The sequence below is a fragment of the Episyrphus balteatus genome, chromosome 2, assembly GCF_945859705.1.
Source record: "Episyrphus balteatus chromosome 2, idEpiBalt1.1, whole genome shotgun sequence".
NCBI classification, from domain to species: Eukaryota; Metazoa; Arthropoda; class Insecta; order Diptera; family Syrphidae; genus Episyrphus; species Episyrphus balteatus.
Window position 1 is genome coordinate 21,778,551 of NC_079135.1, and position 72,089 is coordinate 21,850,639.

Consider the following 72,089-nt stretch of genomic DNA (forward strand, 5'->3'; position numbering starts at 1 on the left):
TTTTTATTGGATTTCAGAATGAGTGAATCATTGAGTGATTCCAATCGAAAACGACATTAATGTACCTAGTTGAAAAAGTTTTTGAAAAAATATTGTTCAAATAAGACCAACTGTACCTAATCTTTAAATGTGTTTAAACAAAAAATTCAGAGCTAAAGGTAGTCTTGTCAATTGAGCCTAAATGGCATGAATAATTAATTTTTTTTTAAGTTAACCTTTTTAAGTTAATACACTGCACATTTTTTATAAATGCATTAACAAGTATATGAGAGGTAAGACATAATCTGCTATTGCATTTTTTCGTGATTTTAAAAAATTGTTTTTAGATGATTTTTTTTTTTAGAGGCGCCACTTGCAATCTTGCCCAGGGGCGCCGGTAGTGCTTAAACCGGCACTGGCTTTGTATTCAATACTTATACAAGTTGGTAAACAATTATAGGCATTTAAATATTTGTCATAGTTAATAGTCCATTCCTTGCTTGTGTACATGACGTAATCAACGCATGGAAGTTTATGATATCCACAAATTGGATGAGATGAATTTCCTATTTTTTTCAACAACATAGATTTAGACTTTTTCGGAGACAAAAAAGTGTTTTCTTACTTGGCATTGAAAATTTGACACAATTACACTCTGATAAAGTCATATTTGCCAGCCATTCCGATTCACAATTAGCCTGAGTGTAGACTTTGAAATACCTCAAATATCGTTCATTCTGTTAATAACATTGGCGTCTAAATTTTAATTCGAAAAAATTCGATTTATTTAAAAACTCTCCACTAAATCATTAAAATACACGATTGATGTCCTTACTCATTTTCTGTAATATTTTTCATAGCTCCCAGTTTTAAATAAGCTTTCGTATAGTTTAAAATTTTCATGTGTGTTTTGGTTTCAGAGCATATCTATGGTCACTGAAGGAAATGGAATTTCCCAAACAGGTGTTAGTTTATCGTTGAAAGTAACAATGACAGGATTATTGTTGCGTTGGTCTAAAAGATTGCCAAGCAACACATTGAAATTGAAATAATAACAGCTAATATCCAAACGATTCTAGAAGAAATTTGTTATATTTTGTCAAATGAATTCTTAAAAATTTAAAACCTATCGAAAGTTGGTCGTTTTTGTTCACCAATATATCGAAATCCATGAATTGAACTTTCTTCAAAATATTCTATGAATATTCCTTTGAGAGCTTGAAATTTTGTTCCATTTGTAATGATCTTTTCAACTGGATCGGCATTAATTGAATCTGAATTTTTATCTTTTAAATTCGTCATTATGATCTTATACCCACAAAAATGACTTTATGTTTCAACGACTCAAAAACGTTTGAAAATCATTTCATAGCTGCTTTCAAGAAAATTCAACTTGATTATTTCGTGTTGTATTGTTTGAATAGGGTATATAGGTATTCAGCAATTAAATCTTTATGTATCTAATATAAGTTATTAACGGGAAATTGTTGCAAAAGGATAAGCTATGTATATAAACGTGTTCAAGGGTAAAAAGGTTATAATTAGCTGATACTTGTGTCACCATAATTTGTATTAGCAGACCCCAAATCCCAAAAAAAGGTCAGGAAAATTGCGCATATCACCTGAAAGTGATTTTTTTCAAATTTTTAGTCCTTAGATCTTAAAGACAAATTTTTTGCAAAAAAAGATCTGTCACAGGCTTGAATAGGCGATAGTTGAAGTGAAGAATATAATCATTTCTGTAGGTTCAAAGGTTTCTAAGATATCGCCTTACAAATATTACACTGGTTTACAAGGTTTTTTTTTGCTGTAACAAAAATATACTTTTCTGAAGGTTTTCGGTGTGCTGAACTCTAATCCTAAGTCAGAAACAACTAGCTCCTGTTTTTGAGATATTACCGTTAGAAAATGCAAAAAAACGTTTTTTCGAGTTCTTCGGCCCTTATTCTTTTGTATAAGGAAAATTGTTAGAGCATATTAAGTAACGGTTTCTACAAAAACCATCTTTCCATCTTGCGATACCTGTTTAAATCTTTTCAATATCGTTTGTATTGCCTGAGATTTCTTAAAATGAAGTAAGTGGGTTTGGCTTCATTTATCATAAAAGAGATAATGACGTTATAAAATTTATAAAATATGCCAAACAACTGATGATATCTCGGGCAGTAAAAAAGATATCGGAAAGATTTAAACAGATTTAAGAAGGTGGAAAATAGTTCTTATAAAAACCGTTACTAAATACGCTGAAACAATTGTTCTTATATAAAAGAATAAGGCCCGAAATACCGCATTTTCTAACGGTAACATTTCAAAAACGGGAGCTGATTAATTTTTTTTTTTACTTTGGATTCGACTTCAGCACACCGAAAACCTTCAGAAAAGTAAATTTTTGTTTCAGCAACAAAAAAAAAAGTTTAATTTTGCTAACCAGTGTTATCAATTTTCTAATTATCTCTTCCTTTTTGTTGACAGAGTTGAGATCACTTTTGGGACATGTCCGCAGTAGATTTTTCCCAATCCAATTGTTAAGAATGTTCTAACACCTAACCATTCAAAATTCAAAAACTTTAAAGAGTGCAAAAAAGAAAAGAAAAAAATTTTTTATTGCATACTTTTATTCTATAAATTTTAGTGTCGAAATTGAAATTTTCAAAATGATAAAAATGTTATTAATACATCGCAAATTTTTGTATGTGGAATCAAGTTTTAGTTTAACTGTAGTTGAAACCTTCCCGGACGAAAAAATTATTATTGTTCATTATTTTTACAACAACCACCCCCATTCACACCCACTTCCTTTTTTTAGCTATAAGTGAATCCAAAACTGAGATCTTAAAATGTTTGAGCCAACCTTTTATCCATGTTTCTTTACATGAGGGTGGCCAAAACATTTCAAACGACTATTATTGTCATGTAAATCAGAAGTCATCTTTTGTACAAAAAACAACACTGATAAAAATTAAAATCCCATAAAATTTCCAAAAATATGTTTTTTTTTTTCAAAAATTAACTGCTGCCATTTGTCCACTTTGAGTTTGGGAAATATTCCAAAAATCATAAATTTCGCTGAAAAGTTTAAAAGCCCTCAAAATCCAAAAAACTATACCAAAAAAAACTTAGTTGGTTATTATTTGGCTAAATTTTAGGTTCTAAAATTATTTGGCTAAATTTTAGGTTCTAAAATAAAAATTATGAATTTTTTAGTGTAGAACTTGTTTTTTTGAATACTTCTTAAACCTAGCACAACAGTCAACAATCTAAGCGGCCAAAATAATTTTTTACTTTGTTTTATTTGAAAATACGCAATATACTAAAACCAGTTGTTTTTGTTTTCTATTACAAACAATTTTCTTTCTTCAATAAGAAAAAAACTAAGAAATACATTTTTTTACGAAAATAATTTTTTTCCATTAAATTTTTTTTTTTTTGGAAAAAACTAAAAAAAATACTTTTGTATGTCCAATATATAAAATTAATGATTGGTGATTTTTGAAGATTTAAGCAAAAAATTTATACTTTCTACGAAAGTTTCTAAAAGAAATTGTTTTTTGAATAGGTAAGAGTATTTGCATAGGGCGGGTAAACGATGATTTTTAGTCAGTCAAAAAAATAAGTATACAATATACAGCTCCCACTTTGCTTTACCAAGAAGCTTTAACGAAACCAAACTGTTTTTTGATAAAAATGTGTGTTTTTTTTTTATTTCTTTGATCATAAAATGATGTTCGCTCCTAGACAGCATCATAGAGAATGTTACATAACCTATAACAAGCGGACAAATAAGACGTTTCTTACGATACCTCATTTGTGAAACTATGATGACAAGTTGAAAAGTTATATGGGAACATATATTCTCACATACACAAAAATCTGTTAAACATAAAAAAAATAAAATAAAAAATTGTTAATGATTTAATTTTTAATTTAATAAAATTAATTTAATTAGGATAAAAGATACATAATACATTGCATATATTAAAATTTGAAAACATGGTACATAAAGTATAAAAATGGGTTAAAGTTTTTTTTTTTTTATATTGAATTCTTATAAATTCTTACTTATACAGTTTCTTTAAACTTCTTCGACTCAAAAGGTTCTATTTGTTGTCTCGATTTCAAATTCCACAATAGCCTTATTGTAAAAAAAGTACAAAATTTCGAACACACTCAAAATCGATACACCCATAAAAAGTCCCAACAAACCACCGATATTCGCAATAAAATCGATTGTACTAGGTATACAATTCCGAACGTGTTAGACCATTGATGACATCATCTTCAAATTTTATTGTTATTTCCGTGAGTCTTGTATCTCTACAAAAAAAAAATTACCATTACAAAAAAAAAAAAAAAAAAAACTATGATATCAATGAAATTTTCTTACTGTGTATTATTATGATCATATGGAACTTGATGTTCAATTTCAGCTTTGTATTTAATATCAAAACAAGTTGGCAAGCAACTGTCAATACATGTTCTTTCTTCATTATCATGGCCATAAATAGTTGGTTTTGACATAAATTTCCATTTACCAAAATTTTGTGTAAAAAAAATCAATATTTATTAATCATTTCTAACCTTTCTGGCGAATAATGCCTTAATCCTTCAGAAGTTGTCATAATTTGAGGTTTTATTGTTAGCGAAACTTTTTGATCAAAAGGAACATTAACAAACTTCTTCGTCATTTGAGGTTCTTCTCCTGGAAGCCGAAGTATTAATTTAAAACCTTGTGAAGAAGCTCTACATTTGTGATCTTCATCGTCCTTTTTATCTATTAGAAGGACTTTTACACTTTCCATATCGCCAGGAGTATGAAATGGCAAAGCTGTCAAAATATAAAGTTTTTCTTTGGTGTAGCCATTCTCCAGGTCCCAATGCAAATTGATAGTGGCATTGTCAGTGAAAAAATCTTTTTGGCGGGAATTGTAATTTTTTTTTTGTAAAATTAAAAGGTTAGAAAAAATCTAGTTTTTAAAATTTTTCACTTACAATTCAGTGCGATAGTGTGTTAATTTGATTGACTTGAATAGAAACAAAAAAAAAATTGAAATTTAATTAAAACCTTTTTAAACTAAGCAATAAAATTATTATTTTTTTCTTACTCATCTTCGGTAAATTTTTCAACATCACTAACTTTTTCATTTGCACTTTTTGTAAAATTGATAATTTTGCTATAAGTTTTGATTTCCGGACAAATTGTTAGAGTGGGAAATGGAATTTCCCAAATTGGTGTTAATCTTCCGTCTGAAGTGACAATGACGGGTTCATTATCACGTTTGTACCAAATAATGCTTATTAGATAGCCGCATGTTATAAATGAAAATATGAGAGCACTTAACCAAATTATTCTGGAAATACACAAAAATTAGTTAAAATTATTATATTAGCTTTTTTTTTCTTTTTGGTGATTTTTTTTTGGTTATTTTTTTGTTAGTTTGATTCATTTGAAATCTATCAGTCAAAATATTTTTTGATAACTATAAATTATAAGAAATTAAAATAAATAAATTGTTCTTATAATTAACTAGCTGACCCGGCGGACTTCGTTCCGCATTTTTCTAGTACTTATTTTCAATTTTTGGCTTTGTAATGTATTAACATTTCCAATACAAAAAAATCGGGCCACAACTTGATATATGGAGCACAAACATAAAATTGTATAAAGTATTAAAAAAAAGCAAACCATTTGTCTGACAGCTATCTATTATAATTTTAATTGGAACGTGTACGAAGTTTCATTAATATTATTATTAAGGTATAACAACATAAATCTTCAGCGGAAAACAAAATGGTACTATGTCCTTAACAGATCCTATCGAGTTACAATAATTTTGCTTTCCCAGGTGATATGTATGTTGTATGCATGTAACTGTTATTTTCTGTTATTGGCACGGGTTTTTTGCGTCAAATATAGTAAAAAAATTTTTAAAAACAAAATTGTATGTGTCTCGAACTCCTTTCAATCACTTGCAATCGCTACTAAAATTTGATAATCCAGTCAAGTAAGGGTTTCATTCACCTCAGAATTAATGCTAATAGAAATTTTGTTTGCTCAATACCTTCGTTTTGGCATTCTATAACATACCTCAAAAGTCTAGAAAAATCTCATGGCAAGTCGTGATTTTCAAGCTCAAATCGCGAAATAGACAATGCTATTATATAAACATATTATATATAACTTCGAGGTATTTTTTAATGCTGATTACAAAAAATCTAAAAACAAAGCAATCTGACGTCTCTGAAAAAAGTTATATTTGTTTTTTTAAGTGTAGAAAATACCTTTAAATCATGTCGCTTATGCTGGTAAACATATAAAATTCCAAAGTTTTCTTATTATTTTTTTTTAAATCTGCACCTAACTTAGTTTAACCTGCAAAATTAGGACTTGCGGACATGAGATTTTTTTAGATTTTTGACATAAGTTATGGAATATCCAAACAAAGATAGAAACAAAAAAAATAGCCTATCAGCACTAATTTATAAGATTGTTTAGTGCATATACCAAAATTTCCCCTTTTCTCAAAAAATACCAATTTTTCATAGGTATGAATGTTTTTTTTCATTGCATTGTTTTGATTCTTAATGATAATGGATATGAAAACCTTCATGCAAAATTTTGTCCCTCTACCATAACTTTTAAGGGTTTTTCGGTAGTAAGTTTGCAATTGTTATAATAATATGGGTTAACAAATTAAAAACAGGTAAACTTTTTTCAGAGACGTCAGATTGTCTTGATCTTGTCTAGATTTTTTGGCATCAGCATTGAAAAATACCTCGAAGTATTGTATCATATGTGAATATAATACCATTGTCTATTATTGCTTATTTTGAAAATCTCCATTTCGCGCTTTGACCTTGAAAATCGCGACTTGCGTCATGGGATTTTTCTAGACTTTTGAGGTATGTTATAGAATGCCAAAACAAATATATTGAGCAAAAAAAAATTTCTATTAGCATTCATTCCGCAGTTTACTCCTTTTTTCACCTTATTTGACTGTATCATGATATTTTTTGGTTACTTAGGAAATTCAAAAAGTAGCCATCTGTTTTTGTAAATTGTAAAGAAACCGACTTAAAATAAAAAGATTCCGTCTTAATTCTATACATACGTCTGAATATTAAAATATTTTCTTAAGGGCCAATTTTTCAATAGTCAGTTAAACAGTCAGTTAGTACTTATTCCTAAGGATAGAGAAAAAATCAATTTTTCAACAAGCAGATATAGCTTATTCCTAAGAATAAAACTATCTGCTTCTTTCAGAGACGAATTAAAATTATTCTAAGGAATAATCTCAACAAAATTATTGTGTCAGTTGTCAAAGCTGCTTTGAAATAATTTTGAAAAAAATACAGTGGAACACAAGAAAACAAAAACAATCATGAATAAAAATGACGTTTAATTTTAAATATTTTTGAATTTGACAATTTTTTTTTTTGTTATTCTGTAGAATAAATTATTCTTGATTGAAAAATTCAATGTTTTTATCTGATTGTTTAAGAGCCTAATAACATTATTCGTCGAACAGTTAACTGACTGTTTATTAGGAGATTGAAAAATTGGCTCTAAAAAGATTAAATCATTTTAAATAAATGCGGAAATTGGTAGTTGAAACAAATTTTAAGTTTCAGTTTATGATACCAATTTTCAACTGTGAGATAGCTTAGTTGTTTCTATTAGCCTTGAATATGAGCTCTTTGAACCCCAAATATTGAATTTGCTCATGACTTGACAGCAGCGCCACGTACCAGGTCAAACTCTAAAACAAAGCCTGTCTCGAATGAACCTTATCAAACGCAAAAAAAATTTCATAAAAGTCTATACAGCCGTTCGGACTCCAAATATGGAATTTAGCTATCATGCCTATTACCGAAGACGCAGATGCACTGCGGCGGGAGTGAGAGTCACTTTCACAAGATTTCTCATTACCGAAGCCGCCGGTGCGGAAGTGATAGAATGACATTTGGCTATGTAAGTGTCAGCAATGACATATGTCGGTAAGCAGTTTAGTGTGTTTTCGTGGATCGATAATACAGTTCATCCCGGGGAGTTCACAGATTGAAATTTGATTCGGTTGCGGATCGAGTAGATTCCCGGGGACTGAGTCACTGCGTCTTCTGTAATAGGCATGTATAACTTGACAACAGCGTCAAGTCTTTCGAACTCCAAATATGGAATATTTGCCTTTAATTTGACAACAGTGCCACCTGACCTACCGCATGGGCATACAGTTTTAATTTACAAAACATGGATGGACCTTATCACACAAACGAACTTTCACAAAAATCTGTAAAGTCTTTCGGACTCCAAATATGAAATTTGGTAATGCTCATCAAGAACATCTTGGTCTGTTCGATTTGGAACAACATTCCTAACTGTGCCAATGCTTTACTTATTTGTGCTCAATGAAGATCAGAGATTGAATAAAATATCACAAGACGAATACTTATTTGTTTCACTCAAAGTCAAACTTTTTTAATTATTTTGAAAGCTTTACAAATTAAGCTTAGTTAAATTTTTTAAAAAGCGAGAGTGTTTTTTTACTCGTACAAATTGACAGTTATGTAAAGATGCGAGAAAAGGTATTATTTTTTTTGATACAAACCATCTACATATTAATACCTTTCAAACAAAAAAAAAATTACCAAAATCGGACCAGCCAAACGCGAGTTTATCGGCCACACACACTAAACGAACTCATTTTTATATATAAGATAAAGTATCATTTTAGATGTTTTTTTTCTTCAAACGGAATATGAAATTCGTTTTTTGTTTAAAAAATAAAAACTTTTTATGTTAACTTGAAAAAATATAACAAATTTAATAATAAAAGTTAAAAAATCCCTTAAACCAAAAACAAAATATAAAATAAAAAAAAACAGATATGTACATACATCAAGACGTATTTTTTGTTTAATCCAACTCAAATTTAATTTTAAAGTTCAAGTGACCTCAACTATAATAATAATAATAATTTAATTAAAATTGAAAATAATAATTTTTTTTTAATTAATTAGAATTAATAAAATTTTTAATTTTAATTCAAGAAAGGTTATGAATATAAAATACATATTAGAATAATTTAATTTAAGTAGTTTTAACTTCCAAACGAAGTAGGTATGCTATTTTTTGGAGCAAAAATTTTTTTGGATTTAAAAATATTTAAAAAGTTAAAAAAAGTGATTTTCAACAAAATTTAAAATAAAAGCTCGTACCTATGGCAATTGAAAAAAGATATTAATCGTTATAATATAAAAACAAAAGTTTAAAAACTCACTAACTCTTTCCAAAAAATTAATTTAAAAAAAAGGTGGGAGCGAAGGAAAGAAGTTGAAAAATGTCAACATCATCTTAAAAGGATATGGGATCATTCACGGACCTTGTGCTGCTTTAGTAAATTTTCATATCATTTGAAAAAAATAGATTTTTAATCGTACGCTAACAAAACGCATAGTCATTAATAACTAAAATAAAAAGAAGAGGTCCCAGGGGACTGCCTTGTAGAACATCCGATTTGGTAATGAATATTTTTAAGAAGGTGTCTCGTCTGAATTTCATTTTTTGAACCGCTCCTAACATTAATTTTTTTTTGAATATCTGTTAAATGACAAACCCGATCTCATCAAAAGCATTTAAGTAATTATAATATTAAAATTTAAGAAAGTTTTCAAAAAAGACATTTTTGGATTTTTACAAGATATTATGTACCTATAACAATTTTTTTTTTGAAATATCAATTTTTTGAAAACGGATCAGTGAAATATCTCAAAATTTTGTTTGACATACCAAACTTTTTTTTTGAAAATGTTAGAAAATTTTTATATGCAAAAAAATAATTTAAAAAAAAATCCATTTAAATGATTTTTAATTTTTTTTTTCTTTTCTAAATTCCTTTTTATACAAGAAATCAGATGGCATACTTCGATTTTGGATCATAGTCATAAACAGTGTTTAAATAACTATAAAAACAGATTTTATTTATTTTTTTACATTATCAAAAATGCTTTCAAAATCAAATTATAATTTTCCCTATTTTTTTTTTTTTATAAAAAGCCTTACAATAAGAGTTTCTTTTAACATAAGAGCAAAAACATTTTAATCAAAATTGTTACACTGGTTTTTGAAAAAAAAAAAAATTAAAACTACCTAGTTTAAAGGAAACTACTTCAGTGCTATGGATTGTAACCTGCGTGCTGCTTTAGAGACAAATTGTTATAATTTTTTTAATGTCTCATTTTAAAACCAACTTGCCCAGTAATTTTAGGCATTTTCTACCCCAATCTGCGGAAAAATTCCTACTGGGCTCGATTTTGGTATAGACCTTCGTTACGGCGTTGTTATGAAGATGTGAAAAATCGACATTGATATCGCGTCCGCGTTAGAAGTTATAACGGTAAAAAGGTCACGAAAATCAGTTTTTCGCATATATCTCGTGACCTGTTGGAAAATCTGTTCGTCATAAAATTATCTACAAATATTGCCTTATGCATTTTTCTGTAAATCCAACCGTTTTCGGAATAGAGCTGTTTCAAGCGTAGGCATAATACGTACATGATACCATCATTGAATAATTATATCATTGAATAATTATTATATATAGAAGTGACACCGAAAAAAACGTCCGCTATGTTTGAGCCTTGGCGCCACAGTCGTTTTAGGATTGTGTATTAGATGACTTTTGGTTACTAAATAACCACAACTACAATATTATTTTTATTTGGTGTATTTGTATTAGTTTTGTTTTGAGTTAGTAGTGTGTTTGTTTATTTTTGTTTCTGTATTATTCAAATTGAATTTGTTTTAAATTTTTGTAATATTTTGAATTGAATAATATTTATTTTTGAATGTTTGATTCTTATTTGAAAGGATTTTGTTTTTCTGTTTTTATTAACGACAAGAAGATTTTCTTCAGTTATTTAATTTTGATTTGTATTTATTTAATTTTGATTAGGGTACGTATTGTAATAACATCTAGGCCAAAGTTGTAGTCCACATTATTTGAATGTTGTCCACATGCACTGTTGCATATACTTACTGTTTTCTTAAACCGCATATGCAAGAGTAGGTAGGGATCAATATGATCAAGCTCATACAATCTGGCCATATTACACATTATTTTAAAGTATTTTTATACATATTTCAAAGTATTTTAATACAATACGAAACTACCTCGTTTATTTGCTTAAACTGATTTAGCTATGTATGCGAACAAGAATTTTGGATAACGCCTTGCTTTAAATGAAAATTTAAAGTTTTTATAAAGTTTTAAATTTTGATAAAAAAAATCTTTTCGTACCATTTTTTGATACTTTTCTTTATTTTAAAATTTGTTTTTAAACTGTTGTTGGTTTATCTTAAATTTAAACGATTATTATTAATAAAATGTTCAGATAAACTCAAAAGAATTTAAGTTTGTTTGAAAAACAAAACCGTAAAAAGGCCAATTTTGATCTCAAATGTAAGAAAATGTGGTTTTTGGATAGTTCCAATGATTTTTCTATTTCACAATTTGAAATAAAATATTTGGTTCTAGTATCCTTAAACTAGAAGAATGTAGCTTTTACATGCTTTTTATTTTGTCATGATACTTCGGTTTGTTTGTCTGTCAATCTACCGATTAACATCAAACTTTTGGTATGAAGTATTTTTTGGAGACTCTCTTGAGGGGTTTTTAGAATAATTTTTTTTTTACCAAAAATAACGGTACCTGTCATAAACCAATTTCGAAAATGTTTAATTTTCTCGAAAACGGTACCAGTGATTTTGTTTAAAAAAATTATACAGGGTGTCCCAAAAGTAATGGATCAAACGAAATATGCTGATAGGCCAACTTTAGGGCTCTCAGAATTTGGTAACTTGTTCATCCCAAATCCTTACGGTTTTCGATTTAATGCAGTTTTTGTGAAATTTCGAAAAATCCCGACTTGGCAACAGTATTTTGCTTCTTCCGCTCATAATTGATTTTTGTTTTTTACAATTCTTTCACTAAAACATTGCCAAATAATAAGAAATAACTAATTAATCAAAATATTTTTTATTTCATACGATATTTTGATGCAAATTTATTAACAGTTCCATGTTTTATAAAAACTCAATTTCATACTTTTATTTCAGAATAACACCTTGAAAAAAAATTGTATGGTGTGACACTGGTTTATTGCTTTAAAAACTTGCCGTGTTATTGCAGTTTTCAAAAATGTATACAAATTTCCAAAGATGAAATTAGAACGAAAGTTATTACAATTTGAATGCAAAAAAACAGGGGTTTTCAAAGCAAAATAACAAAGAAAAATAAACACATTTTCTCGGCTGTTGTTTGTTAATTTCTTTTTGAATAAAAGCCTCGCTCTTTGTTTGTTATTTTGCTTTGAAAACCCCTGTTTTTTTGCATTCAAATTGTAATAACTTTCGTTCTAATTTCATCTTTGGAAATTTGTATACATTTTTGAAAACTGCAATAACACGGCAAGTTTTTAAAGCAATAAACCAGTGTCACACCGTACAAATTTTTTCCGGGATGATGCTCTGAAATAAAACTACGAAATTGAGTTTTTATTAAACATGGAACTGTTAATTAATTTGCAGCAAAATGGCATATGAAATAAAAAATATTTTGATTAATTAATTATTTCTTATTATTTGGCAATGTTTTAGTGAAAGAATTGTAAAAAACAAAAATCAATTATGAGCGGAAGAAGCAAAATACTGTTGCCAAGTCGGGATTTTTCGAAATTTCACAAAAACTGCATTAAATCGAAAACCGTACGGATTTGGGATGAACAAGTTACCAAACTCTGAAAGCCCTAAAGTTGGCCTATCAGCATATTTCGTTTGATCCATTACTTTTGGGACACCCTGTATAATAGTTTTTGGGCAATCATATAAAATTTTTAAAATGATTTTTAAACTACTATTCAATTTTATACCAAAGCATTTATATAATTTAAATATAAAACAAAAAGAACATTTGGCAAAATAATAGTTTTTGCATTAAAAAAAATTTACTATTTTAGTAGAAGAAATCGAATTGAATACTTATATTGGAGCTAAATTTGCTTTCAGATGTTGTTTTTTATCTAATATAACACTGGTTAACAAGGGTTCTGTTGCCGAAACAAAAATATACTTTTCTGAAGGTTTTCGGTGTGCTGAATTTGAATCCAAAGTCAGAAAAAATTGATCAGCTCCCGTTTTTGAAATATTACCGTTAGAAAATGCAAAAAAAACGTTTTTTTGACTAATTCGGACCTTATTCTTTAGTATAAGAAAAATTGTTAGAAGATATTTAGTAACGGTTTCTATAAAAACAATTTTCCTTCTTTCAAGAACTTTTTTAATCTTTCTGATATCTTTGTTATTGTCCGAGATATCTTAAAATGAAGAAAGTTCCTTCGGCTTCATATATCATAAAGGAGATAATGACGTTATAAAATGTATGAAATATGCAAACAACTGAGGATATCTCGGGAAGTAAAAAAGATATCGAAAAGATTTAAACAGATTTAAAAAGGTGGAAAATAGTTCTTATAAAAACCGTTACTAAATATGCACAAACAATTTACGTTATATAAAAAAATAAGGCCCGAAGTACTGCATTTTCTAACGGTAATATTTCAAAAACGGGAGCTGATTAATTTTTTCTGACTACGGATTCGAGTTCAGCACACTACAAACCTTCAGAAAAGTATTTTTTTGTTCCGGCAACAAAAAAAAAAGTTTAATTTTGTTAACCAGTGTAATTAATATAAATTTTCAAAACATTTAATTATTTTAACAACTTTAAGCCCAAGAGCAAGTTCGTGACACGCAGTCGTGCATTTTACCGCAAATGCAAATCACGAAATTTGCTATGTTCCTTTAACTTTTTGGGCTAGTGTATAAAAACAACTCAGGTTAAAAGCTAACCCTCGGTTAAATTTCATTGTTATGAAACTCAACTATTAAATTTAGCCGAGCATTAGCCTTTAACCTGAGTATTAAATTGTTTATTGTCAGGGTGAAATATGTATATAATTCAGTTAAATATTTAAGTGAGCCTTAAATTTGAGCCAAATCGACTTATTGGTTTGAGCTCTTACCTGATTTACAATATAACGTTGAGTTTTTCTTAACGCTTTTCTTTTTATCTTTAAGGGCCATTTGCTGAAACGAAACTTAAATAATTTATGTTGAACATAAACTTTTATGCTCTACTTTTTCTTCGGCGTAAACTGTCACATAAGTTAGTTTTTAGTTAGTTTAAATGACTTCTTTATTTCTTAGAATAATAACAATTTGTAATATTAATTTCTTAAGCCTAATTGATATGACCAATATGGCCGTCTACCAGACTGACATTTTGAAATATTATTACATTTATTAAAATACAGAAAGTGTTAAATATTTTTTGTTTACTATTTTATAGAACTAAAAATCTTCTTCAAGGATAGCTTTTCTATAACGTAGTGCAGTAACAATATAGTTGTAGAGTCCATCCCATCCTTGGTCGCCGTTGAGTATGCTGAGCATTTCTCCTTCTTCTATGCTGCGTTTGCTGAAGTATATCAACCGAAATTCAATCAGCACTGGGCATATCGCAATAAAATGTAATGTATCTTCACGAGCTTTCATGTTACATAGACTACACAGCAAAGGCAGATCTGGTCGGTGTGGTACAAAATTTAGATTGAGCAATTCGCCTCTCGCTTTAAAAATTATGTTTATTTTGTTTAATGAGTTCCTATTTAGAAGATACGAGTTCTGTTGAAGGTTGTATCTCAGACGACTATAGTAGCATCTAAACAGATAAGAGCTGGCTTCCGATACATACCTCTCGAACAGTACGCTTCCGAACTGCTCCAGGATCTCATTAAACTTTATCCTTAGCCTTGACGGTTGCTCTCCTGAAGTTATGTTCAAGTTAGTTCCACATGTTGTTGCAAGATTAGTCCATTCTTCGAACATTGTTCCTTTTTCTTTGGTGGCCGCTTTTAAAACTTTCTTTGGTATCCGACTATCTTCCATTTCAATTACCTTTACAATATAGTTGAAGTGTATGGCTAAGGTGTCCATTACCAAAGGTGGTATACCTGAATCTAGGTAAATCATGTAGTTTGGCGTATTTTTTGGTAATCGAAAGATTCTTTTTACAAAATACCTTAGGAATTTTTCCACAGATTCAAAGGCGGAATGCCCCCAAACTTGCGCCCCGTAAAATAGGACTGACAGCGCTGTGGAGCGGAACAACTTTTGTTTAGAACTGTGCTCAACGTACCTGTTCCTGATGCATCTTTCCCATAACGATGAGATTGCTCGTTTGGCCTCCGCCAATTTTCCCTCCAGATGTTTTTTCATGTTTAGGTTTGCGGTTAGCAAAACTCCTAGGTATTTGTACTCGCGCACAATATCAACTGTCTGGCCATTATACTTCCATTTTTCATTTCTTGAATATCTGCCACCTCCTCCTCTGAAAATCATCATCTTCGATTTTTGCAGGTTAACTTCAAGATTCCATCGATTGCAATATACCCCCAGCCTATTTATCATGAGCTGCATGCCATCTATTGTTTCGGAGAACAGCACGATGTCATCTGCATACATAAGGGCTGGGATAGTCAATCCTTCCACAACGATTCCACCTCTCACTTCATCAGTAATATCATTTATGAAAATTATAAATAGCAGGGCACTAAGCATACATCCTTGCTTAAGACCAGTTACTGTTGCAAACTCCTCGGATATTGACTCGCCGTCCCAAACGTAGGCTAAGTTGTTGGCGTACATCGCTCTTAGGACGCTTACAACTTTGCTCGACACTCCTGTCACACAGAGCTTGTAAAAAAGGGCTTCACGATCGACTGAGTCAAATGCTGCACGAAAGTCTATAAAGAACGCGTATAACTTCTTCTGTCTCCTTTTATAAAGACTAGCAATGTTCAATAGTGAAAAAATGTGGTCTATCGTCGAATAACTTTTCCTGAAACCAGCCTGGAATTCTGATAGAATTTTTTTGTTCTCCACCCACTTTGACAGTCTGTTGTGAATGAGTCCAGCAAAAAGTTTAACGCCAATTGTTGCACTTTTTATTTCACCGAATTTATAGTAGATAATTTAATTTTAATCGAACGTTAAGTAATTAACAAAATGAAACGCGAATTTGATTAATTATTATTTTACAAAAGAAACAAACGAAAGCGCGACTTAAACGAAATTAATTTATTGATGCAAATGACAACTGTCAAACAATGAGCGCGTTCGATGAAATAAAATATGCAAACATACAACAAAATTATGCTGTATCCCGTAGCTCAGTGTGATGGGGTGGGTTCAGACTTTTTGATACAATTTATTAATCCGTCCGATTAATAAAATGTATCAAACAACAATAAAAAAAAATTACACAACAATAAAAAAAATGATCTAAATGGAAATTAAATAAAAGTAAACACAGGGTGTTACTTCTACTTACTAGGGTGGGCGCCAGGAAACTTTTTAAGTGGAAGTTTACCAAAACCAGACCTAAGCTGAAAATTAATCTTCAAAAATTGAAAATAAAAGAAATGAATTTATTTCCTAATTGGAATTTAAGAAATTTTATATTTAAAGACTGGGAAACCTTGGTAGTCCTGGACAAAAACCCAGTATCTTTTCGAAAACAATCAGAGTACAAAAATAATTTAATTGAAACGACGAATGAAATTCAAAATGTAGATATGCAAAAAAATAAAAGAAAACCAAAAGCAAAAGTAAAATTACAATTTCTTTGTGCCAAAAGACACAAAGGAAAACCACTTTGGGAAAGATCCCGAAAGACAACTGTAAGTTACAACGGTCGCGAGTCCCGCAAAATATCGGGATAAAACAAAACGTTACGAAGGCCTAATCGGTCAACAAATTATTCCCACTTTAGGGCCACTCAAAACGAACTTTAAAACGACTAATATTTTCAAAAATACACCAAATACTTATCTCAACAATTGAATCCTTTATCCTGGTCAATATCCCCGACAAATTTCCTCCCTTAAAATGGCTCTATCGGACCTCCTCCGAATTAAAATTTTCCTCCAAAATTTTAATACAAAAATACTCGTCCCCAATTGGACTTATATTTTCACAATCTCAAAAATTATCTCTCTCCAAATTAAGTCGCAAAAAAATCGAAAATAGTTTTTGGCTTAAACTTTTTCACAACTTTATCACTTAAAGGTCTTCCAAGAAGTGAAGTAATAATGGCGGGCCAAAACGAACATGCCGCCACGACCATATGGTCATCCTCTTCTGATCTTAGTGCATGGAGGTTTTCTGTCTCGGTCTAACAACAGCACCCTGCCTATTGGCTAGCGGCCTGCTCCGATGTGGCTCAGTGGACGCATTCAGCCCGCTTCCGCCAATTCCATTTAAAAAGAATTAAACGAAAAACTATTTAAAAATCACGCAAAGTCCCCAGCCCAAACCGGCCCAGAACTAATAAATTGGAGGAAAATATTTCTTCTAGACGGAGTCACGACCATTTACATAATCAAATTAAACCGCGAGAAAGGATTCAAACGCGAAAATTAAATAAACTAAAACCGTAGACCTTCGCGCAGACAATTAGGGGAAGGGAAACACATCGCAAAGTGGTTTTACTTTTATGCAAGGCACTTATGGTGGGCACTCGGCCATACTAAATTTACGTTGGTGAATTATAATTCACATTTATGTTGGACATGGGTAAATCTCTCACAAACATATCTAATGTATCTTCAAATAGTTATTATTTGGACCGCCCGTCCAAATAGTTATACATCTCCAAATAATTTTTGTATGGACGCCCGTCCAATAACGACTTTATAGTCTGTGTGAACTATCAATCACACGTCACACTATATGTTCTAATGTAAACCTGTTTTGTTTGCTTTTCCAAGATACTCAAAGAACAAGCTTCTGGCTGATGGACCAGGTCTCTAATAATCTCTTCGAGCATTTTGGAGCAGCAAAAGAATGGGATTAAAGAAAATGATTAAAAGGGAATGGGATGGGAAGGTAAAACTTGTTGTGGTAAAATTTACCGCAACAGTGTTAAGAAAAGAAATCCCTTTGTAGTTTGCTGGGTCCTCATAGCTACCTTTTTTGTGGAGCGGGAAGATAATTGATTTTTGGAAAGCTTCAGGGACTGACGCACTTTCAAAGATTCGGTTGAATTCCGCTGTTAAAAGACAGACAAATTTTTCCGTGGCGTGTTTGAAGGGGATACGGTCATCCCCTGGGGCTTTGTTTAGTTTTGAATTTGCAATAGCATCTTTCACCTCTTCGATCGAAAAAGGGGCATCTAAGTAATCATCGAGGATTGAGGGAGCTGCATATTGTACAAATGGACCACTTGTTGTGTTATTGAGAAGACTGATGAAGTAGTCTCTAAGATTAGATGCATGTAAACCCCGAGCGATGAAGTTTGTTTTTCTATTAAGGTGCTTAGCAGCTTTCCAAAACTCCGAAGATGAGCGGGTGTTATTTATAATGGCTATATTTAAGTTTTCAAAGGAAACTTTCTTGGAATAGCATAAACGTTTGAAGCTCCTATTCGCATCTGAATACAATTTTCTAAAAACCTTTAGGTTCTGGCTTCTTAAAAGGTTGAGGTATTTAAACGATAATTTTCTTGCTTTTATGCATTCTGTATCAAACCATTTTTGTTTAAATAATGTTTTATTTTTGTGAGGATTGTTTTGCGGGTTTGCTTTTTTAATAATTTCTAAAAGGGTGTTTATATCAGCACCGATGTCCCGATTTCCAAGCGTCTCCAGTTCCTTGTTTAAGTTTGCTTGATAAACGTTTCGATTAACCTTGTCCCAAAATTGATATGGAATGATAAGATTCCATATCAATTTTGGGACAAGGTTAAGCTGTTTTATGCTGACTGGAGATTGTAATGATGTACACGAAAGTGTAATTTCTAGCGGCATGTGGTCTGAAAATGTTTTGACTCCTACTTCAAAATTACTAATGACGTCATTCCATTTTCCAGATATGAAGCAATAGTCAATGACAGAACAACTTGTTCCTCTAATGAAGGTATATTCCCCTTAAGCATCCCCTATACAGCTTCCATTCAGAACATGACAGTTTAGATCATCTGAAAGCTCCAAGATTTTCGAACCCTTGTTATCGCACAAAGCGTCTTTCGAGTTACGGTTCAGATTGAATACCGGGAAATGTGTACTGCTGTAGTTATTTTGAGAGAGGCCAATTCTGGCATTGAAATCTCCAATAATCATTACGTTCGTCGAGTCGATGTCTTGCAGGTTGTCACACAGTTTTTCAAAATCTGATTGCCAGTGATTACAATTAAGGTAAACTGGAACTAAGTACATTTTTTCGCCACTAGCTTCAACATCCAACACCCATGACCCTTCCGCTCTTTCAAACTTCAGATTTAAGCCAACCAGATTTCTGCGATAACCGAAGAGTTCTCCCCCACTGCCACGACCAAAGGTTGATGTTTTAACAGCATGCTCCCATCTTAATTCATACTCAAAAAATAATTTCTTACATCTATCTTCTTCTCCTTCTAACAAATGAGTCTCAAAAAGAACAAAAATATCAAAAGTTTTAATATAATTAAAAAAATTCACATACATAGTTTTGTTTTTTACTCCTGATACATTATAACTTATAATTCTAAATTTATTAATAAAAATACTAGCATTCTGGTAGACCGATAAATCTCATGCCTCGTGTGAACGAGCATCACTTGTGCTTGCACCCAAATTATCTTGTAACTGCTGTGGTGTCACCCTGTTGTCTCTTCTGTCATTTATGTTGATATTTTCATTACTTGACATGTTTGACGTGAAATACAAATTCTTTTTATTCGGTAAAAGTTCATTCATTAAATTTTGCAAGAAATTAATGTCTCCAAAAATGGATTTCAAAGTGTTAGTGCCATCATTTTCACCACACCTAAGTCCCAAGGCGGAATCCCAGGTGAAAACCTTTCCATCGATGACCAGTTTGTCATCCCTTACTGCAATTTTCTTTTGTGGATTTTTTGCATGGAGTCACATAAGGATTTATGTTTTAATTAAATGCTTATGTTTCGATTCAGCAAACGGCTCTAATTGTTTTCAAATTGTTAAATAAAAAAAACATATATAATATAAAAAAATAGCAATCTCTGTGGGGATACGAACTCAGAGAGCAAAATTAAAGAGCAATCACCTTATCACCTACGCTAATAGGACCATTGAAATTAGGGTAACTTTCATGCCCTATAACGTGCCTAGATATTTAATTTTCTTCAAATTCTCGTCGTTAATAAAAAATTGCTTGTTTTTAGTTTCTAGTTACTATGGATACATTTATATGTCAACAAACGTTTCAATATTTTTGTTTGATATTTTTGAAGTTATACTTCTTATGGGACGGTGGGTATGAAAATTTTCTTTTTGACAAGAATGTCAAAGGGATTATGACGCGATCTACAACTGGGCAGCAGGGCTGTCGTTTCACCTTTAGAGTTGGCAGTACTTTAGTATTTAAAAACGCAGTACGCCACAGTATGGCAAAAAGAAAACACACAACACGTGGCAAGTTGCATGTTTCATGTCGCAAGTTGCGTGTGGCATGTGGCAAGTACCATGTGGCATAAAACATGGTGCAAGTGCATGTTGCATGTGGCAAGTAGCATGTGGCAAGTTGTAAATTTCACAGAATAAATTGAAAACAACATGGACGCAAGGAGGATGGAAGAATTAATTTAGTGTTTACTTGATAAAAATGTAAAAAATGAACTTGTGGATTAATTTTTTTAATAATAAAAATTAAAAATATCAAATGAAATTCATTTACATACACTGAGTGAGAAGTATAACTTCATTCGCGTGTACATGTGTACACACAATCTTTTTTTTTCATTTTGTATGTATGAGTAAAATTTTCTTGTTTTCTTTTTCTTATATAGGATGTCGATGTGTCGATACGATTTATTTTTGTTTGATATTTGTTTTATGTTTTATGTGTGAGTAAAATTTTCTTATTTTCTATTATAGAATGTCGACGTATCGATACGATTTATTTTTATTTGATATTTGTTTCCTTATGTTTGTATTGGTGAAATTTAATTTATTATAAACAAATTTTTGGAAACAATTTTCTAGGACAAGCTCCATTATTTGTTAGTACATCTGATTGCCGAAAAAAAAAACAAAATTCTGTGGCGCTAGAAACTATCGGTGTCACTTCTATATATAATTATTCAATGATTATATATAGAAGTAGACACCCAGGGAAACTTCCGCTTTTATAATCGATGTCTCTAGTGTCTAGTATCTTGCGTGTTTAGGTTTGTGTATTAGAAAAATTAAGAAAAGCAAATCCAACAATCCAAAAGCAAATCGAACAACCCAAAATCAAATTATAAACAGCTTATATGGATAGAAGTTCTATTAATATTTAAAGTCGAGATAGCCTAGAGCAGGGATGGCGAACCTTTTTAGAGCCTCGTGCCATTTAAAAAAAATATTTATTTGAGGTGCCTTCGGCGTGCCATACAGTTTTGATCAAGTTTTTTTTGTGACCACTAGAAGCAAAAATAATTAATTTTAAACTAACAGATTATTATTGTAGTTCGTTTAAATAAAAAAAAAAAAAAACAAAATTTCAGATTAAAGGTATAACTAAATGGTCACTTTTTGCAAAAAGTGGGAGATTTACAAAATTATTATTTCTTTATAGCGCTATTTGTTTTTGAAAAACACTACAAAAATTGTTACCAAAAAATAAGCTTTCTGCATCATTGTTTCAAATTTTACGTTCGGAAAAACTGAGTTTAAAAAAATGAATTTGAAATTTTTTACTTTTCAATTTTTAGATGTACCTCAACAAAATAAAACAAAGAAACAAAAAATAAAAAGTGAAAGAAATATTGTAGTATGAGTTCTCTTGTTGTGAACTCGATGCCAAGTAGTTTATACCAGGGCTACGTTTCGTCACTTTAAGCAAAATGAAGGCTGAACTGAAAGATAAAGTTGGAATCATCTGACAATATACTTCTGAGCGATTCTTGTTATCAGTGTTGCCAAAAACTATGATTTATCATAGTTTTCATGAATTCTGAACTCAAATCATGAAATCATGATTTTTTTTTCTCAAATCATGATTTTTTTTAATTTTTTTCATTTCCTAAGCAATTAACTTCAGAACATGCACATCTATTGTTATTCCAGCTTTTTTCATAGGAAATTGGGGTCTACGTTGTCTATGAAGATGATAAACCCCAGGTTTTCTTATAAATCACCAATTGGTCTTTTACACAGGAACGAAATTGTCAAAAATCACAATTGCTTTGATTTTAAAGTAGAAAAAAATATAAAATGAATTGGGCCATATTCATAGTTCTTTCATAAGCTGTTATTTTCTTGCTTCTAAGATAGACTGAGGTTTGTTTTATTCATAGACAATTTAGACCTACTTCTATATCATTTTTCTTTGGAAAAGACCTGCTTCTAAACTGGTAGGAAACTTTTAAAATATGAATATGAAGATGGCCCTTTACCATTATCTAAATTGTTCAGTACCAAGTACATTTACGTAAACATAAATCTGAAAAGTACAAACTAAAAAATTTTTCAAATCATGATTTTTTTTCTCAAATCATGATTAAAAACTCATGATTTTTTATTTTTTCAATCGGCAACACTGCTTGTTATTCATTTGGACAAATTATGACTCACAGGCGTAAGTAGGTAAAAATATTGTCAAGATCTCCAACTTTTCCAATTTCATGTTTCCATTAATTTGGAATTTTTTGCCGTATTGCCCTCCACCCTCTCTACTTTGATTGATTCCAACTCTTTCCTCGTTTCGACTAATTTTTGAGTCGATATCGGACAAATTCGTTCAGCTACATTTCAATTTCTTCAATTTCCTACCAGTAAAATTTAGACATGTTAAGTTTGTCAAAGGATGTCTTATCAGGGTCCATAGTAGCATTTCCGATAGTTCTTTAACTTGTATACCTAATTACATAACCGATAAAAAACTGTTCAGTTAATTTTACTTCGTCTGGTTTTTCATGTACATAAATTCAATCCGTTCTTCAGTTTACAGTTTTTCAATCTCAAGAAAAATTTTACTGGGAAAATCGTTGAACGTCGTTCAAATGGCAATTGAATTACTTAATTGGTGGCGTGCCGGAAATATTTTATGGCGTGCCAACAATGGCACGCGTGCCATTGGTTCGCCATCCCTGGCCTAGAGGATGTGGTGACTGTTTATCAACTTAACCTGCCTAGGTTCAAATCTGAAAGGAAAAAATGAAATTGTTTTTTTTTTTTTGTTCTTTACATTATAGAATAAAAATTAATTAAATGTGTCAAAAAAGTCGCAGCCTTGTGATTAAAAAAAAAAAAAACAATTTTAATATAATGACTGTATTCCAACTTAGGTCGGTAGGAGTAAAAGGCAACAACCTTATTCACTAGACTACTATGACTTTTAAATTCATGAAAATTTTTATCGATATAAGCTCTTTGAAATTTATAATAATAATTATTAAATTTGTATTGAAGGTTTAAAAAAATGATTAGTTTAGACACAACTAGAAAACACAATGATAGTTGAGGCGCAACCCAAGCTGGTTCATCTAATGTCCGACAGCCATGATGGCGCATGAGTAATCGTCGGTGTCCCTTCTATACATAATTATTCAATGACACCATTCAATGATACAACGTATTTCAGAGTTTGTTAAATGTTTTCCATAATTAAGTGGTATGTTTCTTGGTTGTTTGTGATATTGCCTCAAAATAATGATCTCTTCAAAATAAAACAGAAATAGAAAATGAAAAAAAAATCAATTTTTTTCTTACTATTCTTTCGTAATATTTTGCCCATCGGAAAGTTTATTTAACATATTTGTATAATTAAAGATGTTTGTGTGAGTTTTTGTTGCAGGACAAATTGTTATCAAAGGAAATGGAATTTTCCAAACGCTTTTCAGGTTTTCATCGAAAGTCAAGACTAATGCTTTATTGGTGCGTTTTTCCCAAATATTACACAATAAATAGCAACTTGTTGAAATTGATAAAATCACAGCAAGCAACCAGAAAATTCTAAAACAAAATTAAAAAAAAAAGGTTCAAAACTTAATTTAGAGATAAAAAATATGGAGTGTATTACACAGTCGACAACACTGGATGAAGATGGAGAAGAAAGAGAAAAAGAAATAAGATTGAATAGGAAGGGAGTATAAAAAATAGGCATTCTTGTTTGAGAAGTCGAGAGCGGAGGTAGTAAAGATCTTGAAAAAAGATAGTTTTAAATAAAGCTTGAGAATTGGTTTAAATATTGTTGGCTTTTCGTTTCATTTAATTAATTTTGTTAAAGTTCAGAAGCGGGATAGGACCGAATTAAGTTAAGTATTAGCAATATATAAGCAAATTCATATGTACTGTTGTACATTTATATGTTATAAATGAAAACCATTGAGCTTTTTTTTATATACAAAACTAAGTACATATTTGAATGGTGATGTTGAGGTGATTTTAGGTGGGCAAAATGTTGATTTAAGTGATGTTTTGTAAATGATAAAGAAAAAAAAAAAAAAACATTCGGTGAATGTTTTGATCTGTTAATATACCGTTAATACTAAAAAAAAAGAAAAAAAAAAAACATCTAGAATATTATCTATGTATAAAAAAAAAAGAAAGAAAAAAAAGGCGGCTATACACATGTATATATGTGTCTTGCTTTAATTGGATGTGTTTGCATGGGTGGCCTGAGAAAAAAAAAAAAAAAAGCGTTGATCATGGAATAAGTGAAACAACATGATGTAGTAGTACAATAAGTTGTTTGTCCTTCAATGCGTTTTCGGTTCACGAAAAAGTATGCGAGAAAAGGAAGAGTGTTTAAATTGTTGGTTTGATCTCCTTCAACTCATTGCATTTTCGGTTTACGAAAAGGTATGAATATGGAATGGAGGATAAGAAAAAGAAAATATACAAAATACCGTTTTTAAATTTTTGTTTTGTTTCTATTGTATACGCTTTGGGTTTACGAAAGAGTATGCGAATATAAAGTAGAGAAAAGGAAAAGAGAGTGAGGGAGAAGAGTTTTTAAATTGACGGTTATAATCTTCTTCTACTCATTGCTTTTTCGGACTCCGAAAAAGTATATGAATGAGGTTGGGGGAAAAAGAAAATGAAAGACATAATTTATACTGCGAAGAAACTTCGGAATAGAATCGAATTGCATAAGAAAAGAAGCGAATAAAGGTAGTTAAAGTTAACATTTTGATTTGGTTTAAATGGAGTAATTCAATTACTTACTTGATTTTAATAAACTGAAACTTTGAAGCCAATGAAATTACAAATAGAATACGTGAATATGATAGGAGCAACGTAGAGCCACAACAGAGAAGGAGCATGTTAAATGATTCACAAATCGAAAACCTCGCTGGCGATGCGAATCTTGATGCTTCAGCACTTTCATCCAGTACTATAATTATGACCGATGAAAATCTTCGGGCGAAAGAATGGGAGATTATAGAGCGGGAAAAAAAATTATTAGCAAAAGAGAGACTCATCCTTACACAAGAACAGGAACTGGCCTCGAAATTGAAAAATTTTGAAGCACGCACTGCAAATACCAACAACAGACAGAAGGTGGTTTGTAGTGTCAGAGAAATCGCGGATGCAATCCCACTATTTTCACCTGGTGATGTTTCTTCTTTGTCGTCGGACGCCTGGCTCAAAAGGGTGGAAGGCTTGTCAAAGTTATACGATTGGGACGAAAGAGCTTTACTCATGGCAGTGGCCTCGAAGATGCAAGGTCCTGCACGTCATTGGTGGGATTCAATGCAGAAAGTCTGTAGTTCATGGTGCCAACTAGCTGAAGGGCTGAAGACTAATTTTCCTCATCAGACAAATGAAATTGACATACACCAACAACTAGTTAGAAAAGTTAAGAGGGCAAGCGAGACAGTTGAGAATTATTGTTTCGAAATGAATATGTTGGGTAAACGCATCAATCTAGCCGATAAAACAATAATTCAATACATTCTAACAGGGCTCAATGATCCCCAAATGAGCTCTAGCTTGGTAGCCAGCAGTTTCAAAGATATAGCGGAACTAATCGAAAAAATTAAATGGTTCCAAAGCATCCGAGAGAACGCAAGAGCTTCATTAACCGGATCAACATCCACATTAAAACCAAGAACACCAATTGAATACCGAAGCCGACCTTCAAACTGTAGCAACCCAACATATCAAACAAGACATCCTGTTTCACAACAAAATAACGTCACCTGCTACAATTGTAATCAACAGGGTCATTACTCAAGACAATGCACCCAAACTAGAAAACGACCACTGATCGATAATAATATCCTCGGTCCAGATGCTAAAAAGAACAACACTAATTATCGAGTTAACATTGTGGCTAATAGGTCGAGTATGGATTGCTACCATAAAAATGTGATTATTGAAGGAAAATTATACACAGCCTTCCTGGATTCCGGAAGTGAGAGAACCATCGTCAGCAAGACAGTCGCAATAGCACTGAACAAAGACATTGAAAAATCAAACGTAGTTTTACATGGTTTTGGTGGCGGAAGATGCGAAGCTGCTGGTAGTGTTCGTACCGATATTGAAATTGATGGCGCTGGTTTCACCGTTGATGCAATTGTCGTGGATGATACCCTTTTGAGCGATGATCTTTTAATAGGAAAAGATATTTTAGACAACCCAAACTGCATGCTGACCAAGACTGGTGAGAATCTTACAATCCAACGAATCGCAAATTCTGAAAATGAACGTCTCGACATCCAATTGACTGACATCCAAACCGAAGATGGTATTGGCACTCAAGTAATCGGAGAACTGCTAAGTCTTTTGACGCGATACCGACAATGCGTAGCTATGTCCAAAAGAGAGCTTGGGCACACGAAATTAACGACAATGGAAATAGAGCTTGAAAAGAAAGAACCAGTAGTCAGTCAACCTTATAAAGTACCGTATGCTCGAAGAGAAATTTTGACATCAATTATCGAAGAACTTCTGGACTGTGGTATTATAAAAGAGTCGCAGTCAAATTTTGCTTCACCGGTCATATTGGTAGAGAAAAAAAATGGTGAACATCGAATGTGTGTGGACTATCGGCGGCTCAACAGAAACATCAAGAAGGTTAAGTTTCCAATGCCATTAATGGAAGAGCAGTTGAATAACCTGTCAGGTTGTAAGTACTTTATAGTGCTAGATATGGCCTCAGGGTACTACCAAATACCAATAAAATCCGAGCACACACAATATACAGCATTCATCACACCAGATGGGTTGTATGAATTTCTCAAGATGCCTTTCGGCTTATGTACTGCTCCTGCAACATTTCAAAAAATGATGAATATGATAATTCAGAAGATGAAACCGGATAGAATTGTAAACTTTGTTGATGACATAGTAATTCCTGTCAACTCCATTGAAGAAGGTATGACTAAGTTGGAAAGGTTTTTGAGATTGCTGAAGCAAGAAAATTTAACGCTTAACTTAAAAAAATGTCACTTTTTTAAAACTGAAATTGAGTTTTTGGGACATGTCATAACTGAAAACTCAATTCAACCGGGTAAAACGAAAACTATTGCTGTGGAGGAGTTTCAAACTCCTACAAGTGAACATGAAGTTCGCCAGTTTCTGGGATTAACGAGCTTCTTCAGAAAATTTATCAGAAACTTTTCAATGATAGCACTGCCGCTTACGGAATTGACTAAAAAGGATTGTGTTTTTCACTGGGGAAGTGCAGAGCAGAAGGCTTTTGAGGAACTCAAAACACAACTATCAAAGGAACCTGTGCTGGCGTTATATGACCAATCTGCTGACCATGAGCTTCACACTGATGCCAGTTCAAAGGGGTTAGCTGGGGTGTTGATTCAGGGAAAGAATGACCAACAACCAGTAGCATATTTTAAAAGGAAGACTACAAAAGATGAAAGCGTTTATCACAGCTACGAGCTAGAAGCCTTGGCAGTGGTCGAATCAACGTATAGATTCCGCCAATTTTTGCTAGGCAAGTATTTTGTTGTAGTCACAGATTGTGGGGCACTTAAAACGACTATGGATAAAAAAGAGTTAATCCCTCGAATTGCCAGGTGGTGGCTCAAGATGCAAGAGTATTACTGCGACGTTCAACATAGAGCTGGTAAAGCAATGGCACATGCTGATGCCCTTTCACGAAACGCATTTGAACCAGCAGTAGAGCCTGATGTGGTGAATATGGATGTTTTAAAGATAAACATCGATGGAGATGATTGGATCTATACCATGCAATTTCAAGATCCAGATGTTAAAGAAATCACAACAATGCTTCAAAGGAGTCCAACTAATCAGATAGAAGAGCAATGCCACAGAGACTACAAGTTTGCACAAGGAAGAATATATAGATGTGTAGATGGGGAAATGAGACTTTATATTCCTAAGGGTATTAGACAACAAGTGATGAGAGGAAGCCATGATCTGGTTGGTCATTTTTCGGAGAACAAGACACTCAGGCACCTGAAAGATAGATATTGGTTCCCAAGGATGACTCAGACTGTAAGAAAATATATAAAAAATTGTGTCCACTGTGCTTACAACAAAGTCGAAATTCAGCCAAGAGGAGAATTACACATAATAGAAAAGAATAATATTCCATTTGACACCATACACCTGGATCACCTTGGGCCGTTTTTGAAATCAACAAAAGGCAATATGTATTTAATAGTTATGGTGGATGCATTCACAAAGTTTCTCGTAATGAAAGCTCTTCCTAGTACCCAAACAAAACCGGTTCTCAACTTTCTGATAGAAACAGCAAATATTTTTGGAAGTCCAAGACGAATTATTACTGATAGAGGCGCAGCATTCACTTCCAAGCTGTTCCAAGAACATGTGCACAGTCATAATATACAACATGTATTGAATGCGACAAAGACACCAAGAGCTAATGGACAGGTGGAACGATATAACCGAACAATACTGCAAGCTCTCCTGCCCATGGTTGATGAAGATATACGCTGGGACCAAAAAGTAAAAATGATTCAATGGGGTATAAATAACACACATAATGAAGCGACCCAGAAAACAGCACAGCAAATGTTAATGGGGTACATACCACGAGAACCCTGGCCGAATCCTCTATCGATCGGTGTTGAACTAAACCAGAGTAATGATCAGCTGATAAACATTAGAACCAAAGGTCACGAAGCTATTTTCAAATCACAAGCAATACAGAAGGAAAGACACGATGCAAAGAACACGCCAGCCAAGGTTTATGCTGTTGGTGATATGGTAATGGTTCTGAATGACGGAATAGCTGCAACAGGAGCGTCTCGAAAATTGGAACCTAAATATAAAGGCCCTTATATTGTGGCAGCTGTTCTCCCACACGACCGATATCAGATTGAAGACATTCCATGTGCACCACGCACCCAAAAACCGTATTCGTCAGTTTGTGCCGCTGATAGAATGAAAAAATGGATCCAGCTGAACCCAGATCTCGACGAGGGCGTCGAGGACGTCAGGATGGACGATTCTATTACACAGTCGACAACACTGGATGAAGATGGAGAAGAAAGTGAAAAAGAAATAAGATTGAATAGGAAGGGAGTATAAAAAATAGGCATTCTTGTTTGAGAAGTCGAGAGCGGAGGTAGTAAAGATCTTGAAAAAAAATAGTTTTAAATAAAGCTTGAGAATTGGTTTAAATATTGTTGGCTTTTCGTTTCATTTAATTAATTTTGTTAAAAGTGTACTTAACTTAGAGTCTTTTTTTGTATTTTTTGTTTATTACTTTCGGTTTGTTTATAAAAAACTTAGAAAACACTCGTACTTATAGCACTGTCTGATATTCATATTGCATTCTTTTTTAAACACACAAATATACTTGAGGAATAAGTTTTTTTCAAATCACAACGCCATAGTCGATAATTTCAAACAATCTTAATCATTAAAAAAATATATTTTTGTTTAAAGAAATTAAATGTGTGTACAACTATATCTTCACTGTAACTAAATTAAATAGGCTACAAAATGTGTTTCTAATTCAAATCAAGTTTGTTGCTCAGCTCTTTTGTTTCATTTGGGCTTGTACTGTATATTAAATTAAGGAGATAAAAACGATGCCGTGCATGCCGAGAATTTATAGAAATAACTTCTGCAATTTTTAAAATGGCTTTGAAAAAAAAAATGTAATTTTCAAAAGCAAATATTTAAAAAATCAAGACAAAATAATCATTTTTATCAAAAAACAAGATCGACTTCCATGGATCTAAACTGGGTTTTATGGGTTTTATGGAACTGAACAAAAGAGAGCACTGCGACTGCAGGCACCAGCTTTGCAATACAAAAATAACACTGGTCAGCAAAATTTAACTTTTTTTTTGCCACAAGAACCAAAATATACTTTTCTAGTAGTTTTTGGGGTGCTGAATCCGAATCTGAAGTCAGAAAAATTTGATTGGCCTTCGTTTTTGAAATATTACCGTTAGAAAATGTCAAAAAACGTAATTTTGGCTGTTTTCGAGGTTCTGTTTTTATGTGGGGTAATTCACTATAAACAAATTTGTAACGGTTATTATAAGAACAGATATTCTTCTTTCAAAAACTGTTTAAATTTTCCCGATATCTCTTTTATTGCTCGAAATATCTTAAGTTTCATTTAATAAGTCAAAGAGAAACTAAACTTAATCTAAAGTTTAAGTCACTGATCACAGAATTTTTGCCACAAGAACCAAAATATACTTTTCTGAAGGTTTTCGAGTTGCTGAACTCAAATCCGCAATCGGAAAAATTCTATTAGCCTCCGTTCTTGAAATATAACCGTTATAAAAAAAACCTTTTTTGCATTTTATAACGGTAATATTTTAAGAACGAAGGCTATTAGAATTTTTCTGATTGTGGATTCGAGTTCAGAAACCCAAAAACCTTCAGAAAAACATATTTTGATTCTTGTGGCAAGAAAAGTGTAATTTGGTTGGCCAGTGTTGTTTCTGATTCAAAGACCGCTACTTAAATTTTAAATATCTCAGGCAATAAAAGAGATTTTTGAAAGATTAAAACATTTTTTGAAAGAATAAAACTAGCTCTTATAGGCACCGTTACAAATTTATTCACAATTAATTACTCCACATAAAAACATAACCTCGAAAACAGCAAAAATTACGTTTTTTGACATTTTCTAACGGTAATATTTCAAAAACGAAGGCCAATCAAATTTTTCTGACTTCAGATTCGGCTTCAGCACCCTAAAAACTACTAGAAAAGTATATTTTGGTTCTTGTGGCAAAAACCTTGTTGACCAGTGTAATTATCAAAATTGGTTCTCTCAGTCCAAAGTTCTGAGTTAACAAACACACAAAAAAATATAAAAAACAAAACAAAAATATGCACGAATTGAATACCACCTCCTTCTTGAAGTCGCTAATTAAATTAAAAATGGGGACAAATCGCTTACAATTGGCTGAGACCAATGTTAATACAGATTCCAAGGCAATTTGTAGCTCCTATTTTGAGGCTTTGCCATCCATACAAAACTTTTTTTGAATTTCAAAATAAAATATTTTTTTTTTTTTTGTTTTTGAAAAATTAAATTTTCCAAAACGAAACATTGAGTTCTTTTTTCTAAGTACTTGAAGCTGTAGCCTGAACTAATTTAGCGATTTTCTTCAAACTTGGTAGTTAGCAGTTTTTGGTGATTCCCTAGAAGAGAAATTGAAATTTTTTTTTCAGGACCGAAACTAACGGTACCTGTCATAGGTATAACGGAAATAGAAAAGTTAATTTATTTCAAAAAACGACTCTAACGATTTTGATTAGAATTTTTGTGTGTACTGAAGCACATAAAAGCTTTCTTTGGAAATAAAAAAATATTTTTTGTACCGTTAGCTGCTATATAACTGTTTTTTCGATTTATGAATTTCTCGTGAACGACAAAACAGATTTCGACCAACATTTTTATACAGAATCGTTTTAACAATCATTATATAATATATTTTAATTTTTTTCAAAAAACACATTCTTGGATTTAAAAAAAAATATTTCAAATTTTTTTTTCGGAAACGGGAAAAATTTTGAAATTCCGTTTTTATGTGTAAATTCAAAATGGCATACCAACTTTTTTGAAAAATGTTAGAAAATTTTTATAAATAAAAATGATTTAAAAAAAAAAAAACGGCTCTAACGATTTTCGAAATTTTTTTCTAAAAATTCCTTTTTATACCAAAAATAAAATTGCATACTTAGTTTTTTTTTTGTAAAAGATCATTTTAAATGGACTTTAATTATTTATAAAAACAGATTTTATTATTTTTTTGCACCACTTATGAAATTCTGTGAAAATATAAAATTTTAATTTTGCAATTATTTTGTCCAATTAAAAGCTTTAAAATTAGATTAACTTTTACCATAAGATCAAGTACGTGTGACCCCAGTCGTGCAATTTATTTAATAATATACAAAAAAAATATTTTTTTTCAATCGGCAAGTTCATACGACCAAAACATGAATTATTTTTTAATTTTCATTTTTTTTTTGATCAAATAAATTAATTTCATTGAAATTTTATGCATAGAAAACCACTGAAGTAATTATCAAAAACAAAACTTTTTTTCTGTGATTGCCTATCCAAAGCTGGTCTCCTTTGTTCTCCAATATACCGAAATCCATGAATTGAACTTTCCTCAAAATATTCAATGAATATTCCTTTGATAGCTTGAAATGTTGTCCCATATTTAATGGTCTTTCTAACAGAATCACAATCAGAGACGGAATCAGGATCTTTTACTGTTTTCATATTATTGATTAAGACAATCTTTTTTTGTGATTGTTGTTTTTCCATTTATTTTTCAAACTACTTCTTTTTATCAACGCACTAAGGTTTCAACTGCAATCGGTTAAAACTTAGGAACACGTATTTAAAAGCTATTCCTTATATTATGTGTATATTTTTTTAAAATTGATTGCACTCAACGATAGAGTATGCATATAGACATACGATGACAATATTTTAATTATTCCGCGTAATGGTCACATCGCGCTTGATTCTTATATTATGAAAGTAATTGGTTGCTTACATTATTTATAATTCAAATATTTTAAGTAAAAGCTTTTAAAAACAAAAACTTTACGCAATATGAGTTGCCGATAATATGTGTCCAGTTATGTACTTATAAAAAAATAAAAAGAACGATTGGGTCGCACGTATTTACTCCTACGGTAAAGTTAGCTTTTTGTGAAATAAAATTAGGGAATATTTATTATATGATTTTTTAAGGAATTTCATAAATTTCTCTAGATAATCTCTTTTTATACTCAATTAAATACCGTTTTAAATGATGTTTTCCAGAAGTAAACAATTTGATTTTTGTATAAAAACGAATTTTTAGAAAACAAAAAAAAAATATATGGAAAATCGTGAGAGTTAATTTTTAAAACAATTAGGTACATATAATATGTTTTATACATAAAAAATGTTCTAACATTTTTCAAAAACTTTATATGAAAATATTATTCATTAAATAAAAACAAAGTTTCGATTTAATACATTCACCCGCTTTCCAAAAATTGATTATTCAAAAACTTTTTAAAATTCAAAAACATGTTTTTCGAAAACTTAGTCCAAGTTTTTTAAATCAGTTATGTCAATTACGGATATTTAAAAATTAAAAAACATGTTCTATGGCAATTACCATTAATCACGGTACAAAAAATATTTATTTTTTTGATTTCAAAAGCTGGCTCTTAAGTGTAATACTAGTCACAAAAATTTTAATCAAAATCATTAGAGTCGTTTTTGAAAAAAGTAACTTTTCTATTTCTGTTATATGACATGTAATGTTTTTTTGGTCTTAAAAAAAAATATCAATTTGTCCTGTAAGTAATTTCTCAAAACTGATTACTAAGAAGTTTGAAGAAAATGGACGGTCAGACAGACAAACGGATGATGTTTTTTTTTTTTTTTTTGAAAAATTAATTTTTGGACTGAAAAAAATATGTTCTTTGTAGACAAATCTAATTTTGAAATTTTCATTTTTTGAAAATCAATTGTAATTATTGTTAAATTAATAAAAATAAAACCTAACTTTAAAAATGATTTTGTTTTTTATTTATGTGTATTAAAACAAAGAATGATTTTCCATATTTTTTTTAATCTGAAAAAAACTAATGTTTTTTTTTCGTATACATTTGTATGTTAAATTTTTTATTAATTCCAGTAAATAACTTAAAAGTAACATACAAAATTTATAATCATTAATTTGATAAGAGATTATTGATTAATGAAAAATAACATTTACGAAAATAGTCATTATTCTGAATTAATCGATATATTATTTGAAATTAGAAATCAGTAACCATTAACCAGATCACTTCCTTTCCCAACATTGCTTCACATCTTGTATCTGTCTTCCTGCTTTTAAGTTCAACAACAGTCTAACGGTAAAAAAGTAAACAAGTTCCACCAAACTCAAAATTGACACACCCATAAAAGGTGCCAGCAATCCTCCACAATTTGCAATAAAATCTGTTGTACTGTACACTTCCGTACGTATTAAACCATTGACTACATCTTCTTCGAATTTAATTCTCAAAACTGTTAGACGAAACAAACTAAAACAAAATAAGCATTATACCAATGTGAAAATCTTTGAGAATATTATATACAAATACATAGGTACATATATTTGTTTTGTACCTGTTTTCACCGCCACGAGGAGTTTGTAGTGCAATCTCTGCTTTGTATTTGATATCAAAACAAGTTGGCAAACAATTACCAGTACATGCACTTTCACCATAACCCTTTGTTTTTGCCATAAATTTCCAATTATTAGCGCATTCCGATTTTTTCCATCCACAAATTGGATGAGATGAAATTCCTATTTTGAACAGAAGACAAAAGTAATTATTCCTTATTTCGTGACCTTTTTGAAAGTAAAGTAAATTTTACCTATAGCCCACGAAACAGTAAAATTTATTTTAGAAGACAAAAGTAGTTAAAATTGTTTGAAAAAAAAATAATAACCGTACTTGGCATTGAAAATTTGACACATCCACATTTGGCAAGGGTTTAGTTTGCCAGACATTCCAATTCACAATTGGCTTGAGTATATTTTGTAAAATACCTCAAATACCGTTCATTTTGATAGTAGCATTGACGCCTTTCTGGGGAATAATGTCGCAATCCTTCAGAAATTGTCATAATTTGAGACTTGATTGTTAACGAAACTATATGATCAAAAGGAAGATCAATAAAATTCTTTGATACTTGAGGTTCTTCTCCTGGAGTTTGAACAGTTAATTTGAAACGCTGAAATGGAGCTCTACATTGTCTATCTTCGTCATCATAATTATCTTTTAGATAAAGTCTAAGGCTTTCCGTAATTCCTGATCCAACTGCATGAAAAGGGAACGCTTCCAAAGAATAAAGAGCTTCTTCATTGTAACCATTTTCAAGATCCCATTCTATTTTTCGATCAGGTTTGTCAAAGTTGTCATCGAAGGAAACATTTTGACGGGAATTTTTACTTGTTTTTGGGTGAATTCAATGTCAAATTATCCTCGAAAGAATATAATAGCTTATTACTACTTACAATTCATTCCGATAATGTTCAGATTTTAATGAATTGAATGAGAAACAAATTCCTTCTTCTGTTAAAACAGGATCAAACACAAGTCCACAATAATTAACTGAATTTTCTTTCCAATAGCATGCATACAAAGTGTCATCTAATTTTGGAGCTATATTCGACATAATTTTTAACAAATTTGATGCATTCGGTAATTTGTTTTCGAACGAATCAAACAGATACATCGTTTTAAGATTACATGTTTGCGATACAACCTCTGCAAAGTATTGCCTTGAAAACATAAATAAATCGATTAATGGTAAAATATTTAATATATTCTCATAATATTCGTACTCATCTTCTGTTAAATTTGTTGTTACATGTGTAAGATTGAAAAGTTCGTTGTGAATTTTGATCTGCGGGCAAATTGTAACAGTGGGAAATGGAATTTCCCAAACAGGTGTTTGTCTTCCGTCTAAGGTAACAAGGGCTGGATTATAGTTGCGTTTGTTCCAAATATTGTTTATCAGGTAAGCGCATGTTAATATCGACAAAATTACAATAGATAACCAGATTATTCTAAAATTTAACAAAAAAAAAAAAAAGAATTTTTAGACTTCTATCTGAGATTTAGTAAGTATCGAATAGGTATATAGTAACGATGACTCATTTTTATTTAAAAAAAAAATTATTCTTTTTCTTAATTTTTTTTGGAATTGTTATGATCTCAATGTGTCGGTAAAATTTGATCATAATTTTCTTATTAAATGCTAATTGGTTGCGCAAACTAAAAATTTGTAGCTCGCATAGTTTTTGAATTATTGAATTTTCGCGCTAAAATAAGTCTGAAGTTAGCGAACGAAATCTGAAATGATTAAAAACAAATTCGTAGCTTTTAAAAATGCTTTTCAGTTCCATAAACTTGGTGTTGGTAGCCTGAACAGAGATTTTTTTGATATTCAAAATTCCGCTAAAATAAGATTGAAGTTAGCGGACGAAAGTTGGAAAATTAATAGTTTTTTGATGCCCAAAATTGTAGCTAACTAAATGTTAATTTGTTGCGCAAAAATTAATTTTGTAGCTAGTTTCAGAAGTGCAATTCCGATTTGATCAAAATCACTTTTTTTATTTGTAGGTAACGGTCAAAATTTTCAAAAAAAAAATAAATTTTTAAATTTATTTCTTTTTTAAAAAATTGTAGCTTTACAAAACAAAATTTGTTCCTCAAAAATTGATTTTGTAGCTCTTGGCTCCTCTCAGTCATTTTCTATTCCAATTTGAACTTTAAAAAGTGCACTTTTTGAGCTATCTTTTTTAAACAATATCTTGAATATTTTAAAAAACGGTTTGAGGTACAAAATTTGGAGTTTATATCAAAAAGTAATGAATTCAGAAACTACAATTAATGGCAAAAGAAAAAACCTAAAAAAAGTGATTTTTAAAAAATGTCTCCACTGGCTATGATACGATCAAACCGGAAGTGCACTTCTGAAACTTTAAGTTGAAATAAAAAATTGACTGGGTGGAGCTAGAAAATTAATTTTTGCGCAACAATTAGCTAACTTCAGCCTTATTTTAGCGGGTAATTCAATAATTCAAAAACTATGCGAGCTACAAATTTTTGGTTTACGCAACAAATTAGCATTTAATTAGCTTTGATTCCGCCACAAAGTGCGTCCACCAAAATAAGGAACGTAAATATTTTACATTAAAAATAATTTTTTTTGCAACTCAACAATATTTGGCTTTGAAAATAGAATTTTTGGTTGCAAATAAAAATATTTTGTATTGCAAAAAAAATTATTCTGATGCAAATAAAATAATTTTTTTATTTGCAATAAACATTTTTTATCAACTTGTAAATGGAACAAAAATGCATACAAAAATGATTTTTTGCAACCTTTTGAAAATTATAGAAAAACCCGCTTAAGAAAAACTCGCTTATCTGAAACACATTATATGTTTTTTTTTTTTGCATTTTTTGATGAAAATTGATCGAGTTCAAAAAAATCTAGTTCTTTTTGTAGATGCCTAATATAGACATGATCGATATAATATATTTTGAGCTAAGAGCTTTCAGATGGTATAAAATTTATTATAGGTTGTTACGGAAAAAAATGGAATTAATGATTATACTTTTTGCGCATTGTAAAAATTTAAAAATGGTTTTATTCTTGGCTTTTAAATTGCATAATTTTTTTTGTAAGCTTTTAAAATAAAAAATTAATATAACGAGAATAGAAAAAAGGTAATTTTTTTTAGCTTTTTCTTGTAAATTATGATTGTTTGAAATAAATAAAAACTTCAATTGACTCATTTTAAGAAAAAGCGTTTTTTGCAATCTTTTGATAATATTACAGAAAAACCCGCTTAAGAAAAACCCGCTTATCTGAAACACTTTTTTTATCCCAAAATATTTTTTTTTTCACTTACTGAAAGAGAGACTCGTGTACATTCCTCCCTTAGATGGTTTCTCTTAATGGTTGCCAACCCAAAAACCACTTTTCATAGCTTTGGTGTTTATAGCTCTGGTTTTTCATAACTTTGGGTTTTCATAACTTTGACGCCCTATAACTTATTCAAAACTTTGTCAGTTTTCCATTCTTTACTACTATTTACATGTGGTGAGATTATATTATACAAATAACAAAAAAAAAAAACACAAAAATCCAAAAACAATTAGGTAAGTTAAATCCATTTATTTTGATTAAGATTTGAAAATTTATAAGTTCAAATATTTTACAAAAATTTCAGCTCAAGCTATTTCTTTAAATTTTTTTTTATTTCTCTGGCATTTATCTGTCTTCTCTCTTTCAAATTCAACCACAGTCTAACGGTTAAATAGTAAACAAGTTCCACCAAACTCAAAATCGAAACACCCATAAAAAGTCCCAGCAATCCTCCGCAATCTGCAATAAAATCTGTTGTACTGTACACTTCCGTACGTATAAAATTATTGAAGACGTCTTCATCGAATTTAATTGTCAAACCTACTACACGCCAAAATCTATAAACGCACAAAAACATCAAAATGAAAAATCTATATGAAAGGTGCATTATTTTTTCTTACGGGTTAATACTTGTAAGTGGAACTTGTTCAATCTCTGCTTTGTATTTGACATCAAAACAAGTTGGCAAACAAATACCATTACATGATGCATTTTTAATATTCGACTTTGTCATTGCCATAAATTTCCAACTAGCAAAATCAATTGCGACTTTGTCAAAGCAAGATAAAGATCGATATCCACAAACTGGATGAGATGATGTTCCTATTTTGAATAAAATACAAAATTAGTTAAAATGCTTTGAAGAAAAAAATAGAACCCTTACGTGGCATTGAAAAATGGACACATCCACATTCGGCGAGGGTTTGGTTAGCCAGACATTCCAACTCACAGTTAGCTTGAGTATACTTCGTAAAATACCTCAAATTACGTTCATATTGGTAGTAGCATTGGCGCCTTATAAAAGTTTTAAGTTTATTTTTTATATCAAAACAAAATGCAAATAAAGTTTTTCAAACCTTTCTGGTGTATAATGTCGCAATCGTTCAGAAGTTGTCATAATTTGAGGCTTGATTTTAACCGAAACATAATGATTAAATGCAAGATCATTGAAATTATATAATACTTTTGGTTCTTCTCCTGGAGTTTGAACAATTAATTTGATGTGATGGCGGAAACTTCTACATTTATTATCACTGCCTTCATATTCATCTGCTATATGTAGTTGAAGACTTTCTGTGGCTCCTGCTCCAGCGGTATGAAAAGGATAAGCTTTCAAAGAACGTAGAGCTTCGTCATTGTAACCATGTTCAAGATCCCATTCAATTTTTCGATCAGGTTTGTCAAAGTTATTATCGAAGGAAACATTTGGACGGGAATTTTTACTTGTTTTTGGGCGAATTTAAAGTCAAATTATCCTTGAAAGAATATAATAGCTAATTACTACTTACAATTCATTCCGATAATGTTCAGATTTGAATGAATTGAATGAAAAACAAATTCCATCTTCTGTTAAAACAGGATCAAACAAATGATGACAAGGAATAACATTTGTCCTCCAATGGCATTGATAAAAATTGTTAAGTGTTGGGGCAACATTCGACATAATTTCATAAAATTTCGATGCATTTGGTATTGTATAATTATAATGATAAGTTAAATCAGAGTGAGTACATGTTTGTGATACAATCTCAGCAAAGTATTGCCTTGAATACATATATAAATAAAACGGTTAATTTAAAAAATATTTTTTGTAACTATTATCATATAATTTTCGTACACATCTTCTGTTAAATTTGTTGGTTGTTCTGTGAAGTTGAACATTTTGTGGTGAACTTTGACCTGGGGGCAAATTGTTATCATGGGAAATGGAATTGCCCAAACAGGCGTTAATCTTCCGTCCAAGTTAACAACGACTAGATTTTGGGTGCGTTTGTTCCAGATGTTGTTTATCAGATAGGCGCATGTTATTATTGACAAAATTACAATACACAACCAAATTATTCTGGAAATTTACAAAAAAAAAAAAACAAAACCTTAAAAATTAAAATAAAGAATTTAGAGTTTACACTGATGGCTTATTATTATTAGAATTATTCGAGTTTTGAGACCATGACGAAAATGACTTTTTTGAACTTCTCCTCGATTTTTTCTTTATTTTTTTTTTGACACAAAACTAACAAAAATCACATTTTAAAATCGATATTTTATATCGATATCGATGTCATTATAATGTTACGTCATAGATTTTTAATTGCGATATTATGTATAAACAATATACGTTATGCAAACCTTATATCAAAAGTAAGAAAAAAAGAGGTTGCCTGTAAAGCCGATTTACGGACGATGATTTTACGTGATAACGTCGTAAGAAAACAGGTTGTGTGCTTTTAAAATGAGTCAGTTTGAGCGTTTACTTATTACAAACAATCATAATTTACAAGAAAAAGCTTAAAAAAAAATACCTGTTTTATTTTCTCATTATATTAATTTTTTTATTTTAAAAGCTTGAAAAAAAAATTCGCAAAAAATATAAAAATAATTTATTGCGAAAACAATCATTTTCATCAAAAAAAGCGAAAAAAAAACTTGAATTTTTATCTTCTCACGTCATTAATTCCATTATTTTTCCCTTACAACCTATACAAAAATTTTAAACCACCTGAAAGCTTATTGTCTTAGCTCAAAATATATATATCGATCAGGTCAGATGAGACATCTACAAAAAGAGCTAGAATTTTTTGAACTCGATCAAATTTCATTAAAAAAAGCAAAAAAAACATTTATTTTTATGTTCTCAGGCTATGGAATCAATTTTTTTGTTTGACAACCTATACAAAATTTTATACCATGTGAAAGCTTTTAATTTTACCTTTCATATGACATATCAATTTCAAAGATGCCTACAAGAGAAGCTAGAATTTTTTAAAAACAAACCATGTCGAATTTCCATGATCAACAGATCTCCACTGGTGTTTTGAGGTTTTTCGCAAAATTTAACATTGTATAGCTTGTAGTTAGTCTACCGTTATGTGTGATATACCTACCAAATGAAAGGTAATTGTATCAGGATGCTCATAAAAGTATAAAAGTAATAAAATTTCCATCTGCTCTTGGTCAAATGTTACAACCTGTTGAATTCTAAAATTTTATTTTACCGTAATCTCAGAATTGTGTTTACGAAAATGATTGAAACTTCGCACACATTTAGCCGTGCTCATGGTCTATCATTACTCCATATACTTTTTCCTGTATTTATTTATAAAAAAAAAATGATAAAAATAAAAAACCATGAAAATCGGTTAAAAACTTAAAAAAAAAACCGTGTTTTAAAAACTTGTTTCTTCCGTTATTCAGTCAAAACTCACTAAACGATTCCACATGTATGCATAAGGCCAAAACATACATGTTCTATGAGTTTGAGATTTTTTAAACGCTCAAAAAAAAGCTAAAAATCAAAAACAACCCAAAAATACCCCTAAAAAACAATGTATTTTTCAAAAATTTATATTTCGAAACGCAGAGTGTTGGGAAAAAAATCCGTATTAAATTCCTAATTTTTTCCCCTCATCTTTCGCCTGGCACCTTTAGAATTGTCAAAAAAAATGTTCCCTACCAAAAATATTCATTTTGTTATAGCCCCAACACGTGTACAACGTTCAAACAAAACTTTATATCTTAGTTTCAAATTTTTTTTAGAATTTTTTCTTAAATGCAGTTATTCTTAAATTAAACTCATCTATCTATAGCAAAAAAAAATCAATTCTCTATGACTTCGCGTTTCAATTTTAGCTCAAATTTCATCTTTCCGTTTTACCCCTGTTTACCCTATTAAGCTTTAGGTTATTAGCTTTCAAATAAGCTATTTTTGTATCTCTAATAGTTTATTTTTAATTTTGAATTGAAATTTTTTGACGCACTGCGATAGTGCGAGAGTGGAACGTTAGAAAATGGTGTCACTTTTTTGTGGTGGCTGCCATGGTTCATCGATTTATAAGACGTTATCACCAAAAAAAAAAAAAAAATACTTAACACACTAACCACCACTCATCACACATATTTACCTATCCAAAGCTGATCGTTTTTGTTCGCCAACATATTTGAATCCATGAATTGAACTTTCTTTAAAATATTCAATGAATATTCCTTTAAAAGCTTGAAATGGTGTTCCGTATTTAATACGATTTCTAATTGAATCAACATTTGATCCCGAATCACTATCTTTAAAATTATTCATTTTTTCTTTACTTTTTTTATTTAAACTTATTTTTATTCTTAACAAAAAAAAAATAGTTTTTCTTATTTTTGCGGAACTATTTTACACTATCAAGTTTCCACTTGAAAGACATAAATTGTTCTGAAGAAATTTTGTAGGTCTATTCTTTTATTATGAGTTGGAAATATGTATAGTTCAAAACTCAGAGGATCAATTTATTCAGTTCAGGATGACGATATTTATAGTGATGGTACTACTACATATGTACATTGGATGAAAAGTACAAAAAGGTGCAGTTTTGTATAACTACACAAAACCATTAGTGTAAACATAGTCCCAATATATTTTGTGTGTTTTGAAAATCGATAAAAGTTTGGGTTTGGGAAATGATAAGTGTCTTATAGGCTTCTATAAAGCATATATAAGGCTTCCATAAGCCATCTATAAGGCATTTAAGACCTTTATAAGAATAAAGCAATTTTAAAGCTTCTTTAAAGCTGTTAAGAAGTACTTGTAAGTACTTCAAAAAGTCTGGACCTCATAAAGACTTCTTTAATAGCTTCATCACACTTTTGTAGAGGAATATCCTAAAATAGGATATAAAGGAAATGAATCAAATCGGTTTTAAAAATTGAGGAAGCTGGGGGGTAATTTCTATTTTACTTTCAAAACTTTATTTGACTGTACTAAATATCCTTCAAGTACCTAACTATTTTAATACATTATGTACAAATTTTCCTTTATATTTCCCAAAGACATAAGGCACTAAAATATGGTGAATATACATACCTTAACAGGTGATTATAGATACCAAGCAAAGGTCATAGATCTAGTTATAATTTAATTATGTATTACGCATTGTCAAGGTCTTTAGTTTCTATTTTATTTGTATAATATAACAAAAAAAAAAGTCCTACAATATGTACATGCTATCATCACTCAAAATGTCTATCCAAAACACTTACGACAGCACTGTTCATTAAATTAATCAACATGTGTATAATTTTAATTAGCCATATCTTGTTAATTTGCACAACAAAAAACAGTGCTGTGAACAAAATTTTGGTGATTTCATATTTTCATATTTTCTAAAAATTTATTAGTTCAGAACTTTTGTTTTAAATTTAACAAGTTATAGCTTCTATAAAGCATCTATAAGGCATTTGTAAGGCTTACTTCAAAAGTACTTTTCTTATAGAAGTTATAAATCAGTTCTAGGCTTCTTTCAAAGATTTTAAGAAATATTTTAATAATTTTAAGCAAAGTTGAGGGGCTTTGGAGAACACTATAGCTTCTATAAAGCATCCATAAAGCACTCATAAGAATTTTTTTCCAAACTACTTTTCTTAAAGTAACTATGTTATAGGTTTCTTTAAAGATTTTTAGAAGTATTTCAAAAAAACCCCAGCGAAGTTAAAGGAATTTGAAAAAATTGTAGCTTCTATAAAGCATCTATAAGGCACTTATAAGGCTTCTTTTCCAAAAGTACCTTTCTTAAAGAAGTAATAACTCTGTTATAGGTTTCTTAAAAGATTTTTAGAAGTATTTCAAAAGCTATAGCGAATTTAAGGGACTTCGGAACAAATTGTAGCTTCTATAAAGCATCTATAAGGCACTTAAAAGGCTTCTTTTACAAAAGTACCTTTCTTAAAGTAGTTAAAACTCTGTTATAGGCTTCTTCAAAGATTTATAGAAGCTTTCAAAAAGAATTATAACTTGTATAAAGCTTCTATAAAGCACTTATAAGAACTTCTTAAAGAAGGATTTTAGAAGCACTTGTCTTATCAATTTTTGTATTCACAGCATTGTATGAAATAGACCTTCTATGAAATAGACCTAAATTGCATCTGTTATAGCTCATCACTTTGACCATTACTAACACAAACACATTGAACTTCTTGTTTTCTTTTTTTTCAATTAAATCATCAAATATAGGTACACAATTCAAGTAAGTGTTTAGTCATTTTCCTTTGAATGTGTGTTGGTTTTTTTTTTCAAACATTCTTACTAAACCTTTTATAATAATATGTATAGTTTTTTTTACATAAGGAGGGAAGAGGGTTTTTTTTATCCTTATATCTAAATAGTACCTATCCTTACGCGGCATAAAGATAGTATAATGTAATTTATAATGTAAGTGCGATTCCCAATTGAATAATTTGGGAATTGTGTGTATATAATTCAAAAAAAAAAAATCATTGGGAAGCACTCCCTGGTTATTCATGGAATTTTTATATAATACAAAAAAAACGAAAACCGCAGCTATAAAACACCTTTCATTTAGCAAATAATCCTTCAGATATGTTTCAAACATCAGCCTAATCAAACGTGTGCGCATTATTTTAAATAATACTCTTCGCATTCTCACTCAATCATGGAAAACGAAGAGAAAAAAGGTAAACCTAATCTGTTTAAAAATGATCAATGGTGAGTTTTTTTTTTTAATGTATTCTTAATTTTTTTTTTAATTAAAAATGCTTAAAAGTTATAGAAAAAAAAAAAAATATTCAAATTCATGTAATTTTTATAGGAAAAGAGCAGCTATATACACAAGAGCTGTTAATGCATTTCGAGATACAATATCTATCAATAGTGAAGCTGCATCGGAATTCGATACAAGAAAACAGATTAAATATGGTACAAAATATCAAGCTGCATGGGGAATTATTACGGAATATTGTGATAATAGTACGATTCATGCACTCAAAAAATTTATTAGTAAAACGGCTACGAATGGCATTCGTAAAAAAAATATTCGTGTATTGTACGCATATTCGTAAAATATACGATGTATTCGTGCGGTAATATTTTTACGAATGCATTAGTAAAGTTTTACTAATAAGTGTGGTATAATGCACGAATTTATTCGTTCAATGCACTAATTTTATTCGTAAAAAAAATTTAAAAAATTTCATGAGTACATTGTACGAATTATTGTGTACGATGTTATTTTTTTTTGTTTTTTAGGCCGTGTGTGAATTGCGTAAAATAGTTCACATAGTGTAAAATATTTGACACTGTTGAGGTGAATAAAAAATTTTCAGCTGTTAAAAATTTATTGGGCTCTGGGACCTGGTTAAATTTGAGTTAAATTTTTTTTGCAGATGGTTTTGTTTTGTTTTTTTTTTTTATTAAAAAGGAGTTTCATAGCAGAAAAGAGGCAGAGAAAAATATTAAACAATAAGCCATACAGCTGAAATTTTTTTGTTCACCTCAATAGTGTCAAAAATTTTACACAGTGTTAACTATTTAACGCAATTCACACACAGCCTTAGAATTCTGTTAAATGTTTCGTTTTTTTAAATAAAACAGTTTAAAAAAAAAAGTTTCATTTTAAATCGAGTTTGCACTTCAGCTCTTTTTGAGGTAAGTACTGAAAATTTAAATTGATGACAAAATTTTTCTTTTTTGGTAAAACTAAACAAATTTAGCATCTGAATTATGTGTAGCAACACTACCTTTAATTAAATATATAAAAAGTGAAAATAACCCGATCTGTTTGGGAGCTAGAGCTAATTTTCTTCGAAAAACAGTGAAAAAACAGAGATTTTTGATACTTTGAGCGAGTGTCGGCACCAGTTAGAGTTATCCAATCGAGCTGAAATTTTGGCTATCTAAAAATCTGCAAAGGCGGAACATTTTATGGGGTTCCCCCGACCAAATTTCGAAAATCGATTTCTTGCGGTCACTCTAGTGTACATATTACTAATAACATTCGTGAATTCCTCGTACGAATGACTTCGTAGTTTTTACTAATAAATTCGTAGTATTTACTAATAAATTCGTAATATATACTAATAAAAACTAATATTCGTAGCCAAAATTCATTCGTAAGGTACTAATAATAAGTAAAAAAAAATACTAATATCTGTGGTTGAGAGTACGCATTATTCGTAGAATGTACGAATATTAGTAATTCTTTAATATCCCAAACAAAATACGGTTGTTGCTTTTTTTTAAAGTTTTCTTGTTGTCAACGTGTTACAACGTGTTTTTGTTCCCTTCCAGTTTGTGCGCGTAAAAATAAAAAAAAGTACCTAATTCCTTTAAAAATAAATAAAAACAATTGATAGAAAAGGTATGTAACAATACATATTTATGTATTATCTATTTACAAAGATTTAGGTACCTATCGTGAAAATTTCCTTAAAATTGTTTTATGTGAAAGTGTTTTTTTTTTTTTCATTTCTTTTTTTTTTTCCCTTACGAATAAATTCGTTATTCCATCCAAAACATTAGTATTATCTACTAATGATTAGTAAAAAAACTAATATTCGTGGATCACCGTACGCATTATTAGTAGAATCTACTAATAATTCGTACTTTTATCCAGAGCATTAGTATCATTAGTAAAAAAAACTAATATTTCATTTTACGAATGAATTACAAGGGCATTTGTAAATAGTACAACATCATTCGTACAATGCACGAATGGAGCTGTACCATTTACGAATGAATTACAGGTTTATTAGTAAACACTGCAATTGTATTCGTACAATGTACGAATGGGAAGTAAAACCATATCTAAATGTACCAATAGTATTCGTACAATATACGCATGCTTTTTTACGAATACTAATAAAATATTCGTAATTTTTACTAATCTATGTCCATTTTACGAATGCTATTCGTGGCTGAAAACCACGAATAAAATTCGTAGAATGTACGCAGTTATTAGTACTATTTACACATGAAATTTTTTGAGTGTGGCATCAGATATATGGGCGAAATGAAACGCCCAATACTTGAAAGGTAAGTCGGACATAAAGCTTAAAACAGTGCGTATTTTTGAATAGACAAATTATTTAGACAGTGTGAAAAAGAGTTCAAAAATTGAAAAAAAAACACTGCTACAACAGTTGTTCTTTTGTAAATTTAAGTGTTAATAATTTTCTACCGAAAGATTGAAATTTCGTAAATTCAAGAGATTAATGAGTATAGAATGGTTTTCTTTTATTTAAAACTAGCTAACCCCACCCGCTTCGCTGAGTGTACTTTTTAAAAAAATAGAACCTGTTTGAAAATACATTTAAACCGAAAAAACTGGTTTATTATAATGAACATTACCCAATTTATTGTAATTTATGCAGTTATTGGACATTGTTAATGGAATAGCGGCACTTGATTCGGAAGGCCGAATTACACTTCAAAACAATTTTTTCAATGTAAATTCAAAAAATTAATTGATTCAAAGTGTATTTCTAAGTATAAAGACAAATTACAAAATTCATACTTGGCTGAGTGAACGTGCAATAATGGCTGGTAGAAATAAAAATGTTTCTGAAATCAATGCAACAATTTTAAACTGTATAAATGCACAATGTTTTGCCTACAAATCGGTTGACCCTATCACAAATGAAAGCAATGCATCAAATTACCAAACGGAGTTTTTGAATTCATTGGATATACCAGGACTATAATGTATCAAAAAGCCTTGCCATATTATTAGGCCCAAGCGAAAAAATAAATTTTTTTTGGTTCATGCTGCTGAATTTTTAAAGTTTTTGTCGAAATGTCTTTAATTTTTTTTTATCCCATTTACCTGCGCTTATCATGTAGATGCGGATTGCCTTAAAAAAAAGTCAAAGAATTCATACTTTTTGATACAAAATAACGTACATAACGTACGTACATAAGCTCCAAAAGACGTTTCCTATGGAATTCATGCCGGGAGAATTATCAGACCGGTCCAATACTCGAATTTGTATATCGAGGAATAACGTGACATTCTTAATTTTATGGCAAGGACCCAGTCTTGCATAGATAGGGTAAGCGGGGGTACATTTGACACCGGGGCACATTTGACTTTGCGTTTTTCGGTATGTTTCGGTAGTTTGATTTAAAGAAATTTTGCGAAATTTCGCAGTCTTTCATTAACTTTTCGAGAAGTACCACGTGTTTTCGTGTTTTCTGTATTTCTGATCTAATTTTTGACCACCGGTATGTAAGCGATTTCTGAACCTAATAAAACAGTTTTTTTAATGGTGAATCAATATTTTGATAGCACTAAGCTTAAAATTAAGTAAATTAAAACCAGCTTTGTAAAAAAATAGTATTAGTTATTAAAAAAAAAAGAAAAACAGTTCTGTGCCTCCTTCGGGGGCACCTTTGACTTTTGCAATGTGGGCACAGTTTTACGTTGATTTTGGGGAATTCTATATTAAATAAATTATTTAAAATTAAATCGATATCGATTAATTTTGATTAAGATTTAAATGCAGAGATTTTTTGAAATATTTTATGGTTTTTTGTTTTTTCTTCTTCTTTTAAAAAAATAAATTTTTTGATTTTTTTTTCGTTATATTGTTTAGTAGATTGTTTAAAACCAAAACAATTAAACAATAGACAAGATTAAACAATAGACAAGCAAGATTCGCTGATAGTTTTAAAAATATATTGACACGATGTGGGGTTTAATCCACCATTGTCAAATGTACCCCTTTTAAAGTCAAATGTGCCCTGGTCCCGGCACTTTTAACAAAATGACTTTTTTTAGAAAACATTATTTTTTTAAATGTTGTAATATGGTAAAACAAAAAAATTTACTGTTAGTATAATCTTGAATAGTCAATAAATCAAATACAAAACAAAACATTGGAAAAAATTAACAGTTTTCGAAAATACAGACCTTTAAAAACTAAGTGTCAAATGTACCCCCTTCTCCCCTATAGATGCTTCGAGTCTCGAGCCTATTCTGAAATCGTAGAATCAAAACGTACTTGTCTGGTCTTATACGAAAAAAAACTACTCCAAATCTTAGAAAATTACGTACTATCCAGACGATCAGAGCTTCTATGTTTATGCATCCGGGCGTGAATTCCATAGGAAACGTCTTTTAGAGCTTATCCCCTATTGTACGTTATTTTGTATCAAAAAGTATGAATTCTTTGACTTTTTTTAAGTCAATTCGTATCTACATGATAAGTGCAAGTAAATGGGTTAAATAAAATTCAAGATACTTCGACAAAAACTTTGAAAATTCAGCAACACGAACCAAAAAATTGTATTTTGTTCGCTTGGTCCTAATAATATGGAAAGGTACTGTAGGTGTTTCATTAACCTATATATTCAAAGGCAATTTAAGAACCGAGTGTGCTGTACGGCCACCATCTAATAACATGGCTGCAATTTCCAGAGCCAATGCTATTTTATTTTCAGATCGTATTTATGCTAAAAGTAATGATATCAAAAATGTTTTTTTCCCGTACCATCGGGTGCATCTAAGAAATACAAACCACAACTCTGATTGATGACACATTGCATAATAGTGTGATACTTCGGGAATTGGTTTGCACAAATATTCTTAAGTCAACGCAATTGTATTGCCTTCCGCGTAGTATTTCTTGATCAAGAACATCTTGCACTTCACGATTTGGAGCAACCAATCCTAATTGTGCCAATGCTTTATTCGCAATCATCAAACAAAACACGTGTCTTCAATAAAGATCACAACTTGATTATACATTTTTTCATTTGTGTAATCCAAATGTGGATTTAATGTCACACGGCGCATTCGGTATATCTAATTCTAATCACGGAAATTATGCTTAAGTTCGAGTGGATTTGAAGGATTAGATGTGATTATATTTACTGAGAACAATTTGATGTGGCGAAGACAAAACAGATGCACCAGGAAGAGTTGAGTCCCAATGAGTTTCTGCTTCAAGCAAATTCAAACGTTGACAGGCATCACAGACTATAAACAATAATAATAAAATAATAAAATATTGAAGTTTTTTTATTTCCACACATTTGTTAACAGTTTCTTCCATCTTGATTTCTGACTTTCTCTTTTATGATTTCACCCACTTCAACGAAAAATTTTATAAAAAACCGTTTGAGAAATCTTGTTATATATATATTTTGTTTTTTAATTTTCCATTTCGTCGACCGAGAGTTGTTTTGTCGTAAACGCCAAAATGCACTTTTTTAAACTGGATATGTAGTAATAGGTTTTAGAACGTTCTCTTTTCATTTCTGTTATCAGATTTGTCCTATCGTTTACCGTTACTGAGATAATTAGTGTGCATTTTGTCGTATATCCACAAAATAAGCATCGGATTAGCGTTGGTTTGTCGTAAGCGCCAACTTTTGGCGTTTACGACAAAAATTCTATGTATTTTTCAGCTTTTTTTTCTTCAGTATTGGTTTGTCGTACGTCGTACAAAACAGATAGGGTAGAAAATTTCGAACTTGTTTTGTCTTACATGTATGTAGGTATATGACCCAAATAGAATATAAACAAATATAATAAACCTACTAGAAAAGTATTTATTGAAAATAAGGACCTCATGTGCTATAAGGACAATGAAATTAAAAACTAAGGGCTGCATTAAGCTTTGCGCTACTTGAGGTTTTGCACTATTCCTAGAGGTGCAAGGAAGAAAAATGTGCATCTGAGAGACATCTCAAATGTTGTATTTAATTTTGTCATGGTTCTTGTCGTTTGTTCCTGCCGCTAGATACTTGACCTCATCCTCGGTCACAAGTACCGCTTATAAATATGTACACTGGTTGATCTTCTATCGAACACAAGATCAAGAAGTCGACCGTGTCGGTCGCGGGCGCCGCCGCTTCGTTCAAGCGCGTTGTCTTGAGCGAAGTGAAAAAAGGTCGCAGTTTTATTGTTTTATTGTTGTACACTTATTGATCTTGTCACTTCGTTCGCGCGCGCTGTCTTCAACGAATTAAAGTGAAAAAAAGGTTGTTGTTTTATTGCTGTTTACTTATTGATCTTGTATCGAACACACAAGTTCAACAAGTCGACTGTAGTCGTGGGCGCCGAGCCCGTGGCGCCTCTGCGTTCACGCTCGTTGTCGTGAAGGAAGCGAAAAAGGGTTGCTGTGAGTTTTGTTATTGCACCCGCTCGCAAAAAACACCTGCTGGTCGAAAATTATTTTTTTAAGGCGCCATTGTTCTTCGCTAAATTTGCGTTATTGTTTTGCAAATTTATGATACTGATGATACTTTTACACTATTTTATAAAGCGAGCGGTAGAAAAGTGGAATATAAAAGCTCATCAATATTTAAAACATATAAAAAGTCTACCATAGCAACTCCTGTAAATTTGTTCAGCCAATGCCTTCAAATTACTAAAAAATCTAATTCGATAACTAAGGATAAGATTATTTATATTAAAAGCCTTTTCATATTTATGCCTAAATCAGACCAAGAATATTATGAAGCGTCAAATAAAAAAAAATAGAATAAATTCTTTAGTTTGATATTTATTTAATTTACTTTTATTTATGACCATATATTAATTTATTAATTTAACCAAACTTGGTTTATTTTTATTTTATTTCTTTCATATTTCATAGCCATAGGATGACTTTTATTTTTTGTTAAGACATTTTTAAAATTTTTTTTATGTTTATGGTCATATTTTTTGGTTTTTCTTTATTTTAGATATATTTATTTTAATAATTGAGCCTCTAAGTCAAACCAATACTACTTCTATGTAATAAGAAACTATTTTTGAAATATTTAATTAATAAATAAAAACGAACTGTGAAAATTTTTTAATTTATTTTTTAGTATTGGAATTTTGTACGTGCGCCTACTTTGTCGTACGTGTATGGGATGGAAAAAAAGTTGATTTTGGTGGCGTTTACGACAAACTGATTTTGGGTAAAAACCCCGATAATTTGAAAGCCAAACTAGATGTGACAATTTTGACAACATAAATATAAAGAAGATACCGCACAAAATATTCTATTAAAAATTGAAAAAAATCTATCGGCCAGTTTTTTTTTTATAAAAGCTCAAACCTTAAAATGCGATTTCCCAAAATTCCAAAATTGGCGTATACGACAAAAGAATTCTCAGGCGACGATTTATATTTTATATTTCTTTTTTGAAAAATCAATTTTTTGTTTTTTTTTTTTAATAGTTAAAGAAAGTAGTTTTACTCATTCTTTAGAAAATTGGCTGAATATCATAAGGTGAAAACTACCTTTTGGCAGCCATTTTGGTGTTAGTTTTTATCAAATATATCGCCTTCTGATCATTCTAGGTAGGAAAAAGTTGGTACTAAAAAACAAAAATAAAATGCATGACTGGTGTCGCACGTATTTGCTCTTACGTAAAAGTTACTCCAATGTTAGAAATTTTTATTGAACAAAATTAGGAAAAATTTGATATTTTTGAGGAATTTCATAATTAATGAAAAAAAATCACCCTTTTCAACAAACCCAAATTTACCATTCGAAAAAATCGAATCTGGCAAAATCTGGCAAAATCTGCCAAAGTTGCTTATAAACATATTTTTGGATTTAAAAAAAGTATTTCAAAATTTGTTGAAAACGGGTTATTGAAAAACTTTGGAAAAAAAAACTTCTTCAAAATGGAAAAATGTTAGAAAATTTGTATGTATAAAAAATTATTTAAAAAAAAGGGCTCTTAAATAATTTATTATACACAAAAATTTTCTAACATTTTTCAAAAAAAAAGTTGGTATGCCATTTTGAAGAAGGTTTTTTTTCCAAAGTTTTTCAATAACCCGTTTTCAACAAATTTTGAAAATTTTTTTTTAATCCAAAAATATGTTTTTTAGCTTCTTTGGCACTACACCCATAATTACAGGAAACAATTTACGCCATTTTCGACCGTGGGGTCTTATGTGTAATACGTACATAGTACATACTACACACAAATATTTTAATCAATATCGTTAGAGCCATTTTTTATAGCTTTTCTATTTCCGTTAAATGACAGTTATCGTTAGTTTTGGTCAGAAAAAAAATGTTCATTTTCCCGTTAGGGAATCACCCCAAGATGATTTGAAGAAAATCACTTCACTCGTAATCGTACTCGAGGTACACATAGGTAAACAGACACGGGTTTTTATTACAGGAATCGTTCAATGGGTTATAAGAGAAGATAAAACCGCGGAGTGCTATAAAATGAGACGGTGGAAACTGAAGATAGGGGTGGTTTTTTCAATATATCTCGTAAACCGAGCAAAATTTTAATATATTGCTCTCAAAACTTTTTGTAGACAATTGAATTTCCTATTAGAATAATGTTCTTTAAAAATTGAAAAAAAAAAAATTTCCATGCCAAAATAGTCGAAACAATTGCGGGAGGGGCAATTTTCTAAAAAAAATACTTAAAATAAAAAAAAAATTATTTAAAAACAACGGCAACACTTACAGTTTTTATTGATACTTTTTTCAAAAGCTAGAATTATAAACTTAATTTTAATTTTAAAATGAAGTTATTTTAGTCAATTGTTTTTGAAATACCCGATTTCAAAGTCAAAACTTGTGAAAAAAAGTTTAAAAAGCACATTGAGTACAATTTTCACAAAAACAAAGTAATTTTTTTTTGAAAATTGCCCCTCCCGCCAAAACGGGGGGACATAGACCCCCCCCTACCCATAGTAAACAATGATTGTATGTAACTGCTCTACAAAATGTCATTATCAGTTCTTGGTGCTTAAGTTATCGTACTTTGCCCTCAAATGTTTCTGTTTTATTGAGTAAAACTACAAATGCGAAAAAAGATAGATTAAAATGGCCATATTTCGGTTAGTTTTCAATGAAAAAATTTAGTGAGTACTGGAAATTTAATCTTCTTTTTTTCTTTGGAGCAATGTTTTTGTCTATCTCAACCCAAAAAAAATGTACAACTAAAAAAGCAAAAAAACTCAAAAAATCGATTTTTTTGATATTTTTTTTTATGATTGTTTCGACTATTTTGGTATGGAAATTTTTTTTTTTAATTTTTAAAAAACATTATTCCAATAGGAAATTTAAGTTTGTACAAAAAGTTTTATGTGCAATATATCGAAATTTTGCTTGGTTTACGCGGTTTATTGAAAATACCAAAAAGGGGGCTTTAACACCCCTATCTTCAGTTTCCATCCTCTCATTTTAAAGCACTCCGCGGTTTTATCTTCTCTTATAACCCATTGAACGATTCCTGCAATAAAAACCCGTGAACGTCTTAGTTCCTTATTGCCATTTTTTTTCGACATAGTCAATAGCCTATTAAACTTGTTTGGTTTTTAACTATGTTCTTGTATTTAGACGCCAATGCTATTATCAGAATGAACCGCAGTTGATGTATTTCACAGTCTTCTACACTCAGGCCAATTGTGAATTGGAATGGGTGAATAATGCTACCCTATTAGAATGTTGTTGTATCAAAATTGGAATGCCAAGTAAGAAAATACTTATTTTTTATACAAAAATAAATTAAAAACTTTTTTTAGGAAATACTACTCATCGCGTTTGTGGATACGAAAGTGATTATTGCGTTGACCTTATTACAGCTTACAGTAGCACTATGGCATTTAGAAAAGAAAAAAACATGGAATTGGAGCATATTTGTAAAGATAGAGGTTCTTGTAAAAGTTTTTGTTTACCAACATGCTTCAGCATTGAGTATAATGCAGAAATTAAACATCAAAATGAAATAGATTACGCTCAGGTATTGAAAACTAATGTAGACCCTTACTCCAATTTTAGATACAATTATTCAAAGTAAGTACATTTTTTTAAGTTGACAAAAATGGTTTTAATTTCTTTTGTTTTTTATTTTTAGAACTCGAATAAGTCAAGTAAAAATTCACTTCAATGACTATCAATTCAATGGTTTAAAACGGTCCGAATTGTATAGCACAACAGATTTAATTGCAAATTGTGGAGGTTTAATGGGACTTTTTATGGGTGTTTCGATTTTGAGTATGGTGGAATTTGTATACTTTTTTACATTGAGATTATTGACGAATTGGAAAAATACTACCAACATACAAGAAAATAAAAGCAATGGAAATAATGCTTTTTGGACCCGTTCCGTTCACCACCCAAAGATTTTTAAAATCCATCAGTCGAAACCGAATTCAAGTATTCGATTTAGGAAACGAAAATCTATAAATAGGTATTGAGTTTTGATTATGCGAGTATTAATGCTGGGTAATAGAACTGGGTTTTCAGAACAATTTTAAGAAATACTCTATGAAAAAAAAAACCATTTTTTTTATTGGATTTATAATTGCATGGACATTTTGTAAAATTTTCTATACTTAAGTTTTTATATAGTAATATTATTTTATATTTTATTCTATTACAGATAAAAGACATCAACAAACTGGGCTTAAATTATTGAATTTTCTTATTTTATCTTAATATTTTAAGCGCACAAATTCTGCAAAAAATATATTTTTGTAATCTGTAAATAATTTGAAATGAAATGCACTTGCTTGCTTTAATGGAAAAGATTGCTTAAAATATAAAAACTATTTCTGCAAAATATTCATAAAAGTTTTTTTTTTTATTTTATAAAGTTACAGTAAACAACTCCACTCTCATTTCAATGTAATAAAATAATCAAATATAAATATTTGCAAACATGGCAAAGTTGCAATCGTGAGAAACGAAGCAAAACTAAAATCCCACATTGCAACTTGAAACCAAAGAATGTATAAACATAGCATTTTAAGAACAAATTTCAATTTTGAATAATAAAAGCTTCGGCAGTTTTTAAACATTACTCGAACTAAAAAGGTCTACCTCTCCTTTTATTTATATCTGGCGCAGTCGGTAAACAACCGAATATCGGAAACGAAAATTTTATTTCAAAGATGAAATAAAATCGCAACGAATATCGGTAAAGAAAATTTTATTTCAAAGATGAAATAAAATCGCAACGAACATCGGTAAAGAAAACTTATTTCAAAGATGAAATAAATGCTCAACGAAAATCAGCAGACAAATTTTATTTCAAAGACGAAATAAATTCGCAACGAATATCGATCAAGAAATTTTATTTCAAAGAGGAAATAAATGTGCAACAAATATCGGTGAACAAAAAAAAATAAATAGTCATTTATTTTATACGATAAAAAAAAAAAAACATACATACTGTGGGTGTTGTGAAGAATATCGGTAAACAAAAAGAAAAAAAAATTAATTGTGTATGTTGTGAAGAGAAAAAAAAAAAACTATAGATAATGTGGGTGTTGTGAAGAAAAAAATTCATGCAAGCTCGTGCATTCCAGTAAGAAGACAGCAGCTTTAACCTAGCTAGTGCATTATTCCAGTTAGAAGACAGCAATTTGATTCCAGCCTGTGCAGTGTGCATCCAGAAAACAACATAAGAATGCTTCAACATATTTTTGTTATGGTATTTATTTTTTCCTCTACATTCTAAAATTATTATTTAAGTTTGAATATCGGTGATTAGTTAAGTAATACATAGTTTAGTAATCACATAAGTTGAAGAAAATAATTCGATAAAAAAAAAATAGAATTATTTAATAAACGGAAATGGAAGATTTAAGCGAAATTGAAAAGTTTAACTTCATTTTGAAGAATATAACAAACATTAGGCCGTTCGACGGTAGTAAAGCAGATCTTTACAGTTTTATTAATCGGATCGAAACATTGATCCCAATTATTAACACACTTAACGTGGTCTTTAAAAAAATTATCTTAGGTCACATTCATGACAAGGTTATCAGAAAAGCTCGTGAAACTATAATAGCTCAAGGTCACGTAGAGACTTGGCCAGAGTTATAAGACATCTTAATTAGAACTGAGTCTGAACCGATTGAAGTAATATTAGATCAAATTTCCCTCTGTCGTTGTGATAAAACAATAGAGGAATTTTATAATAAACTAAATGAATTGCTAGTAAAGTTAAACAATGTATACCTACTAAGAGGTATAATGACAGAGGAACAAGCAACAACGAATAATAGAATAGCACTAGACGTTATTAAAAATAATTTACCTGAACCAATACGAGGTATAATAATAAACAGAAACCCTAGAGTAATGCAAGACGCGTATACTATTATAGATTCTAATAATTATCTTAAATTTAGCGGAATAACAAATACATATTTTAATGATACTCAATCCCCACAAAATACCAGAAATAATTCTTACAATGGGAACAACAGTTCTAGAAATCCAAATTATAATAAAAGAAATAATGATAATAGAAATAATAACAATCATAATAACAGAAATAAAATTATTCCCAAAACGAGACTTCGAGTTCGAATCCAAATAACCCGTTTCGAAATCACAACAATAATAACAGAAATAATAACAGAAATAATAACAGAAGTAATAATAATTACTCCCAAAACGAAAATTCGAGTTCGAATTCCCAAAACGCATCTAGAAGTGGTCAAACTAGACAGTCAAATGGATCGCAAAATGATTCAAGCATGCAATCTCGCCAATCTAATAATAATAATACTCCAATGGATATTGCTACAATAACAAATTCTGACCCTTTCAAGACTCAGAAATGTTTCAAAATTTTCGGACAAGCACCGAAAAACAACTACCTTATATAGTAGTTAAAAATAAAATACGAAATTTAAAATTTATAATCGATAGCGGCGCAGAAAGAAGCATAATAAATCCTATGTTATGCAACCCCAAATGGAAACTAACTCCTACAAATAATTATCTTATACTATGTTTCCACCTACGCTAAATCCGAGATTTAGCTAAGTAGATTTAGAATAAATCTCGAGATTTATTTTAAATCTACTTCGCTAAATCTCAGATTTGGGTTCAGCTACCCTAAATCTAAGATTTTCACTTACTTTCAATCCGAGATTTAGAATAAAACTCGAGATTTGTGCTAAATCTTTTTAGCTAAATCTCGGATTTAGGGTAGGTGGAAACGTAGTATTAGAGTCTTAGGTCGTGAAATTGAAGTTAATACTGAGTATAGCTTTCCCTTATTTAACGAGTTTAACGAACAAAATTATTTTGTTAACTTTTTGGAATACAAATTCCATGAAAAATTCGACGGTATTATTGGAAACAATATTTTAATAGAACTGGAGGCGATAATTGATTACAAAAATCGATTACTACGCACACGTTCAGCTAAAATTCCATTTTTTATAAATGAAGAAGAGGAATGGTATGAAAATAGGGCATCTTCAAATACGGAAAACGTCATTGAAGTTTTTAGCAATGAATTTCATACAAATATTCCAATAGTAAACTTTGCCAAACATTTACATAAAAAAGACGTTGACATTCTAAAATCAGTTTTACTTTCATTTAAAGATGTATTTTTCAAAGAAGGAGACAGCCTTTCTCTGACCAGCGAAATACAACATGAAATAGAAACAAAAAATAACATTCCAATTTATAGTAAATTATACCGCTATCCACAAGTGCATAGATCTGAAGTCGAAAAACAAATTAAAGACATGTTAAGACAAAAAATCATAAAACATAGTAACAGCCCATATAATTCTCCAATATGGGTTGTGCCCAAAAAATTAGATAATTCCCAAGAACAAAAATGGCGAATCGTCATAGACTATCGTAAGCTTAATGAGCAAACGGTCGATGATCGATTTCCTATGCCAAACATTGAGGATCTATTTGATAAAATCGGAAAATGCACATATTTTTCAAGTATTGATTTAGCCAAAGGATTTCACCAAATTGAAGTCTTACCGAGAGATCGCCCTAAGACAACTTTCTCTACCTCAAATGGCCACTACGAATTTATTCGCATGCCATTTGGCCTGAAAAACGCGCCAGCGACTTTTCAGCACTTAATGAATAACGTTCTTAAAGATTTTATCTATAAAATCTGTGTGGTCTACTTAGACGACATACTTATTTTTTCCACTAGCTTTGACGAACATTTACTGTCAATAAGGAAAATTATGGAACGATTAAAAGTCTAAATTGATAAGTGTCATTTCGCTGAAGAATACACTAAATTTCTTGGACACACAATAATTAATGGTGGTATAAAACCCAATAATGATAAAGTAGAAGCCATTCAGAAAATGAAACTTCCCACAACTGTCAAAGAAATTAAACAATTTCTTGGTATTAGCGGATATTATCGCAAATTTATTAAGGACTATGCGAAAGTTGCATACCCCATAATAAAGTACTTAAAGAAAGACATGAAAATAAACAAATCTGACTCAGAATACATAAATGCTTTTAATAATTTAAAATTACTACTAACTAGTGATCCAATACTCAAAAGTCCGAACTTTGAGAAAACATTCACCATAACAACCGATGCATCGAATTATGCGATTGGTGCGGTACTTAGTCAAAGTAATCACCCGATAAGTTATGCTTCACGTACTTTAAATAAGCACGAAACAAAATACTCGACAATTGAGAAGGAACTTCTCGCAATTGTCTATGCAGTTAAGTATTTTAGAACATACATTTATGGTCGAAAATTTATCATACGTACAGATCACAAACCACTTGTCTGGCTTAATAACCTCAAAGAACCGAACATGAAACTCCAAAGGTGGAAAATTCAATTAAACGAGTATAATTTCACGATAGAATACATAAAGGGAAAAGAAAATCACGTCGCTGATGGTTTAAGTAGGTATACAAATTATGAAATAGAAGAAAAACCTTTATTGTCTAACATTTTCAATAACGATACGATTAATAATGAGTCAACAAATGACGAAGACACTATTCACAGTGGAATAGAAGATGAAACCCAGTACATATATGTCACAGAAAAAGCCATCAACCTTTATATAAATCAAATTTATTTAGAATTTGGAAATAAAGAAAGAATATTCAAAAAATTTATCAATAAGAAAATTCAAAACTATATTTTCATCGATGAAAATAGTAACTTACTTGAAATTATGAAAGGATTATTGATAGATAAAGGAATAATGTGCGTTTTTTGTGAAAACAATCAATTATATGTCAAATTTCAGGACAATTATGTCAAATTCTTTGCAAATAATCCAAACCTAAAAATTCTTAAATCCAGTATTAGGCTAATAGACGTAACAGATAAAGAACAAATTATCACCATTATAAAAAATGAACATTTAAGAAACAATCATCGAGGCATCCAAGAAGTTTTTAATGAATTAAAACAAACACACTATCACCCAAATCTTTTGAAAATGATTACACAATACATAAACAACTGTGAAATATGTATTTTAGCTAAACATGACCGACAACCGGTTAAGGTTCCATTCAGGTTAACTGAATCGGCAAATAATTTTAATGCAATAACGCATATAGATATATGGTTTCCGTACAGAAACGTCATGTTTCTTACGACCATTGACAAATTCAGCAAATATGCTACCATACATAAACTGACAGATAGAACATGGATTTCAATCTTGAAAGCTCTCAAAGAAAGAATTCAATTCCTAAGAAAAATGAAAAAATTAGTATACGACAACGAAAGATGCATTCTTCATAACTCTGTAGAATTATTTTTAAGAGAAAATGAAATAGAATCACATGTTACCACAGCAGGAAATAAAACTGGTAACGCTGATATAGAAAGGTTACATGGTACATTAAATGAACATCTACGCATAATGAGCTTAGACAGTAATAAAGATGATGACATCGACACAAAAATATTTAAAGCAATTACATTCTATAACAATACAATTCATACTACAACAAAATTACGTCCAATAGATTTTATAAATAAAAATTACGACAGAAAGGAAATTGAAGCCTTAGCTATAAGGTTAGAAGAAGAAAAAGTAGATAAAATAAACAAACTAAACAAGAATCGTACATCTGAGTACAAACTAAATGAAAATGTAGTATCTAATAGAAATATAGCAAAAAATAGTTCAAAATATAAAAGGCTAGGAAATTTTAAAAAGCAGGTAATTACACAATTGACACAAGTAATAAACGTAACATTAGATACAACACTACTCAACAAAAAAGGAAATTCAAATACCAACAATAAAAAAATAAAAACAAACAATTTATTTACAGATGTATTCACTTCTGATCCTACTTCAACTAACACAAATTTTGGGACAGTCCATAGAAATATCAAATATTAACAATGAAAACGGCTTTGTTATATTTAAGATGGATACCAAACTGATAGTGGATAACTACACGGAAATTCTCCACATAATAGACATAGAAGACTATGATAACGCAATGAACGTTATAACAGACAATTTAAATAAACTAAAGTTAGAACCAAATAGCGATGAATATCTCAGACTTGATAAAGAACTCGCTTTAGCAAAAAACGACTTAAACATTTTGATACCAAATGTCTACAAAGACAAAAAAACGACAGAGACGTGGACTAATAAACGTTCTAGGCTCCGGTCTAAAATTAATCGCAGGAACGATGGACTATGAAGACGCAAAAGACATTGAACAGTATCTAAGGATGATAGATAGAAATTCGGAACAAATTACACGAGAAACAAACAAACAGGTAATAATTAATAATAATTTAGCAAGAAATTACAAACAAATTGTAGATCATGTTAATACACAGCAACAAAAATTGAATACGTTTTTAAACGAACTTAATACAAGATCAAATTCTACATTATTGACTTTTGAAAAATTAAAATTAATTTTCCAAATCTACGTTGATATTGAAGTTCTAATAAGACAGGTAGAAAAAATATCTGATAATATACTTATGAGTAGATTAAACATATTAGCACATAACATTTTTTCTAATGAAGAAATATCAGAATTCAAAATATCAGCAAGAATGCTGCCTTACATTAAGAATACGGTTTTTTATAAAAACGAAGCACTTATTTTTTGTATAAGTCTTCCTAACTTTTCAGAAGATGAATTTTTCAACGCTTTAATAATTCCAATTCCGAATAACAAATTTGAAAAACTATAGATTCCGAAGTAGAAAAAATAATAATACATAAAGACAATGTATTTGAAAACGAAAAAGAAATTGTAATAAAAAGAAATCTAAAGCTTCACAAACACAAATGTATTCAAACAATTTTAAAAGAAAATACAGTATGTAATTCAAGAATTAATAATTCAACTTATATTGAAAAAATTTATGATGATTTAGTTGTAACAAAAAACATTCCTACAACAGAAATTAAACAAAATTGTATAAATCACAAAACGAAAATTAATGGAAACAATCTAATCAAATTTAGCAATTGTAAAATTGAAATTCAAAATGTAACTTTTATAAATACTTTTAAAAACTATACTGACAAATTTATAATTCCAAACTTAAACACTAATTTTAAAAAAATTATAAATACTTTAACTTTAGACAAAGTTCATGCTAATTTCATTGAAAATAGAGACAAAATTGAATATTTGCAATATAAACATCTAACAACTACAACAATTAATTCAAGCATTACTTTTATAAGTTTAATTTTGATTACAACTTTCATAATAATTGTCATAAAAAAGATAAATAAAATAAAACAAAGTGAAACAGAAACAAATGTTAAACAAAATAAAAGTCTAAATAAAAATGCAGATCCTTTTGCAGAGACTGCAAAATTCTAAAAGGGGGGAAGAGTTACAGTAAACAACTCCACTCTCATTTCAATGTAATAAAATAATCAAATATAAATATTTGCAAACATGGCAAAGTTGCAATCGTGAGAAACGAAGCAAAACTAAAATCCCAAATTGCAACTTGAAACCAAAGAATGTATAAACATAGCATTTTAAGAACAAATTTCAATTTTGAATAATAAAAGCTTCGGCAGTTTTTAAACATTACTCGAACTAAAAAGGTCTACCTCTCCTTTTATTTATATCTATAAGAAATTTTATAAAAACTTAGAAAAATTATTAAAAAAAATATTTAAATTATAAAATATATGTTATTAAAAATTTAGTTTTAATCGTAATTAAAGTTCTTATATAATAAAAAAAAATTTAATTTGTTTTTCAATTTTTTGAACCGCTACTTTTTCTTATAGTTGTTATAAAACAATAGAAAAAATTAGTATGCCATATAAAATTAAATATTAATGGATTTACACAAAATTTTAAGACAGTTGATCCGTTTTCAAAAAAATGATCTATTTTGTTTCACCTCAAAAATCACAAAAAAAATCATTTTTTTTATTCGGTCTAAAAAATGTTTGTTCTGTACTGTGGTTCGTTTGTCCAACGTTAGCCCAGGATAGCCCAACTTTTATTTTCTGTATCCAAGCCTTAGTTTAAAAATTATAGAAGCATTATTCAACTAAATAAAAAGTACGCATACACCACAGTGACCTTAAGAGTTTATAATTTAGAAAAAGTAAATTTTCTGATGTAGGAGCTGCACCACAAATGATTTTTATTTCACTTAGAATTTCTAACTTGATTGAATGTAGTCCATATACCTAACGTTTCTGTTATGAAGCTTAAGCCCAGTACATGTGTACTTGTGAAGCTAGTCGTGAGCTGAATTCATACAATTTTTTTTTTGACGTGATAACGTCTTATAAATCGATGAACCATGGCAGCCACCACAAAAAAGTGACGCCATTTTCTCCCGTTCCACTCTCGCACTTTCGCAGTGGAGAGAGATACAAAAGATAATAACCTAAAGCTTAATCCAAATGAAGGATTTTTAAAAATTTAATAAGGTAAACAGGGGTAAAATGGAAAGATGAAATTTGGGCTAAAGAGACAGGTAGAGAGTTGATTTTTTTCCTATAGATAGATGAGACTAATTTAAGAATAACTGCATTTAAGAAAAAAATCTAAAAAAAATTGAAACTAAGATATAAAGTTTTGTTTGAACGTTGTACACGTGTTGGGGCTATGACAAAATGATGATTTCGGGTAAAGGAAATTTTTTTTGACAATTATAAAGGTGCCGGGTGAAAGATGAAGGAAAAAAAATTAGGCGTCTAGTACGGATTTTTTTCCAACAGTCTGCGTTTCGAAATATGAATATTTTAAAAACACCTTGTTTTTTAGGGCTATTTTTGGGTAGTTTTTGATCTTAATCATTTTTTGGAGCGTTCAAAAAGGGCATGTAGGGCTTGGCTATACGCATACGTGTGCAAAAATTGAAGTGATTGATTGATTTTTGACTGAATAACGGAAGAAACAAATTTTAAAAAAACACGTTTTTTTTTACAGTTTTTTAACCGATTTCCATCGTTTTTTTTTTTTTCATTTTTATCTTTTTTTCTTCAACAGTTAGAGAAATAAAGTATATGAAGCAATGATAGATCGTAGCCAGGACTATATGTGTACAAAATTTCAATCATTTTTGTAAACACAATTTTCAGATAACGGTAAAATAATCAAATTCAACAGGCTATAAATTTTGATCTAGAGTAGATAGAAATTTGATTAAACTTTTATGAGCATTCTGATACACTTACCTTTCATTTGGTAAATCACATATAACGGTAGACTTAATAAAATTAAACAATGTTAAATGAAGAAACTTGCGAATAACCTCAAAACACCAGTGGAGATCTGTTGATCATGAACGGCCTCCAGTGTATGAAGTACCGTAATCTCAGTCTGGAATTTCGACATGGTTGACTTTAAAAATCTCTTACTCCTATTGTAGGCATCTCAGGAATATGATTGAATTGTCATATGAAAGATGAATAATAAGCTTTCATAATAATAAGCTTTCACATGGTATACATTTTTAATAAAAATTGATGAAATAGCTTGACGACATACAAATGTTTTTTTGCTTTTTTTGATGAAAATTGATTGAGTTCAAAAAATTGTAGCACTTTTTGTAAATGTCTCATAAGCATGATCGATATGAATATTTCAAGCTAAAACAACAATCTTTTAGATGGTATACAATTTTTATAGGTTGTTTCAGAAAAAATAGAATTTAATAGAGTGAGAAGATTAAAATACGTGTTTTTTTTTTTTGTTTTTTTTTTTTGATGAAAATGATTGTTTTCAATAAATTATTTTTATACTTTTGCGCATTGTAAAAACTTAAAAATGGTTTTATTCTTAAGAAAAAATACTTGGCTTTGAAATTGCTTAATTTTTTTTTCGTTAGCTTTTAAAAAAATTAAAATAATTAGAAAATAAAAAAGGTATTTTTTTTAAGCTTTTTCTTGTAAATTATGATTGCTTGAAATTAGTAAACTCTTCTTCAATTGACTCATTTTAAACAAAAACACACAACCTGTTTTCTGACGACGTTATCACGTAAAATCATCGTCCGTAAACCGGCCTTACAGACAACCTTTTTTTCCAAATTTCTATATACAAATTCTTAAAAATTTAAGGAACTTGAACCCTATTTTTTTTTTTCGAACAAATAAACTTGAAAATTGATGAAAAAAAGGAATGTGTGTATTTTGTTGATTATGTGCGTATTCATGAGATACAATAATATAAACTTGAAGTGGTACTATGCTAATGCTAGTCCACCTTCAGTTCTAAAATTAAAAACGGAATTATGTTGTTTCTCCTTAAAAATAAAAAAAAAATATTTTTTTTCAGTCTAAAAATTGTTGGTTAGCCCAGTTTTTTGTTTTCTTCACTCCACTATTATTTTAAAAGACACAATAAACTTTTTTCAAATTAAAACCTCTTAAAAATCGAAAAAAAATGTTTGTCATGTAGTTTTTGTTAATTTTATTGAAAACATTAATGGATGATGAGACTTTAAAATGATTGACCAGATTTAATCCAATATATTCCACTGATTCAAATAGGTGCATTATATTACCAATAAGATGGTACTGCAACCCAGTTTATTAACTATTGTCCCCTTAGTTGAGTGTTCCGGGCCATATTCTTTAGAAAAGACATACCGTAAACACAAAAAATTACAATACAACAGGTATTCAAAGTAAAAAAAAAATATTACCTATTGTAGAATTAAATTAATATTTAATTGCATTCTCTTCCAGATTCTGTTGTATTTTCCTTCTATTTTTCAAATTCGTCCATAATCTCAGTGTAAAAAAGTACACCAATTCCACCAAACTCAAAATCGAGATACCCATAAAAAGTCCCAATAAACCACCACAATTTGCAATAAAATCTGACAGACTATATAATTCTGTCCGCTTCAAACCATTGAATGTGTCATCTTTAAATTTCAATTTTAGTTTTGTTATTCGGTAGCTTAAAAAAAATTACACAAAATTAGTAAAAAAAAAAAACAAAAAACAAAGAATTTTTTTCTTAGAGCCCCCGCACACTACAAACTTTCTATCGGTCGACAGTTTAGTCGGTTTCTTAATCAGTTTGAAAATGTATGAAAGTGCGCACACTACAACGATTGAGTATCGGCCGATCAAAAAGTTTGTTTGATCGAAAAAAAAAGTTTGTTTTGCTACACAATTGCCTTCAAACTAAAATATTTCTTATCTAACCAACTATTTAGTTGGCTGCCTGTGCGCACACTAGGAGCCCAACCCGACTAAACTATCGGCCGATAGAAAGTCTGTAGTGTGCGGGTGCTCTTAAAGTTACTTTGAAACAAAATTAACTGTGTTTAAATAACCTGCTTCTGAATTAGATTCCCTTATCTGAGCATAAGTTATTGGAACTTGATGTTCAAGCTCTGTTTTGTATTCAATACTTATGCAAGTAGGTAGACAATAATTATTTGGATCCTTTCCGTGTTTAAATTTAAACTTTCGACTTTCGTTTATCACCGATTCAAGGCATTTAAGACTTTCATATCCACAAATTGGATGAGATGAATTTCCTATTTTTCAAAAACATAAGTTTAGACTCTTTTGTAGACAAAAATGTGTGTTACTTACTTGGCATTGAAAATTTGACACATCCACATTCTGAAAGGGTAGCATTTGCCAGCCATTCCGATTCACAATTAGCCTGAGTGTAGACTTTGAAATACCTCAAATATCGTTCATTCTGTTAATAACATTGGCGTCTAAATTTGAAGATAGCTAAAAACCAAACAAGTGAAATATTTTTTTAAGGTTTCATACCTTTCTGGAGAATAATGTCGTAAGTCTTCAGAAGCCATAATATTCGGTCTGATTGTCAACGAAACGGATTGATCTAAAGGTAGATAATTGAATAAAATTCTTCAACACTTGTGGATCTCCGCCAGGCGTATGAAGAATCACTTTGAAACCTCCAACAGAATTTCTACACAATGGTTGTTCGTTTACTTTTTTATCTAAAAAAGACAAAACAAGACTTTCCTTATCTCCAGGTCCCAAAACACGATTTGGAAAAACCCATGATTTTGAGTCTTTCTTGTAACCATTTTCTAAATTCCAATCTAAATCGTAAACATTGTCAAATTTGAAACCGATAAAATCTTTTTTGCGAGCGTTCTACCTTTATTTGTATAGAAATTTTATAGAAAATGCAATGTTATTTTTGTAGACTTACAATTCTGTCCGATAATATTCAGATTTAAGTGAATTAAATGAAAAACAAATTCCTTCGTCAGTTACAACATTATTCCACAATATATTACAATAGTTAAATTTATTTCTCCAATTGCAATCTTCAAGATTGTCTGAAATTGTTGGAGCTACCGTCGATATAGCTTTGAACAGATCTGATGCATTGGCTAAATATTCCAGAAGTATTCCCTTTAAAAAATTGATATTTAAAAGAGAAAAGAAATCACCCAGTCACTAGTTACTTGTAACTAGTCACTTTTTAATATATATTCTTACTCTTCTTCTGTAAGTTTCGTGAAGTTACTTAGCTTCTTATAGGCTTTAGTATAATTAAAAATATCTGTGTGAAGGAAATGGAATTTCCGAAACGGATGTGATTTTTTCGTTGAAAGTTACTATGATTGGATTGTTGGTGCGTTCTTCCATAAGATTTCCAATTAGAAAGATGCACATTGATATTGAAATAATGACAACTAAAAACCAGATGATCCTGAAAAGAAAAAAAAAAAAACACCCTTTATTTTATCTGATGAAATCTTTAAAAAAATTAAATCTCGACAACTTACCTATCCAAAGTTGGTTGATTTTGTTTTCCAATATATTTGAGTCCATTGATTGTACTCTCTTGAAAAAATTCGATATTAGTTCCTTTGAAAGCTTGAAATTTTGTTCCGTTTGTAACGATCTTAGTTTCAGATGCATCACTTTTTGGTTCTTTTAAATTAGTCATTATACTCTTATCGACTATATGCTTCAACTTCAACGACTCAAATCGTTTTAAAAATCGTTTCTATTAACACAAAAACGTAGGATAGTTTTAAACTAACAAATTTTATTAATTTCAAGAAATGTGTATTCTAGATAAAGATAATGTTTATTTAACTACTCAGTAATTTAATTTAAGAAAATTGATGAAATATTGTTGTATATAGATAAGCTATGTTAACGTACAGTGTACATTGTATACATAGAAGTAGGACAACAAGGATTTACTAGCTGTAAGGAATGTAATTTATACAGGGTGTCTCATAGTTAGCCACATACAAAAAATACAAAATTCGTTGGTGCTTTTATGTATTTTTATTAAATAAATAATTTACTCTCTCTTTAACGGAATTAACGCAAAGTGTGTAAATATTATATAAAGAAAGATAATAAAACTAAAAATCAAAAATTGGAATATTCGAAAATTCCAAAATCAAAATGGAAAAATCCAAAAGTCGAAAAAATTAAAAATAAAAAAAAAGCAAAACTTCGAAAATCAAAAATCAAATAAGTAAAAAAAAAAATTGAAAACCGAAAATAGAGATCAAAAAGAAATAAGAAACCGAAATTTAGAAATAAAAATCCAGAAATCAAAAAAATTGAACACTAGAAAAATTTGAAAGTTGAAAATCAAATATCAATCATTAAAAAGTCAAAAAGTATGAAATCCGGAAATCAAAAATCAAAAAACCGAAATTCAAAGAATACAACCAAGAATTAGAAATTTTAAACAAAAATCCAAAATGAAAAAATTGAAAATTCAGAAATTTAAAAATCAAAATTGAAAAATTGAAAACTTTAAGATTTAATGTGATAACCAAAAAATTCAAAAACCCAAAAACCGAAAATCAAAAATCAAAATTAAAACTAATAATCTTAAAACCCACAAACTAAAAATCAAATTTATTAGGTTGGGTCAAAAAAAAATCGAAATTGGTTTTTTCGATTTTGTACTTCGAAAAATCGATTGCTGCAATATACAGAGCAAATATGAGCTCTTTACTTTCTACTAAAAAAAATAATTTTTTTTATTAATTGACTTTTAAGCACTTTACATATTCTTGTAGAAAATTGAACGCTCTACAAAAAAGGCCTTAAACATTTTTTTCGTTTATCTAACCGTTTAGTAGATATTTGATGTCCAAAAATCGAGAAAATCTTTAAAAATTCGTTTTTTGTTCTTAATTTTGTAACAAATTGAAAAATTATATTAGTAAAAGCTTGATTTAAAAATGTAAAATTGCGAAGCGGAGGACCTTCCCATTAATATAAAGAGCTCATATTTGGTGTGTATATTCTAGAGGTGTCTAGCAACCGATTTCACGGAGTACAAAATCGAAAAAAAGAATTTCGATTTTTTTGACTCACCCTAATATACATATATATAATATACATAGGGTAAGGTGGTATAAGAGTGCGCATTTTAGACAAAACACCAAATAAAACAATAACAAAAAGAATTGAACTACTTTTTTTATATATAGTTTTTAGTTTATAATCAAAGCAACGAAAAAAACTTAAAACTGGTAACAAAAAGGTATTAATTAAATAGTTATAAACAAAATACCACATAAGGTAATTTGCGCACTCTTATACATCCTATTGTGTAAGAGTGCGCGGCTTAGTTTGTAAGAGTGCGCAGCTGCGTACAGGTGTAAGTTCGCACAAAAGTCGCAAATAAAACTGCCTAACTTTAAATAAACAGAGTATTTTTCAACCCATCACTCCTTGCATGAGGAACAATCAATTTAGTCTTCGATTAATGGTTCCGATAAAATTTCAATATTTCCTAGTTACTTTCATTCGCTTGTTTTTTGTACAACTTGTATTTGGTTTCTTTTTGGTTGGAATTGCTTTTTCTAGCTGCTGTTTGCTGGTATATGGACAAATGCCAGTTATTTTGAAGCCTTGGATAGCATTAACTGCTTTTTTAACCCGCGCACTCTTATACATCATCATGGTGCGCACTCTTACACGTCCAGACATGTAATCGAAGAATATATATGTATTTCTCAATATACTTTATGACCAATATTACGTGTTCCTTAAATGTTTCTTTTTGTCGACTTTTCAATGTCCCATACTTTGTTTATTGTTATTTTTTGTTGTTAAGTGGAAAATTTAATTTGTTTGGCAAGAAAAATTGGAAAAAAAAGTGCTAAAAAACTTAAACTTAACTAGCACCTCTGTTTACAAACACATTTACATGAAATTTTGACAGCAGATCAAACTCACTTAGATCTTTCCAAAATATATATAAATATAAGCCTCAAATTTAAGCGAGCAAAATAATAGCAGTGATTTTCTTTTTCTATTAAATTTAAATAAAACAAGGGCGAAAAAAGTTCAATTAAACGGTATTTTATTAGAGAAAATGTAGTATTCGCTCCCATGACCGTTATTTTTAACTACCGCTTAGCAACGACCTTCCATGAAGTCGTAAAGTCCTTGAGATCTTTGGGTGCTATCATTTTGCTCGCTTAAATTTGAGGCTTATATTGTTTTTGGATTATTTCTTAGCTTAATAGAAATAAATTAAATTCCATTTTTACTAAAATTTAAATTTTAATGAAACTTTAAAAAAATTTCCAAAATCAAAGCTCTTTTAATGTTTAATGCTTTATTTAAAATATTTTTCAAATCGCTGCTATTTTTTTGCTCGCCACTGTATATATATATATATACATATATAATATATATACATATATATATCTCAAAAATACATATCCCAAAAATCAAAAATGAAAAACAAAAAACACAATTAAAACAACCATACAGAAAATCTCAAAACCGCGAGAGAAAATCCCAAAATGATGCTGCACAAGAGTTCTGAATGACGAAACGCCATAATAATAAAAAGAAATTTTCCAAGAATTCAAAATCGTAAAAATAACCCAAATTTTGAGAATCAGAAATCAAAAAATCCAAAATTCGAAAATCAGATATTCAAAAATAAAAAAAATCATAAATTGTAAACCAAAAATCTATACATAAAAAACAGATAACCAAATAATATCAAAAAATAAAATTTGAATATGAAAAAAAAAAACAAAAAATTCACTACATATATGTATGTACTAAAAATAAACTATAGCAAAACTAAAAATATAAAATCGAAAATTGAAAATCAAAAATCCAAGAATAGATAGTCAAAATAATTTAAAATCAATTGTCAAAAACACAGTAAAAAAAAAACAACAAACTTAGCGACCAAGAAAGTTTGTTGTTAAAAATTTAGTGTGTTGAATTTAAATTTTGTACAGATCACGTTTTTAAAAAATCCGAAAATCGAGGACCAAAAATTTCAAAGTTTAAATTAAAATTTTGGGTCTTCGATCTTTTTTTTTTTTAAACGGAAAAAAAAATCAGAAATTAGAAACTTTACCTATGTAAATCAAAAAACGGATCTTATTCAAGATGATAAAAGATGGGATTTTTAGAAATAAATTTAAAACAATTTTTTCTGAAACGCAACATTTTTATTAATTACAGGAAATTTATTTTTAAATATGAATCAAATTTTTAAGTTATAAAGTGTTTTTTATTTTTTTAAATTACAGTTAAAGAAAAAAATTTATTTTCAATAAACAATAAACGTTCTTTGTAAAATTGATTCAATTTATTGTGAATTTCGGTGTTTAACGCGCTCAAAATTAATAGTTTGAACATTTTTTGTCTGCCCATTAAGAATCTTTATGTGCCCTGAATCAGTCCAAGTATTTTTCTCGTTGCTCTCCTGTTGTATTTTTCTTCGGTTCTTCAAATTCGTCAATAATCTCAATGTCGAAAAGTATACAAGTTCTACCAAACTCAAAATCGAAACACCCATAAAAAGTCCCAATAAACCACCACAATTTGCAATAAAATCTGACATACTATACAATTCGGATCTCTTCAAGCCATTAAAGTTGTCTTCTTTGAATTTTAATGTAATTTGAGTTATTCGGTAGCTTAAAAATAAA

At 30.0% G+C, this 72,089-nt stretch overlaps 2 protein-coding genes across 2 annotated transcripts; both read right to left on the reverse strand.

Moving 5' to 3' along the window:
- Window positions 1–35,026: 35,026 nt before the first annotated feature.
- LOC129908336 (pickpocket protein 28-like) lies at window positions 35,027–35,710 on the reverse strand. Its single transcript, XM_055984752.1, has 2 exons — window positions 35,550–35,710; window positions 35,027–35,483 (listed from the first exon to the last, which is right to left on the reverse strand). Exons 1-2 carry the CDS (start codon window positions 35,708–35,710, stop codon window positions 35,027–35,029), a joined length of 618 nt encoding a protein of 205 aa, XP_055840727.1.
- Window positions 35,711–38,284: 2,574 nt separating this feature from the next.
- On the reverse strand, window positions 38,285–39,157 carry LOC129908220 (pickpocket protein 28-like). The gene is made up of 4 exons (XM_055984582.1): window positions 39,052–39,157; window positions 38,859–38,989; window positions 38,596–38,797; window positions 38,285–38,532 (listed from the first exon to the last, which is right to left on the reverse strand). Exons 1-4 carry the CDS (start codon window positions 39,090–39,092, stop codon window positions 38,286–38,288), a joined length of 621 nt encoding a protein of 206 aa, XP_055840557.1. The 5' UTR covers window positions 39,093–39,157; the 3' UTR covers window position 38,285.
- Between the last annotated feature and the right edge of the window lie 32,932 nt (window positions 39,158–72,089).

What these genes read in the sequence shown, in the direction of transcription:
- LOC129908220 (XM_055984582.1), bottom strand. Translation starts at nt 39,092, where the DNA reads ATGACAACTTCTGAACGATTGCGACATTATACACCAGAAAG. An exon ending in TGTCCATTTTTCAATGCCAC is followed by an intron (nt 38,798 to 38,858) that starts GTAAGGGTTCTA and finishes TATTCAAAATAG; the next exon opens with GAACATCATCTCATCCAGTT. An exon ending in CCACTTACAAGTATTAACCC is followed by an intron (nt 38,533 to 38,595) that starts GTAAGAAAAAAT and finishes GTGCGTTTATAG; the next exon opens with ATTTTGGCGTGTAGTAGGTT.
- LOC129908336 (XM_055984752.1), bottom strand. Translation starts at nt 35,710, where the DNA reads ATGTCGAATATAGCTCCAAAATTAGATGACACTTTGTATGCATGCTAT. An exon ending in GAACATTATCGGAATGAATT is followed by an intron (nt 35,484 to 35,549) that starts GTAAGTAGTAAT and finishes CCCAAAAACAAG; the next exon opens with TAAAAATTCCCGTCAAAATG.